The sequence below is a fragment of the Pectinophora gossypiella genome, chromosome 4 (assembly GCF_024362695.1).
Source record: "Pectinophora gossypiella chromosome 4, ilPecGoss1.1, whole genome shotgun sequence".
Classification (NCBI taxonomy): domain Eukaryota; kingdom Metazoa; phylum Arthropoda; class Insecta; order Lepidoptera; family Gelechiidae; genus Pectinophora; species Pectinophora gossypiella.
The window spans coordinates 8384003-8439139 of NC_065407.1; the positions used below are offsets into that span (position 1 = coordinate 8384003).

Here is a 55137-nt window from a genome sequence, read left to right on the forward strand (position 1 = left end):
AGGGTGTTAGTGACATGGTAATGAAAACTTTGAGAGATGAGTCTGAGTTGATATTAAGTTGAATTTTCTGTCGCAAAAGTATGGAACGGAAAATAATTATAAAAATATGAATTTCGCGACGGAAAATTCCACTTGATATTAACTCAGAATTATTCAATAAGGTGAATCATCCCACTCAGTATTCATTACGATATAACTAACAGCCTGTATATCAATAGAATATATAATAGATTTAACTAATATCTAATTAGTTAGGTAAGTACCAGTCTTGTTAATATAGTATCGTATAAGGAAGGATTTGATTACGTAGGTACCTGATTGTAACAATTATTTGCTTACATATAGGTAGAGTCCGTTATAAAACTGTAAATTATAAGTTATCAATTACAAAAAACAGCACAGACGTTGTAAAATTCGCTAATTCATAAATGAAAAAAAAAAAAAAAAAAAACAAATAAGCGTTAACGAAATAAATAAATGTTAATAGACAAGCAAACAATGGCGCGCAAAGTCGGTGTTTGGAGTCTATTATTTAATTGTCTCATTGCAGTTAATACGGGAGATAAGAGGGTAAAAGCACCCTAGATAATGTGTAATAAATTCGTATAGGGCGCGTGGCAGGATGCTGGCGACAAATGACGGGCTCCGTAAAATTACAATCATCCCTTTATGAATTATACGTGGCCACCAGTTACCAGCCACCCCTCCACTCATTATGCAAAGTCAACGCATTAATTGCCATTAGAATACCAAACCTTCCACTCCAAATAGATACCGCGTGTCTAATGCATACATTAATTTCGTATATACACTCGAAGTTTACGAACTCTTTTGAATGCAAAGTGAGCTGCGAAAATGTGTTAGGGTAAGGTGGTGCAGGAGTGCGCACTTAAAGTTCAATTAGTTCTAAAAATAAAACAAAAGCAATTAGGAAAATCAACTCTATTAAATATTATACAGTAACTAATAGACTATTATTTGGAATATATTATTTTCATCTATAATAATTATCTTTGGACGTATTTCAATTAAATCACAAAATGAGATTTGCGCACTCTTACACTCAGGTGTGTGTAAGAGTGCGCTATGAGACGGATAAGAGTGCGCAGTTTATTTGTCCACGCAAAAGGCACATGTAAGCTCCTACGCTTGTATACGCTGTACATTTTTCATGCCACCAGTTTTTGCATCCGGAGCACTCAATACAGTCTTCATCAATAGGTTTTTTATATATTACGTCGCACCCTCCACATTTTCACTTTTTTATTTTGGGAGCATTCTTAGGCTTTTTAGGCGTCTTAAAATCTAATCGAGGCTTTTTTGGTTTTTTGTTCTACTTCTATCGGAAATGTAAGATCATATCTTCCTGATTTGGTTGCAATTGAAGTTCTGAGCAACCTCTTTCTTAAAGTAGATACCGCAATTCCAAGAGATTTAGCAACCGATCTCTTACTTCACCTCCATTGACGCATTTACGAGCTTCTTCTTTCTAATAACGAAAGTGGACAATTTTGTCGGTCAGTTTTCCTTTATCTTCTGGTAATGCTGCAAGTCAATAAAAATTGCATAAAAATTAGAAATCACTAAAATATCCACCGTAGTGTAAGAGTACGCACGCGCCATCTTACACACCCTCGTAGTGCGCACTCTTACATTTTTTCTCAAATCGCAGTAATGACTTTACTAGCACCATCTCTGCGCAGCGATTATAATTATTTCTTTCGAGCGGCAAGTTGACAGGTTAGGTTGTTTAATAATTGTAATCAAATACTTGTAATGGGTTGTTTTTTGAAACAATCACACATTGAAATAGTTGATATTTAACATAAAAAGCATTAAAAAACTTCGAGCTTACCTGAGAGACACAGTTTTTACTCAATCGCGATTATTTTTGGGGAGTGTAAACCGGCATAGTAGGTGTTCAAAACATGATTGAAATTAGCAGCAAATATCTTTCAGTTTTTGCACAGAGCCATATGCGCACTCTTATCGCCTGCGCACTCTTGCACCACCTTACCCTACGTTATAATTAAGTGGCAACTAAGTATAGTTTCCACATAGAAGTAGAGACGGTTATTATTTTGAATGTTTCATGGAAGAATTGTTAATAAAATAAAACTTGTTTCCACATAGCAGTAAAATGCTTATGGCAATAAGCAATGTAGGTCCTTTAATACCTATCTGGTGTTCGCATCTCTCGAGCATCATTTGTACAATGTCTTTTGTGAATGAGAGCTTATCCCTTATTTTCGGTTGATCAGTCGCGTCAATTTCAGTCTCAACAAGCCACCATGCGGGATCGCATTATTGCTTTTTTATTAGTTTTTTTCTTAACCCCCGCTTGCAGTTTTTGTGGCGCGCGCGCCGTGGGATAGGTCGCGGCGTCGCTGTTTATGCTGGTATTAGCATAATGCGCTTTTGTGCATCACTTTTCAAACTCCCTACTTCAATTGGCTTTAATTTATATCTGTGTGAATTGCAAATGTATCACTTCCTCCAGTTTATTGTCCCCAATGCCTGTCTAATGAGTTCAACGATTGTTTCCGCGAATCCCGGCACTAATTACCTCACTAGTATCAAAGGTCAAACAACAGCTGTTAAGAGCAGTGACAAAGAGACATTTGCATGTTTAGTGTATGCGTTCCAAAACAATCAGCGAATTATTTTCTATTTTAACGGTCGTGTGGTAAACCGCATACCGCGGGACGATACTCGTATCTATTGCAAATTGTTTTCAATTAACTATAACCGTATCTTTTCAACCAGTTAGGCAAAACTAGTTTTGTTGTCAATTAATGTGAAATGATAACTGTATCCAGTTATTCGTTGGTGTGTCGTTCTGATTCATGAAACGTAAGTACGTTGCCTTAACGCCAATAACCAATAAGTTCCCATGAATTTGCGTGGTCGATATAAAAAGTACCTATAGCTTTTGAGTGTGGTTGGTATATGATTGAGTGGTTACCGATATGCAAATGGCGCAGGAGAGCATTGAGTGCACTCAGAGACGTGACGTGAGCGACTCTGACATTTGCTGCCATTGTTTTGGCGGAGGAATTTGTTCGCACTCCACTCGGCTATATCGTGAGAACTTTTGCTTTAATTTCAACTAGGAAGTGAATGACAGAGGCCAAATATGTAAAAAAAATGAAATCAACAAAGCCATCTTACTTATTTCCTATACTTATATATGTATACCACTCTATAGACGTTTTAACAAACAAATTCAAGTACTTAGGCAAATTGAGTCTTATTCTATCAGTTAGGTAGAATTTGGTTGGTGATATTTTCCGTGCTGTGCCTACTATTGTCAGAAAACAAGTATATTTTAGGTATAAAAGCTAAATTTTTCGTATTCAGAGAACACAAACAATTTGACACTGAATGAAGTCCCCGATATTCAATCAATTGTTACTTGTCGAGTGGTCCAGTGTTGATGTATCAGATAAAATCAATTGATATACCCTTTACTTCCATCGATTCATTGACAATCCGCGTGTCCCGTATAATAATCTACGAATTAAGATTGACATTATACGCCCGTAATGATGGGAATTATATGTTTGTAGACAACTGTGGATATTCAAAGAACAGCTGGCGTCGAAATGTGTAATTAAAGACAATAATTAACTAATTTATCAGAAAATTAATATATATTTTAGGATCGAATACACATTGAATCAGAATCAAATCAATATACAATACGTGATTTATAATGAATTTGAGCTATGGTTACGAAGTTGGGTAAACAAAAACACATTCCCTAGTTTCGGCGGATGCGTGTGTCTAACAAAAAATATTGCACACAGCTTGGTCTATTTTTGAGTGCATTTCGCGCTATTTTGGCGTTCCCTCCGCATGCATGTGTCAATGACCCCGTTTACGGCGTTGTTCACGAACTTTTGGGAATTTTTGGGGCGCTCTACGCTATGTAGAGTGAAAATGGTGAAGTATTTTCAGACGCGCGTTTACGTTCAGCGCGCAGTTATGTTGTTGTCTGAATGTTTGCTCTATTTTGTTTCCTACCATATAATACAATCTACGAAGAATTATTTTAGAATTTAACTTTGGAATAAAATTATTAGATATTATCCTCCTGCGGCCCAGATTTCCAGAGACAATAGTAAAACATTTGGGTTTGTTTGGACCACTCATAGCTATGTTTATCACTGAGTTCGACTTCACGAGTTTGAATCCATGTTTGGTTCATTATTGATATCACGTAATTGTCAGGATATGTGGCCGGTTAATGGCAATAGACTCGCCCCCTATTTCATGGGCTCTATCTAACATTACCTAAAAAGGATATTTTTTGGACTCTAATTGCTTTCTATTGCTTGTTTTGTTTGTCTGCATAGATACCAAATACGTACTTTATGCTCCTTTGTACTGTGATTTAGGGCCCTTTCAAGTTTCGTTTCAGTTCCTATATTTTAGGCCGCGACTAGCCGCCCCTAATATTTTTCTCCCCCCGAGATCTACGTATTTGCTCTTATGGGGAAATCCGTCACTAAGTAGGACGTAGGATAAAGCTAGTTTTTTTTGGACTTGTTATTGATACCTAGTCATCTGGGCTATAACACCAAAGTCAAACTAAATCCGCCGTATCGCCGTGTACACATATGTAATGTTAATTCATCGGGGCATATTGATTAGATTCTTATGTTGATTAGCGACTCGATGCAACAAAGTTCCCGGTTTCGATGGCACGACGCGAAGTTCAGCGTTAGCATACAAAGGGCTGACGAGGCGAGGCATCAATTTTTTATGAGCCGAATTCGGCTTTATTCTATCGTCTCGGTGAGGATCGTGGCACACAAACGCAAGCGTGTGCGATGCGCGCGCGCACTCACGCACACTACGGTACGTGCCCTCCTCAGAGCTGCAATTCGTCGGCGCCGCGTCCCGCGCCCCGTGCCGCTCCCGCGCACGCAATTGCACTGCACCGCGTCGCTGCTGCCGCTACGTGCGTAAAAAGCGCACGCACGGGGCGCGGGTGTCGCGGCGGCGGCGGCGGGGGCGCGCCTGCCTGCAGCCACCAACACCAGTCTCCGCCAGGCGCTCGCAGCAACACGCCGCCCCCATACCGGGCGTGCGCACACACTACTACGAGTGCTACGAACTTTAGTGCCAGTGCGAAAATTCTCTCACGTGTTTCCCATGAATTTTCATCGACTTTCTTGACGTACCGATTTCATCTGGATTTCTTAATTAACGGTGAGTTTTCAGTATTTTTCATTATTTCAAAAAAATATCACGAACACTCGTAACGGTGCTACGAGTTCGTAGCGGCTGGGTGAAATCGACTTAGGTATTCAGGTAAGTTATCAAATAGTGTTTGTTTTTTGTCAACTAATTCTAAACCGTGCCGTTAGACAATAAGACTGAAACCCTGCAAGTTCGCGTGGCGACTACATGACCGGAGGGAGCCGGCGTAGCGGCTTTCATCGTCCCCTAAGTTCGATTTACCTGCCGAATAAAAGGTAAAAAGTCAATTTGGCAGTGAGGAAGGGCTACGGAGCGTAAACTGTATGTAAATGGGGAAGGGCGGTGCAGTCGAGCAGGAGCGCCCCGCCGCGGCGCACGTCCACTCTCTCAGCGAGCTCGCGGTGCATTGCTCATGCTCAGTGCTCAGTACGCACAGTTACTGCACGCCACACGTCACTCTACCAAAATTGTGTAAAATCGCCGCTAAACGTGATCTAATTTAACATTCTCCATCATGTATCCCGGCTCTACATTTGAGGAAATTTTACCTGGTATGTATTTTGTTTGTGTGTAATTACCTATTTATTTGATATTGTTTGTTAGACTATCCAAACTCAGCACTGAATAATAGTTATACTAAGTTGACCGGTATCATCACAAATGCAAACTCTCATAATGATAACTCTCGTAACCACCAATCTAGTAATATACCTTAGTAACGATTTGAATTAATTTCTTGTTATAAGTCATAATATTACGTAAAAAAAAATTATTTCAAATTTTATAAAGGATTAATTAATAACCTACTTATTCCCTTGTATTATTCCCTTACTTATAGCAAAACATGTTATGAGTAACTACAAGCTTTGCGAAAATATTACTTTTACTTCTGTGTGTTTAAACTAAAAAGCTAGCTAACTTTTTCAATAATTTGTCCACAGAATCAATATTAAGCAAAATGGGGAGCAGCGAAGGTCAACAAACTTTTTGCTTGAAGTGGAATCACCACAAGACCAATCTGGTGGAAATCTTGGAAGCCCTGATAAAGGTAGAGACCTACGTGGACTGCACGCTGGTGGTCGACGATCAGGTCACATTTAAGGCACATAGAGTCGTCCTAGCCGCCAACTCTCCTTACTTTCAATCGATCCTGGCTGATGTGCCGATGGATCACTGCAGTATTCTCTTCCCCGGAGTGAAAGACTTCGAGATGAGGGCCCTCCTCGAGTACATGTACACGGGCGAGGTCAACGTAACGCAGGCGCACATTCCTAGAATCATGAAGGTGGCGGAGCAGCTGGAGGTGAAGGGGCTGTTCGATATGACGGAGCTGCGGCGGCCGGGCGGCAGTGAGCGCGCGGCCGGCACGTCCCCGCCGCGCGTGGCGGCGGCCGCGCCGTCCTCCGCCTCCCCGCCCGCGCCCGCTCCCGCGCCTCCTGCGCGCTGGCCGCCGCCACCTGCCAACAACCCGCCCGTGCTCTCTGCCGCGTACGACTCCGCCGACATGAACCCGCTCAAACGGAAGAAGCTGTCCAGCATGCTGGCCACTCGCGACACACCTATTCTGAGAAACGTCCTCGCTCAAACGACCCCCGTAGATTCCTCGCAGCCGATATCTTTAGTGTGTCATCCGGTCAATCAGCATGCCCCACCTCGAATGCACTCCAATGGATCTGCACACGATTCGGAACGAGCCTCCAGTCCCCAACGACCCTTCGACTACCGCCCCCGCCGCCTTTCATCGAGAGCCTCTTCGCCCCATTACAATCGTTCGGACCGTTCGGAAGACGCCCACTCTCCTTACACGGAACGGTCGTTCGAGGAGGACCACCCACGCACTTTCCACCCGTCCCCACCACCGAATAATTTCCAACAGGACGTTCGAGCTGGATTAGCACCTTACGTACCCCCGCAACAGAAACCGGAATGGAAAAGATATAAACAATATACGAGATCCGATATCATGTCAGCTATTGAATGCGTAAGGAATGGTATGAGTGCCTTACAAGCCTCTCGCAAATACGGCGTTCCTTCGCGTACACTATACGATAAGGTGAAGAAGTTAGGTATAACGACTAGTCGTCCTATGAGTCGTGGCATCAAGCGAGAATCAAACGGTGCCGCCTTCCCTTACGGATTGAGTGGTACGGGAGGCAATGACGAAGGAACTCCGGCGACACCCCTCATCGATCCGTCTTTCTTACAACAAGCGTTAGAAGGTGCGACCAGAGATGGTGGGCGGGAAGCTCTACATGCGATGGCTCTGGCGGCGGCAGCGCACGCAGCGCTGGCGCCCCGCACGCCCCCGCGGTCACCTCCGCACAGTCACTCTCCTCCGCCGGATGATGACCACGTTGAAGATCTCTCCATATCTCGACGTCGTGACCCCGATCCACCCTCAGGAGTCATTGTTCCGCCGCGTAACTTCGCCCTCGATTGCAGCAGCGAGAGAGATTGAGCTATGTTATGCCGCCGGAAGAGGACATTCATAAGACTGACTTAGGCGTACAAAGTTAGAAGTTAAGCACTTATTGGTAGGCTCCGGTAGGACGCGCCGCGCGCGCACGCCTCGCTGACCGGGTGCTCCGGCCGGGCGATTGCAATGGGCCCCGCGGCCATTCTTTTCTACCTTTTTTCTTCTTCTATTTATTTCCAAGCGTCATCCGATTCCGGTAACGAAATCAAATTTCCGTTACACGGTGAGAGACGTCTGTTTGTGATTTTATTTTTGTTTATTTTCTTCATTATTTTTTGTTTTATAACATTTACGCCTCTGTTAATGAAATAGCAAACTAGGTTAGCTTTAATTAGCGTGTAAATTGTTTCTTAGTTGAAGCTGTAACCGTATAGGGCCGAAGGGCAGAGAGGCAGCGACGGCCACGCCGCGCTCGAACGACTCCGCCTAGACGTGTTATTGTGCAATTTGTTGTCCGCGACTGTGATGTTTATAGACTGAAATGCCGCCACTACCTCACGCTCGCTACAGCTTACTCTAGTCCGCCGCGCCGCTCCACGCCCCTGCAACAGCGTGCAGTATGTCGCGCGACCCCACGCTCTGCTTCAGGCTGCGAGCGGCGCGTGACGCTCATGTCACTGCGAAAAGCGACGTATCTACGTACATACTATACTTATCTATTGATTCCTTATGTTACGGGTTAGAATATTGTAATTAATTGTTTGTCGTTTGCCATAAATGTTCATTGTTGATACAAGTTGTGCTCACTATGTCATCAGTAAGATTAATTTGCACAAGCACTTTCGTTCTTATTAGACTTGTAAGGGAAGTAAACACTAAAGTAAGAATGCTCAATGTTTTCTCGTAAGATTCGTGGTTGAACACATTTCGTCGCGATTCGCTCTTGTTTATATACGTAATAAAATTATGTTTATACATAATATTTTTATAAGCAAATGATTCTGTAGATAATCAAATGTAACACTTTAAGTCATCTTAAATTTATATGATACTATTGTGTAGAAACTTTCAGTACCTCACAGAAACCAATAATGTAGAGAATATTATCCACATAAAGTTTATTTTATAGTAATTGTTAAGTTAATAATATTGTACCTATCATTACTTATTTTTTGATAATTAATTGGAAGACTGATTTGTTACTTTAGTCTAGTTTGAAAATGCCATAGATACAAGTATATTGGTCGTAGTATTCGCTGCCTACTGTTTTATGTTAGGTTGCATCACGATAATGTAGTGTGTAAGAGAGCTACATGGAGGTCTCACAGTGTTGTGCCTTTTGTTGTAATCCAGACGTCATTGTATGTTAGGATGTGGTTAGGACATTCCAGTAGGTTCACTTGTGCTCTTGTGTTGTACTCGCATGGCTGAGTAAGGTTGGGGAGTTTCGGGGACACCTCTTTACAGTATAAGTTTTGTCCTTTCCCTTTACGCCTGCTCAGCCGCAATCTCTGTATACCTCACAGTTTTGTTAAAACAGATGTTATTATATATTATACACCCACTTTTGTGCCTAGATAAGTAATTTGTTATGCACTAGAGTTCAACAATTTTAGTTGTGGATGCAAATTTATCTTGTACTTTATGTAGTTGGCTATGTATGTATCTAGTTATATTAGATCGAGTTTGTTTATCTCGTACCTTCATATTATAGTAAGAACTCTATATTTACAGATAATATAATGTTATAAATATAAATTAAACGTTTAATATCTAAGACACAATTTCTTATTATTTTAATCCATATATGCTTACACCCCATTTCTTTTGTGGATGCAGAGTAACAAAAGTGAACTGAACTCTTGCTCTACATTTTACCAATACTATTTTACCTTATTAAAAAAAACTATGTTGCTAGTACTTGTAAGATATACGTGGATATAACTTAGTGGAGTTATTAATTCTCATCAGAAATATACGGATTCAAGACTATTATTTATAAAGTTTTGAAACATATTTGCATAATAATAAATTAACCACTAAATATAGAGTCTCGACTACTCGAATAATGCTAACTACTTACTTACTCAAATTGGAGGGATTTTAATTTGTTACCCGACTACAATACTGCAAATAAGGTGTCACTAGAAGCAACTTTTTGCCTCTTCCTTTTTGATGGCAACAGTAAATGACTGGAACTATCTGCCGTCGTTTGTTTTTCCACCGCGTTATAATCTGTGAGCCTGCAAGGCTAGAGTGAATGAACAGGCCTTCTGATTTCTTCAAATTCTGATTTCCGTGGAGAACCACGGACTTATTAATTAGGAGGAATCCTAGTCAAAATATAAATTGTAATTTGTAAGTGTAATTCTAATTTATAGTAGATGATCCAGTAAGAAAAGCACTACGAGTACCTTGTATGTTAAGTTACTATTTATGTGGTAGCAATTTGTCTTTTGACTATATCTGGTAGGCAAATGCCTACCCATGTGGGTATTATGGGTGTGATGAAAAAAAGCTCGTTTTTTTAATGTCCAACTTATTCTCCTGTAGGTCCTGTAGGTACGAACATGACTCTAAAGGTTCAATTCTAAAGGGTCAATTAAAACAATAAAAATATATTATGATAAAAGCTGTAAAAAAATGTTTAGCGGAAAATAATAATTACTTTTTTTTGTTTTGGTTTTCCCCGAAGGGTAAGGCAAAGGGAACTATGCCCATACAGCCATGTCTGACGTATTTTTTTTTGATGATTAATGAAATGATAAAAGGTGATGATGATGAAACCTAAGCCCCCACCCTCGGAGTAGACTACTACTCCGAACCCCAAACGAATTAACTCAAAAGTCCGCATAAACTTTTGAGTTATGAAGCGGCTTCCCGGCACGAAGCGAAAATAGGCAGATACACTTTGTTCATTGAATACTCCAATATAATAACACTCGCGAATGTCTTCCGACTAACTTAATGCGATCATTAACCACAAAACACCACTTCGTATTAATTATTTAGTTTACTCAATGAAGAAAGCAACTGTCCCGTTCCCGTTTCCCGCCGAAAAGCCTTACTTTTTTTTGTTTTGGTTTTCCCGAAGGGTAAGGCAAAGGGAACTATGCCCATACAGCCATGTCTTACGTATTTTTTTTCTTGATGATTGATGAAATGATGAAAGATGATGATGATGAAACCTAAGCCCCCACCCTCGGAGTAGACTCCTACTCCGAACTCCAAACGAATTAACTCAAAAGTCCGCATAAACTTTTGAGTTATGAAGCGGCTTCCTGGCACGAAGCGAAAATAGGCAGATACACTTTGTTCATTGAATACTCCGATATAATAACACTCGCGAATGTCTTCCGACTAACTTAATGCGATCATTAACCACAAAACACCACTTCGTATTAATTATTTAGATTATTCAATGAAGAAAGCAACTGTCCCGTTCCCGTTTCCCGCCAAAAAGCCAATAATAATTACATAAAAGTGATTACTAACGACATCTGCTTTACACTTTCAGAAACTACACGTTAACAGACCACTACACGTTTAACAGATGGCGCTGGTTACATTTCATCAAAAGTTTATTCGCCATCTAAAATGTCGTAAGTACAGACTTATGTAACTATTTACATACTTAAATATTTTTATAATCGTAATTATTTTTCTGCTTTGTAAATAGTTTAGAAAATTAAAACGAGAGTTTATTATTTCTAAACGCGACTTACGTGACGTAATATCGGACCACTATTCTCCTGCTATGTGATTGGCTGCGAAAAATCACCAGATGTCAAACTGTCAAAAACATGCAATTTGCAAAACGTAAACAGTGCGCAGCGAGTTTTTATGTATTTTATTTTAGCATGAAATAAACGTTATTTATCATAGATGAAAACGTAATAACAGAAATATGGATCAGGAAGAAACGTTTATAAATTCGGATGTCTTCAATGTTAATGACATCGCCGAAATCGAAGGTAAGCCTATGAAAAATCGAATTGGAAACTTATATGTCTAATGATTTCATCATTATATCATTTGGTAAAATAATTGTTTCCTGTTTTGTAGACTTTCTTAGTGGCTGCGATGGAGATTTTATGAAAAAGCTTGAGCAAGAGCTGGCATCAGCGGATAATGATGCCCAGCTTGATTGGAATATGCTGAGTGTTGATACGAAAATCAAAACAGAATCTAAAACAGAACCTCCGACGTCTCCGTACTACAGTAATGCTGGAAATCCCTTGGTTTCCCAATATACACATGTGACGAAGCCTTTACAGACGGCACAGCCAAAGAGCAGTCCGGTACAGGGTGTCTATAGTAGAGAGGAGGGTTATATATTGCAGAACAGAAACAATGGCTCATCATTGCCTGACGTCACGCAGCATGAGCAAAAGGTAGCTGCACAAACACCAATGATAGTGAAGCAAGTGGTACAGAGCCCTCTTTATGTGAATTTAGCCCCCAACACCCTTCAACAAGTTTCTGACGGTCGACCACCAATAGTGCAGGTAGATGGAACGACACCAGTGAATCAGATGAACAGCCCCCAGACTACTCAACCTTTGTTAATACAGAATAATACGAAAGGAATGACTCCTTTCATTCTAAAAAGTGCTGATCCCAATTTTTCTCCTGTGATATTGCAGTCAAACATAATCAATCCCGAAACTCCGACTTTAATGTATACCAGTGCACCAGTTCAAGGTAAGTCTAGTCACATTTTGTAAATTAATAAAATGATAGTATTATTGTTTGTCTAGTCTAGTTATATGTATGATGCAACATGTTACAACATTACATAATTAATAACCATCTATCTTACAATGTTATTCATAACCAATGCTCGATATTCAGGCACTTATTATTATGTACCTAAATTTTGTTGGTTGGTTAATATGGATATCACTTTTGTATAGAAAAATCCCTTGTTTTTATTGTTTAAATAAATTGTTGTAAGAAGCTGCTTCCCTACTTTTATACCATTATTTGGAATTTTGTGAAGTTTAGGTAAATAACCAACCGAATATCCGATCCAATGTTCCTACACCTGACTAGCAGACTTGGGAATGTAGTTATGAGCGTATGTTATGTTATGTGTAATTAACTGACAGCTTTGACTATTAAATTGTTTAACACATTTCCTCAACCAGACATACTAATATTTCAGGAGCAACTCAAGGTATTATAACAAATGCGAAGTCAGGATCAGAAAACAGACGTGTTCACACATTTTTTACAAGCAACAATGGCCCCACACTTCTCACAACTGGTATCCCGGTTGTTTTGGATGGTGAAAAGATTGCTCTTAGTCAGGCACCCCATACTGGACCACCCAAGGTGAAGGAAGTTAAGAGGAGTGCCCACAATGCTATTGAAAGGAGGTACAGGACCAGTATCAATGACAGAATTGTGGAACTGAAGAACATGTTGGTTGGAGAAGATGCTAAAGTAAGTTTTAAAATATGTGCATACTTAGAGACATATCCGTTATAGTGATACTTACCTCATTTGTTTTTTTTAATATGATAGAATTATACTTTTTAAGTTTTTAATTATAACTTCAATCATAGACAGATTTAACTTAAATATTTAAGCATATAATATTTCATTTGTCTTTCAGTTGAACAAATCTGCTATTTTACGTAAAACAATAGACTACATAAAGTACCTGCAGAATCAGAACACTAGACTGAAACAAGAGAACACAGCTCTCAAACTAGCATGCCAGAAGTCCGGTGTCAAGGAACCAGTGTTTGATGGAGCGTACACTCCACCGCATAGTGATATCTCATCTCCGTATCATTCTCCTCATTCACACATGGACAGTGATTCGCCATCATCGCCTGAGTACAAGGTAGTATTTTAATGATAATTATCTATTTTATAACTTTTATAATGGTCTTTCTTAAGGCTTAATATCCAAATCTCATCTTGACTATTGAATTTGGAAATCTGCACCACAAGTATTTAAATAATAATTTCCTTATAGACTAGTTTCCAACTAGTCAGTTACTTTTTACTAAGCGTCAAAACACGAAATTACTATGGAATTTGTATAAAAAAGCACACTATGACATCATAGAAAAACGTGATAAAATATCGGACTTATTATTACGTTTTTCTTGATTAACATTCATAAATGTTTTTTGTTATTTTTAGATCTGTATTTATTTAGGACCAAATCAGAATTTCATAATATATCTTGAACCTAGTACCGACTGAATTATAATTATTATAATATGCCATTCTAGGTGGAAGAAAAATACTCCAAAATTGTCATGGGTATGGGAGACCACTCACGTCTGGCCCTGTGTGCTTTCATGGTTGGACTAATTGCATTCAATCCATTCAGTGCAATGTTTGGAACCTTTATGTCTGACTCTTCCACTGCAGACTTCAGTGCAAAGGTGGACACAAGGAGGATATTGTCTGATGATGAAGGTAAGGAAATGGACCATGAAAAATTATAAACATTGGGTTTAACACTTTCAAGGACAGAACGTCTAGTGACGTTCCGATTCCAAGTTGTCATACTCTACAGTTGTATTGTGTTGCAATTATGAACCATCAATGATCCAATTAATTAATTAATAATGCAATGACGCCTATTCTGTCGCACACAAACTTTAAGTAATAAGTAATTTTAGATTGACTGCTTTTAATTTAGTGCCGTCCTTCACTTACAATAGGTGCAAGATAGAGATGCAGCTAGTTTTAACCCTGTCAAATTAATTGCCCAAATTGACAACATTCATGAATAAGTTTAATAAATAATATTGGAAAAAGTGTTAGAATCTGTTGAATGTTTAAATGTATAGTATTTTTTTGTATCCCAGCCTACACTGGAGTATCCTGGGGTGCCTGGCTATTCAACACATTTATTATATACTTGGTGAACTTTGTGCTGCTTGGGGGTTGCCTCATCAAACTTCTGGTGTACGGCGACTCTGTGCCCAAATCACAATCTCCAGAAGCTGGACTTTTCTACAAACACAAAAGGCAAGCAGACAACTTTCTGAAAAAGGTATGTAACAATTTTGCTTCTTATATGATAAAATGTGATACATACATACATAAACTGGGATATCATTGGGTTTTTCTGTGACTGTGACTGGGTAGTCACTGTTATCTAGTCACACAACGCATGCAACACAAAGTAGTAGATAGTATATAATTAGATAATGAGTTTATAAATAGGTAAAGAAATTCAATGAAGGCATTATAGCATTGTTTATCAATTTATCTGATGATAATAAAGTTAAGTGTACTTATGAGAAATTGAATTATGAAAAAACCTATTATCTTTCTTCAAAGATCACCTGACTTACATGCTTTCCCGTGAATTACATCGCAATCATAACTAGGAGAATTTCGGGCCATTTGAAAAATTCTGGCAAATGAGTTAGCTATTAACTACATCTACCAACTGGCTGTGGAGCTGCTATGTGTGTAGTGTAACATACATAGGCTGTTTGATTCATCTGCCCTAACAGAGTTGAACACAGACAGACTTGTTAGATCAGTCTATCACACACTGTTGGCTTGGCCATTATAGATGGGGATACGGCTCACCATCTATCACGCTGATCTAACAGAAAGCTCAGTGAGGCGTAGACACTTAGTTCATCTTGCGATAGATGTACTTTAGGCTACCCAATTGGGATATTTATGTTTTGTATATTTCCCTAATCTCATTTCAGGGTGACTTACAAAACGCCAGTTTGGAACTACACCGCTCTCTAGCCGCGTGCGGTAAGAGCGTGCAGGCGGGCGGGCCGGGGCATGCCAAGTACTCGGCCCTCGCAGCCGCAGTGCTCCGGCAGGTGCTGCAGAGGCTGCCCTTCGGCGGGTTCCTCGCTCGACGGGCTGGGGATCTGTTGGGAGACAGGTAGGAAGTCGAAACTGAGTATTACATACTGTTAGATAGAAATGAATCGATCGACCTAATATCGGCTGATACATCAATCTGCTGATTAACGTCACAACACTAGCTTACGATTGTAAATTGCTTTCTTATTGAAATATAATCAATAATTGTACTATGTGGTCATTCGGTTTTAATAATATATATATATATATATATATAAGCACGTATCCCTCATGGGGTAGAGACAACTTTCAGACACTTTGTGTATGAAATGTTAAGATAGATATGATAAACTGTTAGTGACAGTTGAACAGCGTATCACCCAAATAATACGGTACTACTGAACACAAGCGTCTGCGAATAGTCCAGCATAATGGCTCTCTTTCGAACAGTCAACCTACTTTATTTCCAGCACTAAGGACCTGTATAACAGGTTGTCACTTATATTTAGATACTACATTAACTCATTTCAGTCCAGCAAGACGCGCAACCCAACACTGGGCAGCCGAAGTGTCCACAGTGTCACATCGCCTCGCTCAACTGGAGCTTCTATCGACACACAGCGGTAGAAGCGAACGCGTTCTTTTAGCTCTTCAAGCAGTCAACCTGGCCGAAGTGACCGGCAACAGACAGTTACTGGCAGACACATATGTAACTGCTGCGTTGGTCTTCAAGGACTACATGCCGAAGATCGGGAACTGGTTGTGTGGGTGAGAATTTAATTTAATGTATTCAGATTGATTTAAACGTAAATTCATACATGTGCACCTTAAATTAAGTAGAGAGAGCTATAAATCAGAAGACAATACGGATATGATCGTCTATGTAATGGTTCATCGGTGTAGAATGGTTGTTATTCCCTGTATCGGTTTTTACAACATGCCTGAAAAGATAACCAGCTGATCGTATTCTATTTTTTATGTGCCCTTCTAGTCCGTACGCATGACGCACTGCAGTGTATAAATATTAATTAGATATTCCTTTCGTAGAGTAACTATTCGAACTAAAAAGTGTCTTTTACAAATTCACTCGATATAGCGCTCTTCGTCTGAGTGTGTTTCGCATAACGGTTTTAAACCTTTCATTCGTTGATGTATCCTACACACCATATAAATTTACCATCGTTCCGTATATGTGGTCAGGTACTACCTCCGGCGCTGCCGCTCGTGCTGCGCGGAGTGGTGCGCGCCGGCGGTGCGGCTGCGCTGGACGTGCACGCCGCGCGGCCAGCAGTTCCTGCGCGGGCGCAGCTGGACCTACGAGCCCGCGTCGCCCACCGCGGCGCTCTTCACGAGGCTCGCTAACTCGCCGGACCCACTCGTTTACGCTATGCGGGTCAGTAGTAGAGATTATTGACTACTTATATGATGTTCAGATCCAGGATGTTCGAAAATAATTTAAAAATAATTACATATTTCAGGCTTACCACCTGGAACTGTTGCAGAAAAGTCTTCAGATGTTGCTGTGCGCCGATGAACGCAGCAACACGAGGGATGTACTCGAGCTGGTGAAGCTAATCACCGACGACGTCTCCACCGACTCCCCGGAACATACTGGTAATATACTTGGCTATTTGCCAACTTAGTCAAATGAGATACTTTTTACGAAACATCAAATCGTAAATTTTCGATTGAATTTGTTTCGAAAGACGTCATCAATAAAAGAGTCAATAGTCGTACTTATTGTTACTTAATTCATAATTAAAATTTTAAAATAAGTCAAATAGAAAAATTAGATTGATTTTTGAACATCTTCGACTGGCTTCTATTTCTAGATTAACATTATATAATTTAATTTTGCCGCTCCGGCGGCAAAAGACAAGACGGTCTGACTATGGTGCCATGGTGGAAGGGTAAAAACCTGCTCTGGGATGCGACATGCGTCAGCACTTTTGCTGCCTCGCATCTCTGGCTGGCGCCGCGGCTGAGTTTGCTGCGGATAGAAAGCGGGACAAATATTCGGCTCTAGAGAGCAACTATTATTTTGTGCCGCTTGCGTTTGAGATGACAGGGTGTTGGGGGTTGGAGGCTATAGCCTTCATTAGGGAACTGGGGCGTAGGTTAAGAGAGAGGGGGTCCGATATGCGTGCGGGCTCTTTCTTGGCGCAAAGGTTGTCCATCGCCATACAACGTGGTAATGCGGCGAGTGTAATGGGGACCTTTGCGCCTGGAACAACTCGGGGAGGATTGTTTGACGATTAGACGCGTAAGGTCTTGAATTGTTAATTATATTTATATTATTTTGTTTAGAAATATTGTAATAAACGATGACTTTTTATTTATCTTTTACCCAGTCATATACTCTATCCTATCGATAGTGTAGATGATTTTCAAGATGAACGATAGTTCGGCCATAGTACTCACGCCTGTAATCCTTAATGGGGTCAGCAGAGCCACAAGTAATCAGAAGACAACTTGCAGCCACTTAAACGTTGACTAATTGAATCTTGATGGATACGGACAAATATTACGTGTGTCCTTATCGAGGTCGGCAGTATATATGGAATATGGAATGTTATGTGTGCCATAGGATACCAGTTTGTCCGGCCAAATAGTTAATGCCATCTGCGGCAAATCTACAATAAGTCACGTCAAAAAAAGGGATCCTAGCATATCTTTCAACTTATAAGTCGACATCCTCATCGAATAATCGATGTTTAATTTTTTTTTAAAGTATTTCTGTGTCACGAATGTAGTGTGCGGGCCACAATGCTGTTGGTCAATAATTAACGCTGATGCGAATTTTAATTTGAATTCGAATAGTGTCGTAATGTATAAAATTAATGTAATTGCGTGTGTAGTTTCATAAATTACAATATACCTTTTAAATAAATATTTGCAGGCTGTTGGGACCCAGTGATGGAATGGTGGGCCAACTTGGTTGGCGTGGCCGCGGCCTGGTTGTTAGCTGACTCGCCCGTCGCCGCCGAGCTGGGCGATCGGCTCTACCTGTTGCCTGAACCACTCGCCAATTGCGAGGATCCTCTGCCTGGGTACGACATCTTTGTATTCTTCTTGTTCTCGTGTCAGTTGTATATAGGGTCAGTAACCTATCTCACTAACTCGGGTGACGACTCAATAAGTTTCGAAAGGAGGGTGTGCGGTGAATCGCGTCTTTTCCTGGGGTGGCCATGGTTATACGAGAATACGAAATGTCAAATAGCAAAATTGTCCAAAAGCAATTTTGCTATTGCTTTGCTTCAATGTGACCTTTTTAACAAGCCCGTTCTCCGCAACATAAATAATTTATAACAAAGACAACGTCTTCCTCAGCCATTACGTGCCTGAAAGGTTATACAATTAATATCTCGCCATTGATAGTGTATGAATTTTAAAACTTAGTTCGTATAATTTATCTTACTTACCAAACCGTATGGATGCTTCCTGTTTCCGATTTAGGAAAGATCGTTAAAATAGATTCAAAACGTTTTTATGAATTCACTCATGCATTTTTACACTTAGAATGAATCGCGACACAATTTTCGCACTCGTGCCTCGTTATTGTAGGTATATATAAATATGAACCAGTTTACGAGACTCGGGGTGTCACCTGCACCTGACAAGAGCGCACCTGATTATGCTACTTCTAATTCTAAGCAGTGACGAATCGGCATTCGAAGAATTTACTCACGACGTTAAGTCATCGCGTTCTAACAATGAGAAGATTCTCACACAGGCACACTTAGAATTTCTAGTCGCACTGTGTTTGATAAACATTAGTGTATAGTTTATAATTGTCGTATTAATAACTATTGTCTGGCTTGCATAAACATTGGCTGATGAAAATATACTATTGTCTATTATGCAGGGCCTTGCATATGGCGTACAAAAGCCGCCGCGGACTGTTGAGCCTCGCTCAGTGTCGAGATGAACGCACCATCGAGAGGACTTCGGAAATCATACTCAAGGTGAGAACTACTGCTTTCTCTTCAAATGTCTTCTGTTCATTCCTCTTTATGTTTCATAAAGAATCACGTCGTAATTCATTTTGCAAATGGGTTCAAACCGCTCAAACATTGCCACCGTTTTGTGCTTCAAAGAAGTGTGAAATTGTATATTTCAGGTATGCGACCTCGCAGGAGCCAGGTTAGCGGATTCCCTCGCCTACTACTGTTGTAAAAAACCTACTCAGCTGGTACTGGTAAGTGAATAACTCCAATACAATATCATTGGTCATTTTATTTTATCACAATTTTATTTTCAGTTCTGCAGAAGCATGTCGTAGGCAATTTTATTATGCAGTTGAAGAATTCGAAGAGCATGAAGTATTTGGAGACTATTGCGGGAGTGCATTGTAGTTGCATTGCACTTGTTTTGGAGTTTGTGCAATATTACTACAAGGCAAATCTCGCATTAGTAACAATCATCGCACATCTGGATACGTTTCTGCATGTTCATCTCTTATTCGTATTGTTTTTATGTATTTTTGTTCTCTCATGTCGTAAATCGTATATCACTGCCAAAAGTCCCTCTTTAATAGATTGGATATAGCACTACTGTTTTAAATTATAATGGATTCTAAGTCTGTATTGTCTTATCCATCACTATCGGAAGAAGAAAACTATGGACACGGCGACATGTCGCTGACATTAAAAGTATTTTTCAAAAACAACGCGGCTGCTTTGTGTTTAAAACGCCTGAATCAAATGCATTAATTTTGCGCGCGGCTATATTTGAATCCATAGATTTCTTATATCCATTTCTAGCATTTTGTAAATTGTTTTGACGTTATATAAATGTACTTCGGGTCGGCTTAGCCAGATCGACGCGACGTCGGCAAAATGGCACCCGTCTGTAGACCACTAAATAAATACGGCCTATTAATATGTGCTAATATAATAAATTAACGCTTAATTACTAAAGGGACTTGTCGTTGTAGATTTCAATTTAAGAAGTGCCCTTAAGTAATCAGGCGGTCACCTAACCAGTAGTACTGTGATATGTCTCAAAGAAGGTATTTCATCACAGTAGTGGTTAGTCGAGCGTGTCCGCTGAGTGCGTGTCGGTTGTGCGCAGCTGATGCAGGTGCTGTGCTGCGACTGGGTGCTGGAGGGGCGCGCGGGCGTGTGGGAGGCGGCGGGCGCGGCGCCGGCGCCGCCCGCGCAGCTGCGCGCCTTCCAGCGGGACCTGCACTCGCTGCGGCGGCTGTCGCAGAGCTTGCCGGTTAGTATACGGCCTTTATTCTTATCATTGGTAATATTTTTGGAAATAAAAGATGGTACAATGCTGTGTGCGTGAGATGTTTATGTGAGTGGTGACGGTTGAGTACCTTTTTTATACTATTTCTATAACGGTTACTATTATTCACTTTTTGTTACGCATAGGATAATATAATAGACAAAATCGTGCAGTAATTTGCAATGTCTTAAAGCATATGAAGTTCATCCAATGTTTTAATTCATAGATAAGATAATAAGACTCGTAACGAATTATGATACGAAGTCCTCTGATAAATATGATGAGACGTACGGTGTTGGTAATCAGCCCATCGCCCGTGCAATAAATCAAACATATTAGACTGCGTTTCCATGGACGAGGAGCTGTGCGGAGATGTGCAGGAATCGACCAATCACCGTGAGGGAGAGAGTGACAGAGCATCTTCGTTTTTCGCTCTCTCGAACGCTGTGATTGGGCAAATCCGCACATCTCCGCTCTTCTCCGCCCATCTCCACGTCAGTGGAAACCCGGCCTTACAGTGGTATTTCTTCATATTTGATATATTTATATATTTAGAGATTGCTACTTAGCAATAAGGCCACCTATTGAAGTAATTCTATTTCTGTTTTGTATTTTGTTTTTTCCTGTTTGTGCAATAAAGTATTTGTTATGTTATGTTTATGAATTACTTCCAGTGGGTGACGTCCCGCGTGTTCCTGCAGTCGGCGGTCTGCCGCATGATGGCGGGCGCAGCGCCGCGACGCACACAGCAACTGTTGGACGGCAGTCTGCGACCACGGTTCAATAGGTCATCCATCATATGCGGCAAAGGTATGTCTACATTACCTTAATACCGGCTACAGACCGCGAGCTATGCTATATTAGTGTAAGCTAAGCTTGCATAGCTGACGCTCCATATACGTTCAATAGTTGTGTGCAGATTATGCAAACATTGGAAAATTGCGTCAGCTATGCGAGCAAAGCTTACCGGCTGTACCGTTGTTGTATTGTAATGCTGTAAGGCGAAACAGAAGTGTGATAAAGTATTTTTTCCTGGCACATACGACGGCTTTAACATTATGGTTAGTTTTAAATTGTTATCTAGTGAAAAACAACAATAAAATGTTTTAATTATTATGACATACATAATATGTTAATATATTATATAAGTATGTGTACGTAATATGTAATATGTCTACATTATTTTAATATAATACATACAAAACGGCAATTTCGTAAGTGAAGACCTAATATTTTCAGGGGGACATGTTGGTGGGTCCTGGGGTAAAATAAATTACCGGTTACCATTGGCGATTAATGTTTAGAACGGTAGGACAACGGGTAAAAAAATACCCGTGGACCCACCAGGGGGACATGTTGGTGATGATGACAAAAGATGCATAAGCTCACTATTATTCTCAATTGGGGGAGTCACAGGTACTGTCATGAGTCATGAGCAATATAATGTACCCACTTTAGGACTCTGTCGCACTAACATATTTGACATTTAGTGAGACTTAGTTTGATTTGTCAAAAAAGTTAATGTGACATGGTACCAAAGTGTATACATATTAATGCTCGTGACCGTACATTCATCGCATGATGAACTAAGTACCCACACCTCACCGATCTTTCTGGTTGACCAACGTGATAGGTGGTGACTGGTGAGTCATTGCAATAAGTAATAATTAAATAAAAGAGCAGTTATTTTTTTTTACTCTTTTAATCAGTTTGCACATTGCTATTTCCGCAGAGCGCGCTCAAGAAGGCGGTGGCGGCGAGGGTGAACGTGCGGTGGCGCTGTATATGGCCTGCAAGTACCTGCCCCCGGCAGTACTGGCAGCTCCGGGCGAGCGTGCAGGCATGCTAGCTCAAGCCGCCGCCACGCTGCAGAAGATCGGACACCGGAGCCGTCTGCCTCACTGCTACCATCTTATGAAGTCCGTAGGGACTTTCAGCACTCCTTCAGCACCCTAAAAATGACTTCTACTCCCGGCGAGTTTATAAAACGAGTCTTTCCAATATGGACGTTTAACAGGTATTACAAAAATTTAAACGAAATGTAATGAAATTATTTTTTTTCATGAATTTTTACTGACGGATTATTAGAACATATTATTATTTATAGAGGTGACCGTGCTGATCGAATGTATTTTTAATTTTTTCGCTGATAGTGCAATGATTGGTTTAGTTCAGAGCATAGCTTGCAGTGTATATATGCCTATGTATATCGTGTTAGTTAGTTTTATAGAGTAACATTAAGCTTTCAAACATAAACAATGTTTTTGTTACTGATTTGTCTATTGCAAAGCTTTATGTGGTCCCGGATCTGGTGCATAAATCATGAAAGATTTGACATTTCCGTTATTTATTTATTTTTTTACTTCAAAAGTAAGAAATAGGATACGATTTTAAATCGCTAGTTAAAAAATAGGAAATAGCATCAGAATCCGGTCCAAACAGAACTTCAAGTTTGTATTGTTAAATATTTTTATCTAGATAACTATTAAATAGTACGTAATGGTTATCCAGATAAAAAAAATCCTTAATGCAATAAATATTATTGGTCATTAACAACGTTTTATTGGTCCTATAACATTAGTATTTCTGATTTATCTATAGTACGTGGGTGAATCTCAAAATTTCAAGTTTGGTGGCGAAATTTCATATTATTTTTTCGTGAAAAATTGGGTTCCGACATGAAAAAGATCCAAAAGGATCCTCGGTTCCGACATGAAAAAGGAATTTTTCAATTCCCAATTTTTCCAATTTCCCCAATTTTTCACGAAAAAAATATATGACAGTCGCCACCAAACTTGACACATTTTGATATTCACCCACGTCATGGGCCTCCAGTGCTCATCATTTATTTATTCAATCTGAATCAATCAAATCCACTATTGCAATAAATAAAAAACATGTACACAATGAAATAATGACAATAAATGTTTATACATTAATACTGTACGAATTTTAAAATGTTCAGGCTAAAAGAATGAGGTTCTATGTACAAACTTTGATAAAGGATAGATGTACAAGAACACGACGTGAAACCACCCGTACGCATGGTATAAGAAAACCATGCCCGAACCTCAGGCCCGAACGTACGTACCAGTGCGTGCAGTGTTGCCATTGGGGTATTTTCGTTTCGTACTATTACTGTACTTCAAAATCAAGAGCATTCTTTGTAAACAGTCATCAAGTTGTCATTTTCATTTATCTATCTGTCACACGAGTGTCAAGAATCGATCGATCTTTTTGTTTGTTGTTGTATTTTGTTCACATAAAATAAGATCTAAAATAGTTATATTTCACAAATATCGAAATCTACAAAAATCATTAAAGGTTTCGATAGTCTGCTAAGTCGCAATGGTAAGTATCCCATCGTTTCTCGACGCTGTTCACTAGAATCAATAATTCAAACTAAAAGTTATAAATATCTCATCTTTAATTTACAATAAACTATCGATTTTTTACCATTTTAGGCTACTGCCGTTAGTGCCGTCCAAAAAAAGCCAGCAACGAATAATTTACCTGGGGCAGTACGCAAGAAGTCTGGTCCCAAATTCGAACTAACAGAAGAACAGAGGAGGGACATAAAAGAGGCTTTTGATCTGTTTGATACAGAGAACACAGGGAAAATTGACACCAAGGAACTGAAGGTAGCGATTCGGGCTTTAGGCTTTGAACCTAAAAAGGAAGAGATCAAGAAAATGATAGTGGAAATTGACAAAGGAGATGGCAAGGTCTCATTTGAAGATTTTCTTGAACTGATGACTGTAAAGATGGCAGAAAAAGATACAAAGGAAGAGATCATGAAGGCGTTCAAACTGTTTGATGATGATGAAACAGGTAAAATATGGTTATTACCAAACTATTTATTAAGGAGTATTTAGACCATAAGTTGAGTTATTTACAGTTAATGAATTTAATTTATAAAGATAAATTAGTAGATAGGTAAAAAAATAATTATGTACTACTTTTATTGTTTAAGTATAGCTGAACTTCAACTTGGTTTTGGTGTTTGTAAAATAGTACTTATATTGTACATTTTCAGGAAAGATCTCCTTCAAAAATCTAAAGAGGGTGGCGAAAGAGCTGGGTGAGAATTTAACAGATGAAGAGCTCCATGAGATGATAGATGAAGCAGACCGTGACGGTGATGGAGAGATCAACCAGGAGGAGTTCCTACGTATTATGAAGAAAACAAGTCTTTACTAAATCTCAGTCCAGTGGATAAAATAGGATGCTACATATCGTCGCTTTATAGCGAAAACCACAAGCACCTTTTTAAAAAATCACATTCTAATTGACAAAACCTTATATTCTTTCAATAAATTTTCATTCCAGTTAAAAAATTTTTAGTTGTATTGAAATTAGCTTGTCTATTGCATGCTTTTGTTGTGTTGGCCTGACGGGGTGCCCTCCCTGAGGTGGTCAGCAACATCAAAGGACTGTTAGACTTTCTTGGGGAATTAGGCTGGCTGGAGTAATCCATAGCCGTTTCAGGTATCACACAAAATAGGCGCTCAGACGTCGAGTTGCGGAAAACGGCCCCCAAATACCAATACCAATGCTTTTGTTAAAAATTGCATCCAAATGTGGTTTTTCAAAAAGGTGCTTACATGGTTTTCCGTATAAGGTGACAATATTTCACTTTGGAATATTGACTGTTCTGCATGTCTTATGTCCACATATCTGATGTTACCTGTAATAGTACTGGCTAAGCACCGTTATAATAGTTGATATGGACTGTATGCTGGATTTCAAAAGGCATAAAACATTTTTTGGGACATCTATTGGTGATTCTTTGAATTTGCCTTTTTTAGTTTCCAAGACTGGCCTATTAATTCAAAAACTATGATGTTACATAATAATACTCTACTAAATAGTCAAATAGCTACTGTTAATTGAATTTGGATGTTTTTAATTTAGTATTGTAACAATACAAGAGGTAATTTCTAAGAACCACCATATTGGGGCAACTGGCAACTTCTGAAGCATTTAGTGTTATAAAATGAGGGTATTTTTGAAAGAGTAGACAAAGTCAAGAGAAACTTAAAAAGTCTATTTAATAAATATTATTGGATTTGCTGGTCTTCCTAGGGTAAGCAGTGAATGGGACACCCTGTTCACACAATACATGTCAATAGCCTTAGCTGGTTGGCATTTATTTTCAGACCAAAGAAAATTTCCATTCCACTTTTCTTGCTTTTGTACTATGTAAGAACCCACCGCACACTGTTTAAGAATTCTATGTTATTTACGCATTTCTATTTAAGGTAATTATTTGTTTATAATAGGTATATTATCTGGTTGAATCTATTATAATAGAGTGATACTATAGTATCAAGTACAAAAACTGTTTTACTTACTTGTTTAAGGCACAAAATATAGGCTTAATTGAATGTAATTCACTGATACCAATGTGTACATTAGTTAGGTAAGTTAAGAGGCATTTGTTTTATAATAATTGTTTCATGTGGAGGTAAATTACATTTTATGGCACTGCATTATGTATTTTATTTTCCTTATATGTTTGAAACATTGCTGTTGCTATGGTGCGTGATTCATATGAAAATAGTATATAATAAATTAAAATGCTCTTAGACTAACATGTCATGTTGATTTTATTATTTCTTAGATTTAAACATAATAAAAATCTTATACATTTAACAGATCCTTAAATATATCTGAGAATGAAGGATATATTGATCACCTGTATTTATGTTTGATTTGTTCACTTAAAATTAATTACTATGCCTTTCCACAACATTTCCTTCTGGGTGTCCAAAGTACGCTTTCCAGCACATTTTTACAAACAAACCCGTTTCAACCACACCAGGGATCATCTTGATTGCAGAATTTACTTTTTCCCAGTCTAAATCTTGGTTTGTAAAATGCCAATCAAGGATAAAGTTCCCATTGTCAGTGACCACTGGTCCAGCCTTGGCCACAGCACTGCGCAACTTCACATCTCCACCGTACATGGCAACTACTTTATTTTTGATAGGAACATAAGCCATTGGGACTACTTCAATTGGTATTCCTTTTTTGTATCTGTCACCTAACTTAGTAGAATCTTTTGTATAGTCAGCAATGACAATCATCTTTTTAGAGCAGGATGCAACAATTTTTTCTTGAAGGAGACAACCACCACCTCCCTTGATCAGAGTCATGTTGGCATCTACTTCATCAGCACCGTCGATAGTCACGTCTATTACAGGATTGGTGTCGAGTTCACCCAGAGTAAGGTTATGTTTAACAATCAGCTGTTTGGCTTGGAAAGAAGTAGGAATGCAGGTAACCTTCAATTCTTCAGTTTCAACCCGTTCTGCCAACCGTTGTACAGCATATACCACAGTGGAGCCGCTGCCGACGCCGAAAATACAATTGTTTGCAACAAATTCATCTACCGCTAAGTAAGCGGCTACTTGTTTAGCTTGTTCCAAAGACATCTTTGCTCTCACACCGCTATGTAAACGTAGACCTGTATAGCTCAAACTTCTGCAACTAACTAGTTTCACTACTGTCTTCAAAAACATAAATTAATAGTATTTATAGACATGAATTTATATTTGTAATGTAATAGGTAGGTAGGTACGCACGCGCGATTTTCCTTATCGTATCACCACAGATATTAGAAACGTACCACACCACTCAGATGGTTTTGTTTAGGTGATTGAGAATATGAATTGGACGTTCGATGCTAGTAATAAGAACCAAAATGCACTGTGCTAGATTGACAGCGGATTCTGTGTGACATTTTGGGATACGCTCGTTTTATCGCACAAAGTCATAGAGGTTATCTCAACTGGATGTAGTAATAGTAACGTAATAGAATCATTGTTCTTGTTGGTAAGTGGTTGATAGTGGCACTAAAAACCGTAGTTAGCAATAAAGCAAATTGTTGAGATAGTATTATTTTATTACACTTATAAAGGAACAATAACAGCGAAGAAATTAAAACGAAACGAACAACCAATTACATTTGCATTTTCTCAAAATGAAATTTAAGAAAATAGGTATCCATGCCAGGATAATTCAATTTACTACTAGACTAGCGCGATGTTTAAGTAAGTACGAGCAGGTACCTAACAGAGCATTGAAGAATCAATTATCTCATGCGGGAAGGACAAAGAAGAGTGTGGGGAAAAATGTAGTTAGATTACCCGCCACGAAAGAATTCCCGCGCATTTCAATGGAACTAAATGACAAGCCATAATAACTACGTGTAGATGTTGGGACCAGCGCCGCGGCCGCAGGACTTTTTTCGTGGTACGGTGTTCATCATGATCATGATTATAAAAAAATAAAATATCTTCGGATTTTTAAAAAGGGTCGTCTTTACGTACGAACACAGAAGGGGGATAAATTGAAAATTAAAATTAAAACACGGCAACTAAGTCATCTAGATAGTTTTATATTGAATACAATCGAAACACAATCCACATTACCTGTTATAATATATATTAATATATTATAAATGCGAAACTTATTCTGTTACCTGTTACCTTTGCACGCTTAAACCGCTGAACCTATTTAGATGAAATTTGGTATGGAGATAGTTTGAGTCGACAATTCCCACCTGTTGTGGGATCAAACTACGCTAAGGAACATAAAGTATAATACTTCCTACTTACTAACAGCCACCATCCGTCAGTTAGATACCAGGTTTAGTTTAATTGTTAGATTCTTGGGAATCTATAGTGCCTAATTCTTCAGCCAATGCTTTCAGATCTTTTAGCATTATATCCTGATCAGTAAGCAAGTTGTTAACCAAAGAGATATGCGACGTTAAATCTAGAGACTCAACTTTACATAGAGGCTTTTGGATGTCTTCCTTATGTGAGGAATCTGATTCAAGTGTTACCCTTGATACGTTTACTTGGGATCCGAATTTATACTCTGAACAAACATAACCAATTTTTCGAGAATCAGCTTTATTTTTCTTCCCTGTACTAGTACTAGTAGTAATGGGTTTACTTTTCGGGCATCTTTGATATTTTTTCAGTTCCTCTGTGAGTCCTTCTAAGTTGGCTTCCAAAATACTCAATTTGTTTGTCAGGTATCGATTCTTTTGTTCAAGTTGTACACACTTCTCATGTTCATTTCGATGGTCCGCATAATATTGTCCACAACACAACATAATTTCCTTCAACTGCATTATAACTGGCAAGTCATTCGTATGCACTTGTTCGTTGCGTATTTTCTTTAATTCTTTGTAACCCAGTTCGATGAAATTGCTTAAATGCTCATATTTTTCGTTAATCGCATGATATTCCAAGTTTAATTTTTGAATCATTTGTGCGTTTTCGGCGTTCTTTTTCAGTAAGCTCACCGATTCGTTCCTAACATGACTTAGGCGGCTATTTAACGAGTGGCATTCAGTTTCTTTTGCTGACATTACTGTTTTTGCAATCACTGTAACAAAAAATACTCGTATTTATACTTACTTACGCTTACAAACTAGATAGATAGGCACTAACGAATACCTAAGTACTATTTATTACTTATGTATTCAATTGTCTAGCAGTAGAAGCTTTTTTTTAACGTGACTTATTGTAGATTTACCGCAGATGGCATTAACTACTTGGTCGGACAAATGGGGAGCGCTGAAGGCTCTCACCTGGTACAAGCTCCACCCTAAGTGATGTTTAGGTATTGCAAAACGATATTGAAAAATACTTTTATGTCAAGAAATAATTTTGTAAGTAGGTACTTAATACTTACTACATGCTGTATTGAGATTTTCTTTAAGACTTTTGATTTGCTTTCTTTTTTTAACTAGCTTGGACTTGTAGCCATCCGATTCCTCTGCCGTTTCATCTGACGTATTAGAACTTTGGAATCTGGAATTCATCAACAGCAGGATTTTGAAAACTGGCCGAACTGAATGTCTAAAGCCATTTGCGAGACAGTAATTTATGAACTAAATAATAAGCTTGTTTATGTAATTATACGTATAAGTATGGGTACTTATAATTTTTTTGTTTACTTTGATGACCATTTATATGATTATAGATAAGTCTCTTGTTTTATGCGCATTGCGTACTCTTAATTTGTTGCAAGTTTCATCCTCGTAACTAAATAATGAAAAGAAAATAGTTTAAAAATAATTAATGAAAAGGTACTTCTGTATTTCCTGTGCTATGCTGGCAAGTGCCTCTTTCATTTCAGACACATTCATAATTTCATTGCAAGTGCTGTCCAGACAACTCATCAATACACTGTCGTCGCCAGGTTTATAAGAACTAGACATAGTGATTGGGAACTTAATTACAAAGGTTCATAATATAATTTATAAAATAAAATTTAAAATTGTAAAGAATAAAAATAATATAAAATGTATATAATGTTTGTAAATTTCAGTCACAGTGACAGACGTAGAGTGATGATCATGTTTTAATTTTCTTTTAAAGTATTAGAAGTTGGACTCCTTCTTTTTGTCCGGCCGCCGGCCAAGTAGTTAATGCCACCTGCGGCAAACCGGCAAATCTACAATAAGTCACGTCAAAAAAAGGACATGTTTCTTTTATGAATTTGTCAGTAAGTAATAGAGGTTTCATTATACTCTGTCTGTTCAATCGTTCTAAAGGTCCATGGAGGTCCGTATTGCTCTATGGTCCTAAAGCATATTTTGGCATTTCCTGTTTGGCTTTCACGACAATCTTGCGCAGTCGATCTATGCGGCGGATGCGATGTGTTTCTCTAATTCAATCATCCGATTCAAACAGGCTGTAGAGTACTTCGTACACCAGTTTTAGCTATCGTCACAATGTCTAAGTCCAAATAGGTGCAATACAATACAAAAACTCTTTATTGCATTTAAAACATATTAAAAATACTTTATTATAGTTAGATACAACAGGCGGCCTTATTGCTAAGCTAGCAATCTCTTCCAGGAAACCTACCTACCTTTGGTACCTTTCGAAATATAGATATGTCGATACATAAGAACTGTTCCTTTAGGTGGGTAGGTTCTATAGTACTTTTATGTTACAAGTTACGAGTGTGTAGGTACATCAAGTATGTTGTAGAAAGTTTCGCGCATCCAATCTTGCTGGCACTTGTATAGGTGGGTAGTAAAATATAAGAGAATGTTGTCCATAAAATGTGAGATTCCACTAGCCTGTGTGATGGAAATCATAACGGCGGCGGTTTATAGCGCGCGGGTTGTCGCACCCCTGTCGCGCGATTGTTTTCTGCTCGTTCTAACTTTCTATCTTTTTTGCATCGACAAATAAAATAAGGTATTTGAAAGGGGTCATAGGTCTCGAATACTCGGTTGTCTTTAGCTTGTATACAAAAACCACTATTAAATCTCTGATGGAGTCGTTAGAGCTTCAACTCATCTTATCAATCTGCTCTGACTATTCCAGCAGGGATTACAAACGTGATTTTATGTAAGTATGTAATTAAAATGGACTGCTGATTGCTGTACACTTAGCTACATATTAAAATCCCTCTCATTATTCACTAAACTAATTATAAAGCTGTTGGTTTAACTCAATGTAATATAATTGGTTTTACCTAACTATTCAAAATTCACTGCTGCAACTGGAAATCAGATAGGTAATACATATTAAAGTACAATTTCCAGGAGATTATTATTTTATATAAGTTTTAAACTTTACTATTATTTTTATTAAAAGGGGATCGTAGCTGAAATGGAGAAATATCCGATAAAAGCATTCAAATTGCAGCTAGGCGCTCGGGCGCTGTAGAGCAAAGCTGTAGGTAAACATTATGTTCCAACAATCGGGTGATCGGCCTGCATTGTTCTAACTAAACACACCAAAACCACAAAACGATCACAAAACTATTTGTATTGTCCCCACCAGCATTCGATCTAGGAACCTCTTGATCTTGATCTGGATTCTAACCTTACCCATCGTTCAACCACTGGATAACGTAGTAAAGAGAATACGTATACTCACTCAATTCACTACGTAACTGACTCCAGCTACATTCGATACCATTCGTTTGACATTAACTTACCTACCTAATATCTGTGCTAAGTACTTATAAAAGAACGCCCCTACCAGCCAGAACGATGTCTTGAGGTTATATTCGTTACATTACCTACTTGCTCATTGTGTTGTAGAGTAGAAACTCAGTGCATATGTGATCACTAGGGTCACTAGTATTTAAAACGATGGCCACGAGGATTGGGCTGGTAGGTAAGTAATTGCAGCACTGCATTATCGTACTAAAGATATAATACATTATTATAACTCGCAGTTCTAAAACAAGAATAAAGCGATGAAATGAGTTTTAAAAGAATTTGGGCGGTTGGGCAGTTGTACATTCAAGCCAATTTTCCGCTGCACGCGGCTAGGCCGGGCGGCGCGGCCGATACGACCTGCTATTCCGTTTGTTCGCCAGACGGACCGTAACCATTTCACGCTCGATTTCTGCTCACACGCTATAAATACACATGAACCCATCTTTTCTAGGCATTTAGATAATAAAAACAAATAAAGATTATTTTTTTAATCACTTTGAAATCCTACTGAGAACGGTAATTTAATACCACGCTTCATCGGTTTTATTTATGAACGTAGGTAATCTTAATTTAGTGAATACACGTATGGAATTAATTTAAAATATTCCGGTTCATTGAGAGAGACATACTAAAAGTGTCTGATTGAAATTCGAATCCATAAAAGCAACGCGAACACACGAGTGTGTTTTAAAATTAATGAAAAACGCACAAAGGTTGCATTAAGCGGAATGAAGGCTTGATGAATGAAAATGATTCACCAATATATTCTAAAAGGCTCCCGATCTTCTTACTTAGCCGTTATCCGCACGGTCGGTTTATTTCAATTTCCTTCATAAAAGACGCTATTCTCGGATTTGAAGTAGATTTATCATGCTCGGATAAAGCGGGCACTTTTTGTGCTTTTCTTATGCCTGGATCTGACCCGAGATCTGTCCACTTAATGTGAATAATGGTGTGCGATGGAAAACGAATGCGTACCCGAACACAAAAGACAACAATGCGAAGCGATTTTCAGATTTGATACCAGGATTTCGAGGAGATAATATTTTGCTTTTGCGTAGGCAATTGCTTAGTCGATAATAAGATTCTGGTCAGATAAGAAGATCGCGCGTCTTAAAAATACGAAAAAATCGAACCTTCCTTACTCGCAAGGTGCTTATATAGGTAGGCATATCAATTTGCGCGTATGTTTTCATATGCCAAATGAGGAAAGAATTTTTTTGCGAATATCATACATGGAATACTCGACTTATTTGTATCAATTCTAATTGGTTTCACGTTCCTATTTTGTGGAAAATACGCAGTGGCAAGACGTTTAATATCTTGCATTGGAGTGGAGTTGAGATCAAGTCGACATCTGAGGAATGCGAGACGGCTGCAGGTAATCGATTCTAGCGGGTGCAAGAGCTGCTCTCGAGTGAAGCTACGCGAAGTATCCACCGAACCAGGGATCTCCATATTATTATACATTCCGACTCCCTTATCTGACCGAAATTAAAATCCGACCCAAAGCTCCCTAAGATTCGCAACCATTAATTCCAATGCATTAGTAAAAGAAGCGTGAGAACTCGACAAAACAGACTTACCTAAATAAAAAACTAAGAACAACTTCAGTCGGACTTAGCGTGTTCGCGAGTCCCTCCGGACCCTGCGGAGACCGCATAAATAGTTAAATCTACTACTCTAATACAATTTGTAGTAAACCATGATCCCGACGCTAAGGTCGCATTATCGGATTGGAAAAAACTGTTACAAAACATTTTCCGCAGAGCGAAAATCTGCTTTGGTCCAGTGGTGTAGAGAAGGTATTTGCGTGCGGTCACGGACGTGGGTACGAAGGCGAGTTTTACAATGTTCATGTGACGGCAGGACCTTTTTGTTGGGCCTTTTGTGCAGGGAATCCGCGATGCCCCAGAGGCCGCGGGGCACGATTTCCATTACACGAGAGAGTTTTTCGAAGAAACCTTCATTTGTTGAAAATTTTACACCACATACTGCTAACGACTTTTTCGTGTGCGGGTCTTTCTTTATTTTGATTCACATTTAATTGTGGTCGTTTCTAATTGGCTAATTCGTCAAGGGATGACGCATGTGTAAGAAATAATAATGACATGACATGATAGGCATAGCCGAAAGGTAGACAGACGGTCACCGTGTAACACACGTGTGCGCGCATGCGGTACAATGATGCAATATCGGCAAGTCACGTCGGGCCAGTATTTCCAGCTGGGAGTTTGTTCCAGCTGTTGCGACGAGCTGCGATCAGCTTTTCAAAACTAAGCCTCTTTGTATGACAGCTCGTCCCTGTTGAATTCAAATTTTATTCAAACTACGTTTCGGAAACACAATTGAAACTCTGCAGATTATCTCGTCACAGCAGTGTTCAATTATGTGATTTTGGTTCGATTATATAGCCATTGTCTAGATATTAGCACATATTAGTAATAACACGAACAAAATGCGTTTATTGTCAATCTGTGGCCGCACAATTTTATTTAGTGTTCATTAGCGTGATATAATAATAACATAAGTACTTACATAATTAATGATATGTAACATACATACACACATGGGGCGGGCAGAGGCACAAGTAGATAATCAAAGACAACTTGTAGCTCCTGCTTGGTAAATACCTCGGTACGTATACGTCCTGAAGACACACATAGAAAAATAAATATTGATACAGTAACTTACAACAATACAAAAATATACGTGCACCAGTATACACGAGTTGGGGACAAGAGTCACGGAGAACATCTGTTAACCAACTTCTTAAAGTTCGCGTAAGAACAAAGTAGAATGTGTGTCCTTAGGGCGCGACGCGACGGTGCGCGAAACTTTCGATATAACAGCTCACTCAATATACGGAGCAGCGATATATTCTGTGTAGCCGCAGGCACGGTAGACTTTGTTTTTACAGTTTTTTTTTCTATATACTTATATAGATGATGGCATACCATAAAGTGACAACGTAAGCCACGTAAGTTCTGCTGGCCGCGTTTCACTTAACTATTTAAACTTTCTGGGATCATAAGTGAATAGATTCGTAGATCTGTATCTATCATATTATAAATTTTGTTCCAAAGTAGGTGGTAGGTATATTTGTAAGCCCAGAATTTGTAACACTGATTCAATTGATACTTGTGGACTCGATCATTAGGTACACCGTTAAAGTAGGAAAAGCGAATCGATTGAAACCGCCAGCGAATTCATTTACGGCATTTCTAGGTGAAGACCGAGAACGGGAACAGCTTGTGGCTGTCGCGTGTTGCGGTGGCTAAATCCTCACTAATAAAGACAGATGGCCGTCGCCCGCGGAAGCCTTGCTAATGCTAGCTTTACACCTGCCGGTGGACCGAGCACAGACAACCGTCAACAAAACTGAGCCTAGTTTACGAACTTGGCATCATTCCGTTGCGCGTGGCCAATGAGGAACAAATTCTTACAAACACGTGTGTGTAGAATAAAAACATCTGCATATAGTACCATTTAAAACACGTTTGTCAGCGCAATCGCTTCGCAGGACCTGTCTGGTGAACTGGGCTAGCTGTATTCCGCAGCAGAGGGCGACAGTGTAAAGCCGACTTAAGCGCCGCGGCCACAAACTTGTCTTCGTGCTAATAATTTATTTTTATTTTTCTTCCTGAATTACGAGCACGCTTAGCCCAATTTTCTTTTCCCCGATTAGTGCAGATTTGTGAGTTTGTATAAATGATCCGTTGCTTATTATTAGCTAAAAAATGTTTTATAATTTCGAAGTGATTGTAAGAGTTTTGTAAGGGTGGCATGGCGTGTCGTTTTTGGTTAAATAACGTAGCTTTGTCAGTAAGGCAAAAGATAATGTTGTATGAAATTTCGGTAATCGTAATTACGAGACTTATTATCGTGGGTACTTGAGTAAATGGGCCCCATTTGTGGGTAATATTTTGCCGGGGTAATGCCAGGTGATTCCGCTGTCGGCTCATCGACAATGCAGCAGAAACGACCGACGTAATTGCGACATTTTACTTCCCATTTCATTAACATCAATGATCTGACGCTGTTTTGTGTTTAATCGATCATAATTTTGACTAAATTTTTAAAAATTGCCCAAATAGTGTTAGACGAGCAATTAAAAAAAAAAATGATTAGGCCTATATTTGTAGCAAAAATGGGTGAATTGCAAAAGTAAAAAAAAAATAACGCGTCGGGACGGGACTGAGAACAGTAGTGCAAAATGCTGCTAATGATTTTGGATATTTTTTCTAGGTAAAATAAGTAGTCCTCTACATTGGAAAAAAGTCATTCAGTTATGGAAACTATAACATGCCAAAAACGTTAAGGTGTAATTTTATCGTTTCGGTGTCTTGTCCATAACCCATTTTCGCTCATAAAATGACATGCTGTACAATTATGTTTTATTATTTGGACTTAAACCGATTTAATTTCATTAAAATATGAAATAAACTAACAACATAAACTAAAAATATATTTTTTTTATTGAACAATGAAAGAAACGAGCAACAATCAACTGTATCTCTTACGCAAGTATTGAACTATTGATCTCAGCGGGACAATTTTTCTTTGATATATCATTTCTGTGGGTTTAATTAATTTCAGTTGGCTAATTATCATTTCGGTGTATATTTATACCATTTCGGTGGGTGCTTATCATTTCAGTGGATTTATAAAAAATCCATCTTAAATATTTTAGTAAGTTTCGATGACGCACATACTTTAAAATAGGTTAATGTTTTATTTATCATAAAATATGTGTACAAAGCATTGTTATAAGAAAACTCACCGAAATGATTAAAAATTACACTTGTTGAAATTCACCTTAATAATTAATATTTTTCGAGCAGTGTTGATAGTAAATTAATGTAGTAATTGAATTAGCGAAGGGCTAGACCTTGGTGGCCTGAGACGAGGCAGCCACGTGTGGAACGAGGGTAGGAGTGAATTTTCTGCTCCGCCGCGCTGCGAGATGAAGAGACCGCCGGAAAACTACCCTCCTGCAACGGCCATTTCACAGGAATTTAAGGGGTGTGCAAACATCTTTATGAAACTTTTTTAAGGGTTCACTGAAAGCATATAGCGTAGTCTTTTAAGTTAGAGCTATGTTACAGGATATATACGTAAGTATTTACTTACATAAATATTTTAGAAAAGCTCAAAATTTCCATCTGAAACTCGGTTAGTATTTTAGGCAAAGTTTGGGTTTTTGAAATATGACTTTCATCCCAATCGGAAGCATTAGGAGCCAAATAGCGAAGGTTAATTTGCACATTAACTAGGTTGTTCGGTTCGATCATTAGGTACACGTTGCAAAATCCCTACATATTTGCGTACGCTTCGAATTCTCGCAGCATTCGGACGAACGTTTCACCTGCTATAGTTTATTACCCATTCAGCGGGCTCGCACAAATAAAATTGTATAATGCATAAGCGAATGGCGAGTTTGATTTACGAGAGAGCGCGGCCGTGGTAGGTCACGTACTGAATAACTAACATAGGGCTATTCAGATGCCGCATTCCGGAGCTGGAAAACTAAACAAGTAGTCTAATAGTCTACGAATGCTTCCATAGTGAAACATCGGAAGCTTTTTAAGGGACAGGTCTCCTTAACAGTGTAAACTCTATATGATTACTTTGGCTAAGCTATATAAAAATGTGGAATAGTCAGACGCTTTTTAAACAAATAACTTTTTCCTTTGGCACTAAGATGAAAAAATAACCATACTCGAATATTGAGTAAGGTATCAATGCCATTTGTCTGAAGCGTGGACAGCGTTAAATTCGAAAGGCTTGTAGTATGGTCAAGCCCTCGGATGACCCTTAGGACGCGGTTACTTAAAATCCCACCAGGGTGGCGCGACATGGTTTCGCTTTCATAGAACATTATTTGAAAACTTCGCATCGGGCTTTCATGTCAACTAATACGATGTATCAAAATTGTTGGAAAAAAGTTGTCCATTTGTTGAACAAACGTTGTAAATTATATTTATGTCAGCGCAAAAACGCAGCGCAAATACTATAAAGATCACTCTACATTTCTACAAAAAATAAGTGAGCAAAAATAAGAACATGGAATTGTTAACTTATAAAACGTAGCTACAAAGCCTGAGTGCTTTTTACAGGTATAACTAAAAACTTCAAAATGTTGCTGAGGAATAGTCAGTTGGATTAAATATTCATGCGTTAATAGTTCTAACTCAAAATGTTTAAGAGACCCCCCACAGGTCTACGCGACGTCGCGCTAACGCTGGTACGACGACGACGCTCGAAAGATGCTAGTGTGGGGGGTCCCTAAACATTATAAAATCAAAGACACTACGTCGAATAGATTTTAGATACTAATCTTAACCATACAAAGGTAGGTACTTACATGGTGTTCGATATTATATATTAGGTAATTGGAACATGAATGCATTCAGAAAGAAAGCTAATCAGCTAATGGAGTTAGCTAAGGTGCCATTACGTGTATGAAGATTACAATCAGGTTCACCCAAACTCGGTCTTATAAGTCAGATGCTGATTACTTTATCCTTTCGGATGAAAGACCCCGGCCAAGAGGGTAACTTAGCTACAGATATCAAAAGATTTTAACATACATTCCCATTTAATTTGAAAATGTAGCTACTTTAAGAAAAAGTATGTTTCGAAATCCTTTGAATAAAATTTTGTTTATTGAGTTTCCAGGCAGACAATTAGTAAATATCCATACTTTCCCTACATGGTGAAGGAGTATTGAGAAATGTTGGGTCTTACGTATTGTGTTATAAACCGTTTGATATTGACATTTGCAATGTCGAGAAAAGATGCTAGGTATGCGGATACACATGAGAGGACTCACGCAGCACAGAGAGTAACGGGAGTTATGTTGTAAGTAACTTCATACAACATCTTATTTTCTTGAATCGACCGATGATAAGAACTAAATGCTAACATTTACCAAAATGCTGAAAAACACTGAACCTGCGCGTAATCCTCCTGTTTACGGCCTTTGGGACTTAAAATATAAATTATAAGGGCAATAAATGCTCACAATGTGATTGCATTATTTAGTTACCTTTCGCCAGGCGTCGAGTTTGTAAGTGCGCATAAAAACGTGAACAATCAAGGGCCAGATGTTTTCCGAGCACATAAACGCGAACGGCGTAAATTGACAATTAAAGCTCCAGTTTCGATACCTTCCAAATATGTGCTGTAAAATTTATGTTTTCAATGATGAGGAGGGAGTTTATTCTGACGCTATTATGGATATAGGTAAGGATCGAAGTTAAAGAATGTTACTTACTTATTCTTTCATAAAGTTAATAACGCACATTAAAGTTCTAACATTCGATTGTGTAACTACAAAAAGTTATGGGTATATTTCTCTAATAAAATATATCGTTATCCTTTCAGTTCACGATTTATCGTTTTATCTATTTGGTAATTTGTTTCATGACAATTTATATTGCTCAAGATTTAAGTTTTTGGCAGGCCTAAGGCGTTAGATGGTATTACACATCAATCTCTTGACTGACTCTTACAGTCTGCTCGAGAATTAGTAAGCAGCTGGGGGATTCTATGTTTTTCTCTCACTTCCATCCCAGCAAGGAAGTTTTGTAAATATAGAAAGTTTTATTTTAGTTAGGTAATTTTTTGTTTATTAAGTTTAGATATAATTATTTAGAATAGTTTGTAAGTTTAATATCCTTGACATGCCATGTACCTCTTCATAAAGGAGTTCATCTTTCTGAAGTGATAAATATTTAATTGGACGAGACATCTCTATTACTTTATGTTTAAATTGTAATTAGTTTAGTTGAATAGTTATTTTTTTGAGTAAGTGTTGCAAGTACCTGAAGTCTTAATAACTAAAACACAACAAACGGCAGAAGGAAAATAACAAGAAAACAAATGCTACTATCAAAAGTACACAACAATTAAAACACAGGGGTAGACAGAGGTTGGCAGTGCAAAATCAAAGTTTTCCTTCTGTGCGATGTGGTAGGTTCGATTTTGAGTTTTTAATTGTATGCAATCACCTTGAAAGAGAATTAGTTAGGTATTCCCACAAAGCAACCACAGCACACAAAAGTTGCAGTTACAATTCACTTAAAGCTAGACAAAATAATCAGACCAACACCAAAGATGACCAAAAATGCTAAAACCAGCAAAAAGGATACTCAGCTCAGTATTTCCTTAGTTGGGCGCCATTGTCGCGTTCTTATCTCGCGAATCAAATAGGTTGTACTTACTAGGGAAAATAAAACGGTATATAGAAATTAAACCAAGTTTATTTCATTAAATCCCTAGCAAGTACATAGATCGGATCTCTGGGTCGCAGGTAATTTGATACTGGCTGAGCAACCTTGGTGCAGTAGGAAAACTTCCACTTCCCTGTAACTCTTCCCACGACGACACGGGGTACACCGGCGCGCGCAGCAGGGCAGCAGAAGCGGTAGGGGTAAGTACAGGACCGATAGTGGATCCAGCGGGTTGTAGAACCCGAAAGGTGAAGCGGTAGAGGTAAGTACAGGACCGGTAGTAGGTCCTGCGATTGTAGAACTCGAAGGGTGAAACGGTGCAGGTAAGTACAGGACCGGTAGTGGGTCCTGCGGTTGCTGAACTCGAAGGGTGAACCCTGGAACCCGGAATTAGTCATTTCAAGAATTGTCCGAATTCCCCGTCTGACTGCCACATGCCGATTCCTTAGCTTGATTGAAGATGGGAAGTGGATAGCAAGCAAGCTTAGCAATCTAAGATGTGGCTGTCAGCAAATTACACACAATAAAAGTGAATTTAGCAAAATAAATTTAGAAAAAGAACAAAGAACAAGATAAATTTATGGTAGGTAGTTGTTTTTAAAAAACTATCTAACAAAATAGTAAAATTGAATATTTTAAGCTGAATAATTTTAATAGTAACGATATTAAACGTATTTTGTACATTATTATTGTTCCATTTAAGAATTATTTAAACAAGGAAAGTACTTAGGTACAAAGATAACTTTAAGTTGGTTAAGTAGAATTAATTAAGAAAAATTGACAATTTAAATGTTGTTTTGAACATAAAAGATTGCTAATTATGATATAAAATAAGCACTAAAGCGTGAAAATACATTTACACGATGATTATGAAAAATGACAGTCATGCAATGAACAAAGAAAGCATGTACTAGTCTACGTTGATATTTAAACTAATAAAAATAGTAATTGCTACACTTACCCAATTAATGGGGATAACACAATACTATAAATTATTATATCGTAGACAAAATTAGTAAAAAAAAGTACCTATTTAAAAAATATACGAGTAATCGAGGTGTTCTCGCTACAAAGGCAGAAGGATTGTGTCGAACATCCGATCGGAAGAGTAGCGGCTCGGCTGTGGAATGTAGGTACGGCTACCTACGCAATGTGATAATTATTAAAGTCGTACAATATTAACGGAATTATTTTGTAAATAGCTATGTTTTGTTAAATTAATTAGTATAAGTTTATTTATGTAATAATATTTTAGTTTTAAGCAGTAGTTTTTAAGTGTTTTCAATGATAACTTTTTGATAGTTCCTAACAGAAAAACAAGAGCAATTACACTCAGTAGTAAAACGCGGCAGGCGTTACAGGACGCTTAACATTATTGCCGCCGACGTTGTTGTGGGGGCAGTTAAATTTTATTTCCGATTTATATTTCTTTGACACCAGAGATTTCGCAATGTTTGCCATTTTATGAGCTTGTGAACAGTTTGTGTAATCGCTGTTTGATGGTGGCTATTTATTTGGAGCCCAGCAAAAGTAGCAATAAACTGTAATGACGGGTGGGCGAGCAAATACATAAAGTGATTTTGTCTGTTTGTCGAGTAACCTTACCTACTTATTAGGTAGGTTAGTGTTGCTTTTGTAGCACTCTAGGGTCAGCTTATTATTTTAACGGAAATATTGATTAGTAACTTCCAAGTGCCCGTTCGAACATTACGTTCTACCTTAGACACTTTCTATAGATAAGTTGGTTATAAAAATAAAACTAACATTGTCAATGTATTTTTTGAAGTAAGTAAAACAGTGAAACTCTTTCTTTTGTGAAACTCACGGTTTGTTAATAATTGGAAATACTGTGGTTTGTTGGTGGATGGGTGACCGTTTAGTAATTACATGCTTAGCTAGCTAGTCATATCTGTATTGGGATGACGGGCTTGGCTGACTCAGCGACTCAGCAAGGCGGACGGCCTAGGGAAACGGTAGTGGGCAAAAACTTATCGTCGGCCAGACACATCATCTGACTTCTCCTTCAGTCATAGCGATTTTCCACTGAAGCAAGAAAGGGTAAGACGAGTGCGTGCGCCTGCGTTTTGCGCCAAAGTCTGCGCACCTTAATACCTGACCGCTTCCGTTTGATTAAGAGCCGAAGTGGTCGCTATGGCCGAAATCGGACGGTGATCATTATCATCTTAGCTAGTTCTTGCTTTTACCAGTTTGGCTTGACAATGCATCAGGAGACAGTATTTCAGGTTACAAACTTCCTAATTACCTATAAGAACATTGACAAGTATTATTGCAATTGGCTCTTCGTCTTCTAGATTATTTCAGTTACGACTACCAAAAGTTTACGCAATCCTAATGGGTTGTGCAGTTTAAAGGGACGTATATAGCTTATATACGTCCCTTTGATAAAATATACGTACTTTAGATAATATGTTCATAAAATAAACAAGACTCTTTATTTTGTTTACTTATTTCTAGGATCATCATCATCACAAATTTAGGAGCCACGCTTTTGTCGGTGTAGCACTCTCCATTCTTGTATATTAAAGGCCAGTTCGCCGTCGCTTTAATCTGTTCCATGTAGGCTTTTCTTGGTCTTCTCCTTGGTCTCTTTCCTTGTAGTTTCTCTTCTATGATATTTTTAATAAATTCGTCGTGTCTTATTAAGTGTCCAATTATTTTACTTCTTTTCCCTTACTTTTACTAGCATTAGTAACCCTTTCTGTCCAATTTATACTTTCCGTGCTCCTCTAACACCACATTTCAATGGCGTCGATTCTCTCCCTGTCTTTCTGTGGCAGTGTTCAAGTTTCACATCCATATTTGTAGGTCAATGTGTACAATAAAAATTCGCTTTCACTATCGTAGAGCTAAAATGAGGATACAGTACCTAGTGGTTCATTATCTTATCTTCTCCGCACTATATTCTTTTTTATGTCAGCTACTAAGTTACGCCCTTGCTAGTTACTTTATGCTCTGTAAGCGGTTCTCAATTAAAAGTGATAAGCCATTTTCGTAGCGCATCAGTCTGTAGCTATAAGTTCTAGCTGCGTAGTTAATCCTCTTACCTCACCCTCTGCCTATGTTGAACGCCTATCTACCTGATGAAATAAGGTCGTGGACTCTCACAAAATGAATACAAATGTGAGCGGTTAGTTTTCATTATCGCACTCTTAATTGAAATAAAACGATGACTATTTTGTAGTTATTAATCATTTCACGTGACTATTGGGATTATATGACTTATATCTAAGATAGTTAGGTATTCTATTTGTATTACTGGGTTAGCAGTAAAACCAACTGCCATTTGATCGCGACTCTTGTGTCGGGACCTTTGCAAGCTTATTAAGTTTCCTTCAACTTTGTTGACCTTTTTCACATTACATGTAGCCAGATATACAGGGGAATATGAGATACTTTTTATATATTTAACTAATGTTTAAAATGGGGTATATTATGCATAGAGTTGCACTTTATATCGTAAAATGGGTAGGCAGTGCCTCTTTCAAAAAAAAAAAAAACTAGCAACCATTTTTGTTTTCTGAGTCGCTTAAGGTTTGAAAGGTCGATTGATTTGTTCGTTTGCCGATTTAAGACTTTGTCGAGTTTAAAATAAATGTTAAAAAAATATTAAGTATAAGTACACTACTGTATACCGCAAAATGAAGTTTACTGTGTGTGTAGAGTTAAGTGACAACCATAGAGAACCATATGACGTATTGGGAGTAGTTTCACATTTTTACAACGTAACAGTAAGTAGGTAGCATGTGCACAACGGATCCCTAACAAAAAGGGAAACACTGTGCTAACGATTCTCCAAGGAAGATACAAACACTGTAAGAAATATTTATGGAGGTTTTTCAGAGCGGATCCCCGAGGACGGGACGACTTGGCCCCAGAAAATAGGGGGAAACACGTCTCAAATCCCAAGCCACGCATAACTCTTAATACTCAGGGATTATAGAATGGCTTCTTAAGTCTTGGGTGCCAAAAGAAAGATAACAAGCAATTAGGACGCACGAGAATAAATGCTTTGCTTGTTGTTAATAAAAAGGCGTTACGCACTTTATAATATTTACTCTGTTTTTGAGTTAAAAATTCGTTCTAGAACCTTCAATTCTGATTTTATTTTTTAAAGATAGAATCAGAACAAGTAGACAAGTTTTGTGAGGAAAGAGTTTTCATCACATTAAATAAAGGCAAGTACTTCGTAATCGCGCTTTAAGAGCTTTCTCAAAAAATATTCAGGTGATATTTTCCGGTGGTAGAACTAATATTAAAATAGGCCCGATGAGGTGCTTACCTTCGTTTTGGGCTCACCTGGGCCTCGTAAATATTACACCGCCACCATAAAATGCATTAGTAAAGTCTGCCTTGAATAATGCTAGCCGCTCCTTGCGCCGAGAAAAATAACATTGTGGAGATAGGTCAAATATTACGGAGATTAAATAGCTATGCTTGGAGATAACTTTGAAATGTTTTATATGTGAAGTAAAATGCGAAATGCGTTGCGGGGGTACGTGACCTAACCAGTATTAGACTGGTTTTCCCTTCGCGGGTTGGAAGGTCAGACGACAGGCAGTCGCTTCTGTGAAAAACCGGACCTGTCAAATCTTCAGGTTTGGTAAGCGGACCCTGTGAAAACGGGATAACTCTAGGGAGACGATGATGTTTTACTTATAATATATGTAAAGTGTTATCGTGTTGCGATCAAAAATAATCACTAAGTATACTTGGTATATATGGACGCATCCAGAAACATTCTACATGCGTGATATATTCATGGAACAGACGTATCCATTTTCACCTAAAGCGAACAATGTACTAAGCCCATTTATTTTTCAGTTATCAGAGGGAAGCGTGTCAACTGCAGCGAGGATCCAGCACCTGGGTAATGCTAATTAAGTAATGGATCCTCAGGGAGATATTGAAGGGCCCAAATTAATTAATTAATGACCAATGTACCCGCTGATAACTTTAATACGTCGGGCTAAACCCGCCTCTGTCAAAGGTGTCTCACGCCTCCACCGCTATTGCGCGGTGAGTCAGTAGGTAGGTATATGTATGTGATTAATTAAATTGATTTTGCGGCAGTTATCAAGTTATGGAACTCGGGTTGCTAATGTCATCTTGTAACTTGTGGTGGCTTGTATTTTACTTCCAGGTATTAAATAGTACAATTATACATACATAATATATGGGAGTTTGATAACCTGTTACAATACAGTTTTAAAAAGGAAACATCAGCTATTAACATCTGCAGTAAAGATGATTGAAAAAATGCAGCAGCATGGTAAATGCAAGTGTTGTCATTTTACTGTCTCATCATTCACGGAACCATGATCAAATAACTGAAATAATAATACAATCTAAACCGTAAAGTCAACTCAATACTTAGGTATATTTTTAACTCAAAGTCCCAAATTCCCCTATCGAAACGGCAATGACATAAAATTTTCCAGACAAATAAATTTTCACTGCAGATCGCATCGGCCGGAAATATTGAAGAAGTTATATTGAGGAAGTGACGACATTGTTATTATCGCTTCAATCCTCCGAGTACTGGGACAATCTTTACTATATTCCCGATCCGATGGCTGGCAGTAAAATCCCAGCTGTTATGATTTCCGTCGACAATTTTCATCTCCATATAATACTTATATGTACAATTTTATAGGCTAAGAAAAATGTAATAAACCTATTTAAGTATTATTTGAATGTCTTCAATTTCATCTCAGCTCTATTAGAATAAAAATATACAGAACTCAAGTCACTACAAAATAATTATAGCTAGCGGAACAATTGGCCGCAGTTTGAAAACTCACTCAAGAGCAAGCAAAAATTCAACTTTTCACGGCGAATTTTTTGTCATACTTACTCCTAAAACAAAGCGTAATGACCCGCACGGTACGCATTTGTTCGCGAACAATCCGAATAGGCCATTTTTCATGTGGAACAATTGAGGGCGGTACTCCGACACAATTGGCAGAGTATTTTGTCAAGCATTTGTCGTACGTACGGATCCCGAAAGCACGACATAATAAGTGCACTCCATACGCCCATTCGCCTAGTTGGAAATCTCTTTGCTTTTTCAGTAAACATTTTTTTGTTTTGGCATCCCGTTTGTTTGGTTTTCCAAAATAACGGGCTTTACAAATGAACTATATTGTGCTGACGTAGCTACTTTTCAGAGAACTGAAATGCAATACTTTCGCATTTACGAAAAACCTTTTTACAACAAATGCTGATTAAAACACTAGCATGGCCATCGGACGCACGGTGAGTCACAATATTGAAGTCAGTAGCCATAATGTACGTACTATGACGGGCTTGTTTACAGTTAAACTCGATATTTGATCGAGGCAGACCGTACATTGATATAATTTATTCATTAGTATTTTATGTTTTTATGGTAGATACCTAGTTGCAATGAGAAATTAGACTCAGTAAAACACAATTGAAGTGAACAAAGAGAATTGTAATTGATGAAATTACGTTTACAGTTTCTATTGTTAGGCTAGTAAATATTTCTTGTCCGCTGAGTGTATGTGTGCCGCCATAACAAAGTTTGTAACACGTGAGTAGCTGCTACTTATGTACTTGGAGCGACTTGGGCAATGGCATGATGTGAGTACTAAGCAATGTAAATATTTAGTATTTTTGTTTTAGGAGCATAATGAGTGGGGGCAATAAAAATGATAAGTTGGAGGAGGCGAGAGGGTTGGTGGATGAGACTGTGAAGATTATGAACAATAATATGGAAGCGATATGGGAGAGGGAGGATAAGTTGCAGATATTGCACGGTCGAGTTGAGGACTTGCAGGAGGGAGCTCAACAGTTCCAGCGCCGCAGTGCCAAAGTCAAGATGAACTATATCATGAAGAATCTCCAGTTAACCATCATCATTGTCATCCTAATAGCTATCTTAATAGCTCTAGTCCTGTGGGTTGGGTTGTAGGTTTTTTTTCGGTAAGGGTAACATTGCTCTCATTTTAGTTAGCATAAAACCATGTCTACTTTCTATTCATTCAATAAATCTATCGTAATCATTCTTTATTTTTTTTTATTTTTGAGCAAAAGAAATTAAAAATATTAGTTATTTTAAAGATGTAATGTGTCGTTGCATCGTCTTATAGTAACCCTGACACCAGGGTTGATGGGGCTGGTAATCCAGCTCACAGCCCACACGATAGAAGAAGATGTGATGTTTTTTAGGAATAGTTGTCTTTTGTATAAATGCTTTTCTAGTTTTAATGGATACAAAATGTAATGAACTACGAAAGTTATATAAAAGAGTTTGTATTTAAATTACAACGAGGAAAACGTGACAAATTAATAATAATGTACCTAACTAATAATATGAATAAATTCATCAGCTATCAGAATACTGTGTTTACACAAGTTTCAATTAATAGTTTCATTTTACCCAATTAAAGTCTGAAAGAATTCAAAATAAATTTATTAGCTAGTGTAACGACCTCCGCGGTCCAGTGGTTGAGCGTTGGGCTCACGATCCGGAGATCCTGGGTTCGATTTCCAGTGGGGGGGCAGTTTGGTTAGGACATTACAGGCTGATCACCTGAATGACCGAAAGTAAGATGATCCTTTGGTCCCGGTTACTACTTACTGATGCAAGTATGTAGTCGTTACATGAGCCATGTCAGGCCTTTGGCGGCTCAATAGTAACCCTGACACCAGGGTTGATGAGGTTGGTACTCCACCTCACAACCCACACGGTAGAAGAAGAAGAAGCTAGTGTAACGGAATATTATCCTCATACCGTACGTACAGTAAAAATATAGTTATATTTCGTAGTTTACCTTAGTATTTTATGTCTTTAAGTATAGGAGATATAGAGTATTACATGATAGCATGACAGTATAGAACCTATGCTGTACTATCCCGCTATATCATATCCCTTATAACACAAAGGTTGTGAGGAAGAGATTGCTTCTGCAAGAAGGCCATTTATTCTACGATAAATAAATAAATAAATAAAAATAAATAAATAAATTGTACTCTCTTTCTCTTTTCTTTCTACAACTTTCTATTTTCTGTGTATGCTAAATTATATGTTACGTTTATTTGTAGATAAAGTTATTTAAAAAAAATATTATGTTGAGGAAACGAAAAGATAAAGATGGACTATATTTATAAGTCATGTATTTGTATTGTTTTGAATTATTGTTTTTAATGAATATATTATTTAACATTTTCTGCATTAGCACGACAGATTGTTTGCCTTCGTGACTGCGTGGGAATTAATCGCAGAGTGTAGACGTCTGGGAATGTATTGTTTATATTATTAATCACCTGAGGAGTGGGTGAGGCCCCGATGCTCGTAAAATCTCGCCCTTATGATTTCATGGCGTCGGCGGCCGGAGGCAGTAGGAATTTTTCGTTTTATTTTATGATGCCGCGCTCTGTCGCGGAGAAATATTGGCTCAGCGGAATAGCTCGTAAAGAAAGCAGTTTTCTTTCCGCGGGTTACGCACCCCTGTATCTCGCCAACACTGGAGGGCTCTTTAAAAACTCTTACTATCTAACTCACTATTTAACTCTTACTAACACTGAAGATTTTATTAAGCAGCTTGCTCGTTGGTACCAACTTTCAATCCCTATAAACCATGCCGATGGGGTTTTCTCAACGGATCGGACCTGAGCTGCGTGTGTGGTGTTACGCCACAGACTATGGCTCACCTGATATCTTGCCCCGCGTGCCCTGATACCTGTACACGAGAGGACCTGATGAATGCCACCGAAAATGCTGTCTGGGTGGCAAAATACTGGGCTGAAAAAATCTGAATGCCATCGAAACGACAAGAAGAAGATGCCGATAATACTCGAACGATAAAATGACTGCGCAGACATATAGGTTTTATATCCAAATCATGCATTAAACATGTATCAGAAGCAAGTTATCTTAATAAATAAGACTCCAAAATGACATAAAAATATAAATTTAAAAATAGGTGTATTTCTCTGAAATTCTTCCGAATAGTAATGTTTACAACATAACCGTCGTATGCCAATTTCTCATAAGAGTTTGCTTACCACGGCTTACGACCACAGCTATATTTAAGTCTACTGCCATTAATCTAATTTCTTAAACTAAATCAAAATGCACAAATAGTTGTCCATCAGAATCATTGGAAACACGTCAGGTCACTTGTATTTTATCTGCAATAGAGATGTAGAGCTGTGGTAGCCCAGTTGGTAGAACGCTTGCCTCTCACTTTGAGGTCGCAGGTTCGAATCCAGCACAGGGCTAATCCAATGTTAGTCAAATTTGTTTTCGAATTCATATTTGGATCATAAATGTTTATCACTTGCTCAGCTGTGAAGGAAAACATCGTGAGGAAACCCACTCCCGAGAAATGCATTTTCGGAGGTATGTGACCTAACCTGTATTGGGCTGGTTTTCCCTTCGTAGGTATGAGAGTCAGATAGGCAGTCGCTTTTGTAAAAAACCGGACCTGTCAAATCTTCAGGTTAGGTAAGCGGACCCTGTGAAACGGGACAATGCTAGAGAGATCTTCTTTTCCTATCGTGTGGGTTGTGAGGTGGATTACCAACCATATTGACCCAGGTGTCAGGCCCCTGACATGGCTCATGTAACGACTACTCACTTACATCAGTAAATAATAACCGGGACCCACAGCTTAACGTGTTTTCCGAAGCACGGATCATCTTACTTTCAGACAATCAGGTGATCAGCCTGTAATGTCCTAATCAATAATCTAGGGATCACAAAGTGATTTTTCAGATTTGTCCCCACCAGGATTCGAACCCGGGACATCTGTATTGTGAGCACAACGCTCAACCACTGGACCACGGAGGCCGTTAATGTTAGAAAGATGATGATAGAGCAATGTAGATATTAGTTCCTAGCCCCATCGCCGGCCGGGTAAATCAACCGGCAGACGGTTTGCCGATTCACATCTTTCACACATCATTATTCAAGGTAAGTGGACAGCTCGGTCAGTTAGTGTATGAGTAACAAAAAATCTGAAGGGTTATATACGCTGTATGGATATCGATCGATACCTACCTAAGTTAAGATTATTAATTATATATATATACAAGTTGCATGTATAAACACACTGCCCACACATGTCTCCTTATAAAACAACTAGGGGACACGTCACCAAATTATTCAAATGCAATTTTATGAATGACAGATTACTTAAATTTCCAACATCGAAGGCTCGGTACATACTTACACGATATTAGCTGTTAGTGTTATAGTAGCGAGTGTTTCCGCCTTTCAAGATAATCGCGAACAGAGATAGTCCCTGGGCAGCTGCTGTCAACCTGCCGCAACCCATTTGTAGATTCTAAATATTGCAGAAGTACCAGTAACATAGGTTCACATATACAACCTGTATTTTTAAGCCTTCTTCGACCAAAAAAAAAAACATACAGAATGTACTTTCGCTTGATAAGATGGTGCAAAATACGCGCGTATTTAGGGACAATTAAGAATTAATTTGATGGTAGGATATATAAGAATACCTACGTCAAATGTTTGGTAACCACGATGATGGTGATAAACGGATCTGTAAGTACCTGTATTCAATTCCGAAAATTGGAGTAATTAAGACATTGATTAGACTAGGTAAGCGTGGTTCATTTTAGCTACATGTTAGCATACGATGAATCAAGTGTTATTGCGGTCAGTTTCCAGTAGACTACAAAAATCTAACGGCCTTCGTGGTCCACTGGTTAAATGTTCTGCTCACGATCCGGAGGTCCCGGGTTCGAATCCCGGTGGGAACAAATCACTTTGTGATCCCTAGTTTGGTTAGGACATTGCAGGCTGATCACATGATTGTCCAGAAGTAAGATGATCCGTGCTTCGGAAGGCACGTTAAGCCGTTGGTCCCGGTTACTACTTACTGATGTAAGTACGTAGTCGTTATTTGTTTTAACCCCTGACACCGCGGTTGATGGGGTTGGTAATCCACTCACAACCTACACGATAGAAGAAGAAGACAAAAATCTAAAAATCTTTTTACGTAGTTACTTTACTGTTTGTAGTATGTTATATGGTGCCGATTCAGAAGATTCAACAATCCGATCGCACACCTCTCCAGAGCGCTCGTGTCCTGGTCGCACTCTGATTGATGGAACAGTCAATGCGATTGAGATGATGGATTACCATACTACGAATATGATACCTAAGTAGCTTTCCATTTGGATTTTCACATCATTTGTGAGTGAATAGTTTATTTTGGGTACCTAGTTGGTGTACTATAGTATGTAGCTTGATTACCTTCTAAGTATCTTCAATGGGGTGATTTGCAAGAGAACGAAAATATTTGCGTAAACAAACGGAGGCTTTACTTGACTTTCTGTAGATAAATTGTGCTGTAAATGTTTCTTCTTCTTCTATCGCGTGGGTTATGAGGTGGATTACCAACCTCATCATCCCTGGTGTCAGGGTTATTATTGAGCCGCCAAAGGCCCCTGACATGGCTCATGTAACGACTACTTATATCAGTAAGTAATAACCGGGACCAACGGCTTAACGTGCCTTCCGAAGCACGGATCATCTTACTTTCAGACAATCAGGTGATCAACCTGTAATGTCCTAATCAAACTGGGGATCACAAAGTAATTTTTGTGTTAATTCCCCACCGAGATTCGACTCCGGGACCTCCGGATCGTGAGCCCAACGCTCAACCACTGGACCACGGAGATCGTAAATGCTGTAATAGATACGTGCTTACAACCTATAACTTAAAGTAAGTGATAGTAGAAGTATAGAATATATGTACGTATGAGTATTAGAGTTTCGCGTAAAGATTATAATTATAAAGATTGCGTCAAAAAGAACACCAAGATAGTAATTACAAAAAAAAACATCCCCATTACATAGTAAAAGAATAAAGTACTACCCTCTACATTTCCCAAGTAAAAATATCTCGAACGAAACGTAAATAATGTAGTGTACATAACAAGTAAATTACTTATGTAAGAACAAACGAGAAACTCTAAGAGCCTGAGAAGTGTTGGTGGATGCTCCGCAAGGAAAACACATCCTAGTTCTCATTTGCTGAAAGTAGCTGTAATGATAATAGATTAGATGTGGGTATTAGATGTGTTGAGTGAAGCAAACGTGGAATCATCGCCGGCAACCATTACGGTAATGTGGATTGCTGACTTGAGGAATGACCAGCCCGATGCTCATAATTAACGCACTAATCACTGAACAAATGGACCTGAATATTTCCTATGATTTTTTTGTGTGTTCTCACACACTATAACGCTACTAGGACAGGCTACTTTTTTTTGACTTGACTTATTGTAGATTGGCCGCAGATGGCATTAACTACTTGGCCGGACAAATGGGGAGCGCTGAAGGCTCGCACCCGGTACAAAGTTTAAGACAACAGGCCTGAGGGTGCCCAGTTGGACGAGGACAGGCTACAAATCCTAGGAAAGCACTTTATTTAATGCATTAGGTGTCTACTAGATTCGCGAGGTTTTCTCCATCTCTGATCTGGTCTTGCAGCTAAAATGAAGTGAACTAACTTATTTTTTTATATCCCTCACATGAAATGAAAGCAAAATATATTGTTAAGGGTGAATTGCAAAAGTGAAAAAAAAAGTTGTCTTGGCTGAGAACGGTAGTGCAAAGTTCTGCTAAATGATTTTGAATATTTTTTCTGGGTAAAGTAAATAGTCCTCTACCTTGGCAAAAAAAATCATTCAGTTTCAGCAACTGTAACACGCTGAAAAATTTTTTTAAAGTGTCATTTTATCATTTCGGTAGCTTGTCCGTAACTCATTATCGCTTATAAAATGTCTTGCTCTACAATTATTTTCTATTATTGGGATTTAAATTGATAGAATTTCGTTAAATTATTAAATAATCTAACAACAAAAGCTATTTCTGTCTGTTTACCTTTCTTCTCGTACATTTGACAGGCAGTTAAATTTTGTCCGAAAAAAAGTTATCATTTCAGAGGACAGTAAGTTTTGGTAGAATAACTCCGTGTACATTGCGTCTATGACACCTCCTTACCTGCCAACACCTCGCATTGGTTCGGCTCGACCGCTAGATGTGAACATACCCGTCACAGCGTGTAATGGTTTCCCGCCAGAAAAAGAAATTTATCATTTCGGTGATAGGGGGACAAAAAAAAATCAGTAAAAAATCATTTCGGTAGCCATTATAACTCGTGTTAGATTAGTTCAATTTATTTCATATTGATGTGTTAAATCGGCTGCAAGTACTGTTTTGTTTGAGAAGTGTCGATTTTTCGATAGTTATTTAAATTCACAGTTTATACAAAAATAACCTGTTTTTTATCATCTCGGTGTTATCATTCCGGTGGATTCGGTGGACTGAAATGCCAATAACAGTCCATGGGAATGATAAGTAACACTGAAATGATAAAACCGTTAAGTTTTAGAGATCCGTGTGTTAAATTTTTGTTTCGAATTAGGTATTGTTTTAAGGGCCTTTTTAACAGTTCTGTGGAGCTATTTTATTTTTCCTCGAGATGATCTCATGGTTTTCCAAAACCATTTTGGGTGATTGGAAAACGTCATATAACCTTCTATCAAACTCCTCTTTCTGCTTTTCTCGGTAACCTTGAATACCCAGACTTATCCATTCTTTAGATCCTGGTGGACACTGGCCTAGATAAAATAGTTTGCACCAGTGTCTACCGATCGCACAGCGGTAACTCTGAGACAAACAGGTTATTCACCTACCTCAGTAGGACAGTGGAGTTGGCACGGCGGAGGTATCTCTCAGCGCAACTTGTTCTTCTCCGGGACTCCAACTCCCACCAGCAAGAGTGGTTGTTCCCATTCCAGAAGACCAACCATGCTGGCAAAGAGGCGCAAGCTTTTGCCATGTGTGGCAAAATCTCTCACATCTGGTGAATTGCGTTACAAAGATACCTGACGTTGCTAACTATAGCGCCAACTGCTTGGACCTTTTACTGATAACTGATCCGGACCAATATCAATCTCTATCAGTGACTTCCCCCTTGGGAACATCCGACCATTGTCTGGTGAGATATGTATCTGTCTATTCCCCACCTGATTCTAGCCCCAGAGGATCGAGGCAAATATGGTGACACACGCTAGCAAATTGGGATGAGATGCGGCACTTTTTCGCAAACCTATCCTTGGCGTGAGGTTTGCTTTTCTTCAGAAGACTCGACGAGCTGCGGAGATGCCATATTAGTTGTCAGGCAATGGAATACTCTATCCCATTTTCTGACATATCATCTGACGATAAGGCTCGCTCATGGTACATCGCGGAGTATGCTAGTGCAGAAGCTCTAATATGCCTCCTAACATGCGGGCTCTGAAAAATTACCTGAATACCGCTGCAGTGTCTTGCAAGAAGACAATGCGCAGGGCACGTTTCGACAATATTGGCCAAATTGATGCCAAACTAACTGAGCTGGTAGTAAAACCTTTTAGCCGCTAGTCAAATCGGTCGAAGCAAACTTCTGCCGTATAAAAATGCTTCGCACTCTAGACGTGAATAAGGTCAGTAGTCCTGATGATATCCCAGCAATAGTACTGCGGAACTGTGCACCTGAATAGTCTCCTACTGACACGCCTCTACCTGCTCTCTCTGGGTTCAGGACAATTCCCGAAACCATGGAACCTTGCCAATGTGCAGTGTATGCCCAAAAAAGGCACTCGTACCAACCCTGCTAACTACCGTCCCATCTCGGCACAACCGCCGCTAATCCTGAACAACCGCCTCCTGGCGTACCTTGAAGCCAACAATTTACTCAGAGATAGGTCAACTGATGTTCTTCTTGTGTATGCTACACGCTTATGGAGTGAAGCAATCTAGAATCAAGGCGAGGATCTTGTTATGTCCCTTGATATATTCAGGATCCCTTCTAGCCTATGTAATTGGATAGATAGGGATAGATTGATTCGGGTAGTAGTTGATGGGTGCTTGTCTGATCTACATGCTATTAATGCCAGACTTCCTCAGGGATCTGTTCTCTCCGCCACGTTTTTTCTATCAATGATCTGCTGATTATGCCCAGTATCTTTAGGCATGCAGACGATAGCACAGTGACGGAGAGATACATGTCCAATGCACGCGTAAGCACCAGAGATGATAGTGCCCTCAGAGAGGATCTTGTGAATCGTGTGAAACTGCCCCTTAAGTCCGTCTCAGACTGGGGTGACAACAAGTAGGTTGGACTCAACGCTTCCATGACCCAGGCGTGTCTGTTCACCGCAAAACGGAGTCCTTT

The 55137-nt window shown here is 38.8% G+C and overlaps 6 protein-coding genes across 7 annotated transcripts; 4 read left to right on the top strand and 2 right to left on the bottom strand.

Moving 5' to 3' along the window:
* Positions 1–6136: 6136 nt before the first annotated feature.
* On the top strand, positions 6137–7705 carry LOC126366529 (SH3 and multiple ankyrin repeat domains protein 3). The gene has a single exon (XM_050009673.1). The coding sequence runs from the start codon at positions 6167–6169 to the stop codon at positions 7664–7666; it is 1500 nt and encodes a 499-aa protein (XP_049865630.1). The 5' UTR covers positions 6137–6166; the 3' UTR covers positions 7667–7705.
* Positions 7706–11408: 3703 nt separating this feature from the next.
* On the top strand, positions 11409–23221 carry LOC126366499 (sterol regulatory element-binding protein 1). Its single transcript, XM_050009620.1, has 16 exons — positions 11409–11598; positions 11690–12328; positions 12792–13072; positions 13245–13478; positions 13876–14065; positions 14461–14648; positions 15325–15512; positions 15965–16201; positions 16634–16826; positions 16912–17047; positions 18333–18483; positions 19299–19398; positions 19554–19631; positions 20507–20653; positions 21343–21478; positions 22401–23221. The coding sequence occupies exons 1-16, from the start codon at positions 11532–11534 to the stop codon at positions 22622–22624; spliced, it is 3189 nt and encodes a 1062-aa protein (XP_049865577.1). The 5' UTR covers positions 11409–11531; the 3' UTR covers positions 22625–23221.
* Positions 23222–23868: 647 nt separating this feature from the next.
* Positions 23869–26160, top strand: LOC126366544 (uncharacterized). The gene is made up of 3 exons (XM_050009694.1): positions 23869–24019; positions 24133–24499; positions 24705–26160. Exons 1-3 carry the CDS (start codon positions 24017–24019, stop codon positions 24866–24868), a joined length of 534 nt encoding a protein of 177 aa, XP_049865651.1. The 5' UTR covers positions 23869–24016; the 3' UTR covers positions 24869–26160.
* Positions 26161–26259: 99 nt separating this feature from the next.
* Positions 26260–27290, bottom strand: LOC126366533 (ribose-5-phosphate isomerase). Its single transcript, XM_050009679.1, has one exon. It carries the CDS (start codon positions 27190–27192, stop codon positions 26398–26400), a length of 795 nt encoding a protein of 264 aa, XP_049865636.1. The 5' UTR covers positions 27193–27290; the 3' UTR covers positions 26260–26397.
* A 1038-nt stretch (positions 27291–28328) lies between these two features.
* LOC126366430 (uncharacterized) lies at positions 28329–29003 on the bottom strand. Its single transcript, XM_050009538.1, has one exon. It carries the CDS (start codon positions 28950–28952, stop codon positions 28329–28331), a length of 624 nt encoding a protein of 207 aa, XP_049865495.1. The 5' UTR covers positions 28953–29003.
* Positions 29004–45892: 16889 nt separating this feature from the next.
* LOC126366548 (vesicle-associated membrane protein 7-like) lies at positions 45893–46943 on the top strand. Of its 2 annotated transcripts, none has more exons than XM_050009700.1 (2): positions 45893–46168; positions 46559–46943. In XM_050009700.1, the coding sequence occupies exons 1-2, from the start codon at positions 46131–46133 to the stop codon at positions 46845–46847; spliced, it is 327 nt and encodes a 108-aa protein (XP_049865657.1). In that variant the 5' UTR covers positions 45893–46130; the 3' UTR covers positions 46848–46943. The 2 variants fall into 2 exon arrangements, 1 of the variants encoding a protein (XP_049865657.1); XR_007566359.1 differs by lacking the exon at positions 45893–46168 and adding an exon at positions 46208–46466.
* The last annotated feature ends 8194 nt before the right edge of the window (positions 46944–55137 follow it).

Excerpts from the sequence above, each read along its gene's own strand:
- LOC126366529 (XM_050009673.1), top strand. The coding sequence starts at position 6,167 with ATGGGGAGCAGCGAAGGTCAACAAACTTTTTGCTTGAAGTGGAATCAC.
- LOC126366548 (XM_050009700.1), top strand. The coding sequence starts at position 46,131 with ATGCTGATTAAAACACTAGCATGGCCATCGGACGCACG. Across the intron at positions 46,169-46,558 it reads GCATGGCCATCGGACGCACG|GAGCATAATGAGTGGGGGCA; the intron begins GTGAGTCACAAT and ends TTTTTGTTTTAG.
- LOC126366499 (XM_050009620.1), top strand. The coding sequence starts at position 11,532 with ATGGATCAGGAAGAAACGTTTATAAATTCGGATGTCTTCAATGTTAAT. Across the intron at positions 12,329-12,791 it reads TACCAGTGCACCAGTTCAAG|GAGCAACTCAAGGTATTATA; the intron begins GTAAGTCTAGTC and ends CTAATATTTCAG. Across the intron at positions 21,479-22,400 it reads ATCCATCATATGCGGCAAAG|AGCGCGCTCAAGAAGGCGGT; the intron begins GTATGTCTACAT and ends CTATTTCCGCAG.
- LOC126366544 (XM_050009694.1), top strand. Across the intron at positions 24,500-24,704 it reads GTTTGATGATGATGAAACAG|GAAAGATCTCCTTCAAAAAT; the intron begins GTAAAATATGGT and ends GTACATTTTCAG.
- LOC126366430 (XM_050009538.1), bottom strand. The coding sequence starts at position 28,952 with ATGATTCAAAAATTAAACTTGGAATATCATGCGATTAACGAAAAATAT.
- LOC126366533 (XM_050009679.1), bottom strand. The coding sequence starts at position 27,192 with ATGTTTTTGAAGACAGTAGTGAAACTAGTTAGTTGCAGAAGTTTGAGC.